Source organism: Lepisosteus oculatus, chromosome 3 (assembly GCF_040954835.1).
Source record: "Lepisosteus oculatus isolate fLepOcu1 chromosome 3, fLepOcu1.hap2, whole genome shotgun sequence".
NCBI classification, from domain to species: Eukaryota; Metazoa; Chordata; class Actinopteri; order Semionotiformes; family Lepisosteidae; genus Lepisosteus; species Lepisosteus oculatus.
This window is the reverse complement of record NC_090698.1, coordinates 30,722,443-30,794,531: the sequence shown is the minus strand read 5'-3', so window position 1 is coordinate 30,794,531 and position 72,089 is coordinate 30,722,443. Positions and strand designations below refer to the sequence as shown.

The window sequence follows — 72,089 nt, the reverse complement described above, 5'->3', positions numbered from 1 at the left end:
CCTGCCGTTGAGGCAGGAACAATCAGGTCAGTCTCACTCACTACCTGGTAGTTGTGAGAAATAATGTTACCTGACTGCAGGTTCCCTGGGTCAAAGCAGAGGGAATCGGCATCTGGGAACAGGTGTGTCCACAGCGCAGTAGTCTCAGCGTCCAGCTGGACCTCCTGTCTAACCTGTGAATGTTGCACCAGGGGCACCTGGCGGTGGCCCTGCGACAGCTGCTCAAGCAGATCCTCACTAATAGAGGACCTCTCAGGGCTAAGGGTGAGGGCTACATCACCAACCTGCTCTCCTGCCATCTGGATCCCTTCCACCACTGCAGGGTGGTGGTCCTGACCCCTCTTGGGTGCCAGGGTGTACAGGGAAAGCTCCTTTTCATCGCCAGGTGGGGAGATCTGCTCCTCTTTAGGGATGTAAAAGGTGTGTGCTTTACCTGGTGGATCAGGCGGCTGCTCGGAGCAGCGCTCCTGTGGCAGGGAGGCTGTTGTGACCTCAGCCGGGACACAACTTCCCTGTATATACGGGGAACAAGAAAATATTTTTATTTCTTGTCCAGAGGGAACAGAAGGAATCTCCGCATGGGCTTCTGTGTTCGGTGGGCACTGTGTGAGCACAGTCTGCCTCTTGGCCCCCCTTTCCTTCTGTACAGAAGGCTTAGGAGCCTTGACCTGTTTCCACACCTTGCCTTTCTGGTGATCCACCAAAGGTTCCTCTCTGAGTCGCATGCCCTTTTCTTTTTCTACCCGTTTGAGCTTGCCGTGTGACATCAAACACCTCTCAACCTCAGTGTCAATCAGTGTCTCACTGGGTAAGACATCACCCATGGCAGCCTTGAGGTAAAAGCTTCTTGCTTTTCCTCTGTGTTTTACTGCCTGCTCTGTGACTTCAGGGGTGGAGTCAGCACTCGCTTGGGAGTGGCTGACCTCATCCAGGCAGGAACTCTTCCGCTCAATCAGATAGACTGAGGGAGGGAGAGGGGGCGGGTCTCCGCCTCCTCCAGTGGAGAGTATCAGCTCATTCACGCTTCCGGCAGCCTTGGGGAGCGGTTGTCCCTGTCCTAATAAAGCTTGTTCAAGCCTGGCCAGGCGGGCGGCTACTGAATCCTTTTGTTCAGCTTTTTCTAGCCCTTTCCCTCCCCCGGTGTTCTCATGGCACTTATGACGCTGGGTGCGGTCCTGTGTGAGTGCTTTGGAACGGGGCTTAGCCAGCTCAGGAGCCTGTGCTCCTTCGAGCAGGGGGGAATTAACCCTGCTGGCTCTGACGGCGAACGCAGTCGCTTTAGCAACTTTTTGCTCAGAGCGACTTTGGACATCATACTCCCAGGCTTTCTGCACGAATCTCTTGATATCAGTCATTTTCATGGTCTGTGCATCTGTATGCATTAAGATCATCTTTCTGACTGACGGGTGGAGATTCGCAATGAATAAACCCTTGAAATGTGTGTTCTCTTCGCAACCCTCGTCATTTCGCCCTCCAAAATAAGTTCGTCTAAGTCTCTCGTAATATTTGCGAGGGGACTCTGCTCTCTCGTGCTTAATGTTAAGAGCGGCGGCTATCGCAGCAGTCGGGTCAATAAACGCACTGTATTCTTCGATAAGTGCTTGACAAAGCTGCTCAAAGTCATTACAGACTTCTTTCATCTGCCTAGCCATCCACTCATGTACAGCTCTGCTGGTAGTTTTTCTAACCAGACACACTTTCTCCTGTTCTGTGGCGTTTGGCAGGTACTGCAGGTTATACCTGAGGTCTTGAATATAACTCTCGATATTATTCTCTGACACTGCGGGGTCAAATCTCTCTATGTCCTTCGCTAGCTCTCTTAGAGAATGGAGATCTATTCTCCTAGCTTCTCCGCTGACGGAGATATGGAAGAGATCGTGGTCAGACCTGTCGCTGCTAGAGAGAGTGCTTAATAGCGACTCGAATTCAGACCTTTTAGCAACCATCGTTAAACTTAAAGAGTATTACTTTTAAGTACGAAATCACAGTTTTACCACAGAAAACCACAAGATCAAGTATGCAATCAACCCGGTAGATCGCAAAAGATCACAAAACAATCAAGCACTGCTTAAAGAGCAAGGGGAACTTTTTCTTTCGGCTTTCAGCACACTGTATTGTCGTGTATGAAACCCGCGGCGTTTTATATTGAATTATTCCGCTTGGTTGACTCATTTCAGTCTTGCCATGCCCACCCAGGGACGCCAAAATAATGTAGAGAAAACCGGTTCAGGGACGCCAAATAACGTAGATTATAGTGGCTCTCTGAAGGCACCAGTTCTGTAGGGTTTGGGCATGTACTGAGACAATTATTAATTGTAGCAGTAAATCACAAAGTTGATTCTTTTGGTGGCTTTAGAATCCAACCATGCGACATAACTCAAACAACGCGCACACACAGGTACTAATACACGAGGATACATTTATTAATACATAGAATATGCATTAATACCTAACAGATCTTATCGAGAGGGTTATCAGAATACAAAAGGTATATTCGGTCAGTTACAAAGAGTTACACATCAAGAGGAAATACGTTCAGTATATCATTCATTAAGACCGTTTCGTAAAGTGAACTTGGTTACAACTTCTACATTAGATACTCAAACAAGTACATAACTCTTAGGAATTAAATTGATATCAACTGGTTGGGATAACAATTGAATTCTCGAGCTGTAATGCATTGAAGTTGAATACTCATCCAATCTTTGGGGATTCAGATCTCCTGCGGGCACAAAGAAACAGTTGCAGGCTGTTGCTGTCCAATCCGCGCTCTCTGGCTCGGTGCCAGGCTGTGCTGTGTGGCTTGCGACGGTGTGCTGCTGATGCTCACTGTTGGCTTTAACCAGCAAAGTTTGTGCACAGGAGAAAAGATGACTGTGGGTCCCAGCAAGTCAGGAAGAGGACCGGTTCATTCCTGATGAAGAGCTAGTTCTGAATAGTGATTCAGCTGTCCACAGTTCTGACCTGTTGATGAGGCCTGCTGCTGGTTACTCTCTGGCAACCTCCACTCTAGACTCTTAGAACAAAGGAAAGTTCTGGCACTCGGACACACTGGCCGTTCCGTGGTTGTCCGGGCTGAGTCTCAGGATGGTCAGGAGGCGCGCTGCGAGAATGTCCTGCCCTTGGGAGCCTTCTGCTCCTGGGCCGTCCTGCCCTGGAATTCTCACAGAATCTTGTTGAATCTGAATCTGAATCTGAATCTGAATCTGAATCTCTCAGGCTCTCTGTGTTGCCTGTTTTTACCTGGAGGAACTTCAGCTCATTGATTGGCTGAAAGTTCCATGGGCATCAGAGTCCCACGTGGGTTACTCGGCCCTACCAGTCCCTGATTGGTTGATCAAGGTGAGATATGAGTTACTTAGTCCTGACACTTAGGAATGCAATCCAGATGTCCAACTCGCACTCCCTAGACAGATAGGCACCAATGGATGACCATTGATCATGATAGCCAGGCTTAGCTAAGTGCATCCCCCTTTGGGAGCTGTCCTTGGACCTTAAATCACCTTGCATGAATGGTTTCTCTGTGGCTGCACCACAGAGATGAACAGAGAAATGAGGCCTAATTTGGGAAAGCTCAGAAACACTTAATTCTGCCTTATTATTAAGCCTCACCGCTACACGGTATTATAGGAGAATTTACGGTAACTCGCGGTAGACTGCGTAAAGCGCACCGCAAAATAATGCGGTATCGCCCGCGCATTTTGAATGGCTGCATCTGTATACCTCTAATAATTGAGTCTTTTCATTTTCAATCCCTGTCTTTTACTCAGAGGACTGGACTAATAGCGTAATAGCTCTCCACTCGGTTTCTCATCAACCAGATCTGTCTCCAGTAATTCCTGGAAGCGGTTGGACAAATCAAGACTTTAGGATGCTGCTGCCAAACCTACTGCATGCCCTTCTGGTGGAGATATACTACAGCAACCCTGTTATTTCCCCCCTCGCTCATCTTAAGCCTCCTTCCCTTCTGCTAATACTGTGCATTCTCCTTTTGGGTGTGTCAACTTGATCCTGCAGCTCTGCTAAATTTATATTGCAGTAAAAGTCATCCAGACAGTTCTTAGACTCAGATCGTGCTCAACTGGTTCAGCCTTCATTCTGAAAGAATCAGGTATTAAATGTGAAAGTCTGAATTGGTGAAATTTGAAAATGATGTATACAGTATATGTTTTTTTAAGTAAATGTCTAGAAAATCTGAAGAGAAAAATAAAACTGGGGTATGTAGACCCCAAAATACCTTGGGCAACAGGTGGTTTGGGGTAAGTCTTAACCAATTGTGCATCCCAGCATTTTTTCCGATTGCAGATTTCAGCAGATTTGCTCAAAGCTGCTTAGGGATAATTTATGGACAACAGTTTTTGAGAATCACAGAATCTCTACAGGATTCAAGTCAGAACTTTGACTGTGACACTCAAGGATATGAACTTTATTATTCTTAAGCCACTCCAGTGTGTTACGAAATAGTTCTTTCCGAACGCTATGCAGATGACACAATCCGGGGATGAGTGAGGAAAACACGGGGAAAAAAGCATGCAGGGGTCATGAATGAAAACAGGGGGCGTGTCCATTGTGCGAGGTGTTCTGGGGGGTGAGTCCGGGGCAAACAATCCAAAATAGAGTCCAATGGGAAATCCAAGACGAGGCAAAAGTTCAAAGCCAAGCGGTCCATCCAAGACGAAGACAAACAGGATTAAAAACCAGAGCGAGATCCGGTGGAGGGTCGGGGGGAACAAGGAGGGAACAGGACCAGACGCTACAGGTCCCGGACTCGCCTGGTACAGGAACCAATGCAGAGCCCAGATCAGAGTGGACGTCTGGCTTTTAAGGTGGTCTGGAAGGAGGCTGGAACAGGGGGCAGGTGTACAAAATCAAGTCTGAAGTGAAAGAGCCAGAGCGCCCTTAAGGGGGAGGGACTACAATCGTGACACAGTGTAGCTTTAGCCTTGTGTATTGCTCTATATCCTTACCGAAACGAGTATAGTCTATACATCATCTTGTCTCTATTCAATAACCTGTTTTATTTCAGTGCCACCTCCACTTAACACACATAACTATGGAATCCCATTAGGAATATTTATGTTAATACATATCCTTACATCTCCCCTACATTAGATATTTTTTAAACAGACTGAAGTCTACATGTAAATGATTAGCCCTTGAACTAATGGCACTAGGAACTCTTAAAGAGATACAATAACATCCAAAGACAGAAACAGGAATAACAACACAAATAATAATAATAAACAAATAATAATGGCATTATATTATGTTAAAAAATAATCACGACTTTCCAATTATAATAGCCAGTAAACAGTAAATAATGACAAACTTGTCAACATTTGTTCTCCTTTACCCCCCTTTACAAGCCTATATTGATTTATACTCTAGTATTTATTTATTACTTAGAGATTTCATCTTTCCGTAGCTTTTACTAACTTCCCTGTCTGTTAGTACTGAGTAAGATCTTGGAGCAACTTCTTGAAGCACAGTGCTCTTGCAATTCAATTTTCCCTGCTCTTCATTGAATAACCCTGACTTTGTTCTCTGCTTTCAGTGGTGGTAATTTTTGCTGAATGATCACAGTTGTGTGTTGCTTAACTGGTTCAACTTGTAGATAACAGATGACTGGACTGTGCTTCTTAATTTTGAAAATGGTATCTGTAACTGCCAACCCCTGAGGAGCTCTGCCAGAGACTTTTCACACCCCAAAGATTCTGCCATGCACGACAACAGTGTTAGATACGGATCCACGTTGGTTTCTACTGCCTTTTTAAATATTTTTTTTTTACCATTTGTACACTTTTCTGCTCTCCTATTAGCTTGTGGAAAATGTGCACTGACTGAAAAAAAACAAAAAAACTGATTTCATATGAGTGATCACTCCCATGGATGTGGGGAAAGTAAAAAGTGAAATTTCTGGGTCATTAGAGAAATAGTCCAATCACTAATAAAAAGTCTTTACCCTGATAGTGGAATAAATCAATTCCCACTTCTCTGAGGGCTGCTGAGGTGGAACCATGATCAATAATTATTTTTGTTGTACTGATTGTTTTGATGTGGTGTAGTTTGCAATCATGTTTCTGATTTCTTCCTGGCTTATACACAGAATCCCTTACCAGCTGCCTGGTTTTCTTCATGCAAAAATGTCTTTGGTGCTGCTTCTGAAGTACTTCCTTTCACAGTAAAGTTGGAATCACAATCTGATTAGCTTTCAATAGCAGTCCATCTACAACTTCCAAATTTGTCCCAGAGAGAATAATACTGACATTTTTGGCCAGTCACCCTGCATTAGCCTTATAAGCGTTTGCCTTCTTATTTAATATTTTTTGTCTTAATGGTGTTCTGTCAGGAATAGGCTTCAAAACTGCATGTGATTTCTTCCATCTGTTGTGAGCTGTCTGCAGACTTCCAGCTGTTGCTATACAACAACAAGATACTTCCTAGGTATATAAGACAGTTCATAATTTTAGTGATGCAGTCTTATCATAATTCTCTGTATACACGGTGTCATGTCATTCAGGTGCTTTTGACAAGAGTGAAAAGAGGCCTATAATCAATCTTGATTTACACTAGGCCCAAGCACACTTTCTCAATCTATATATATTGTCTCTTGGTATCTATCAGTTATTTTGCTGCATAGGTCATTTTGTCTCTGGCTTTCTTTATACCTGGAGCAGAACAGCCCCCAATCCATCTTTTCATGCATGTATAGAGACCCATGTTTTTTTACTTGGATCAAATAATACCAGCACAGGCTCAGTGACAAGTTTGTCTTTCAAATTTGTCCTCTCATCATCTTGTCTTTTGTCATGCCCACATTCTTCAACTGTCATAGCTATCTTAGGGCACAAACTTTCCCAAATAATTTACCATGCCCAATGCTCTTTGTAATGCTTTCTTGTTGCCTAGCACAGGCATCACATTGACTGCTGTGAATTTGTTAATATCTGGTTTCACCCCAGTGGTTGTCAGTCTGTCTCTATGAATCGTGATCTCCTGCCTGGCAAATTGACAATTCTTGCTATTTACTTTGAGACTATATTGTTGCACTCTGAGGAGCTTTGCAAACTCTATCATTTAACTTTTTCTTGGTCTATGCCCAGTAAATTATATCATCAATATATACTCTTACTCCATCTAAGCCTTCAAAAATAGTTTCCCTGACTCCATGAAACATCTCAAGTGCAGATGAAATCCCAAATGGGAGCCACTGGTAGCTGTAACATCCAAAGGGTGTATTTAAGGTACAGAGTGCTCCACATTTGTCACCAAGTTGCAATTGCCAGAAGCCATGAGAAGTATCCAGTTTAGTGAAGAACTGCACCCCTGTCATCTCACTGAGGATTTCATCTTTGGTATTTGATAGTGTTCTCTGAGTATGTTTTCATTTTGGCCTTTTTTGTCCATACAAACTCTAAGAGCTCCATTTGGATTTTTAACCCATTTTGTTAATCCTTGTGTTTCCCATACCACTTAAAGGTCCACCATTCTGTCTAATTCCTTTACGGGCTTGGATGTATCTTTCAGTTTGATGTTGTATGTGAAAGGTAGAACTCTAATTCCATCAAATATGCCAGTGTGTCATTTCTCCCAGTACTGTGTGTTGCACACATGCTTATTCTTTTCTGGAGATGCTGGCAGATGTTTAGTGCTGCTTTCCTCCTGAATTGAGATGGCTACACACGTTTCACTAGCCCCATATCCTCATAGGCTTCATCACCCAGGACTGATTACTTCCCTTTTGGCACTACAACAAATATCAGAGTACTCTCTTGTACTCTTCTCTTTTTGTATTGTACTTGCAATCTGCATGCTTTTGCAAAAGAGAATTGGAATTGGATAATAAGGAATATTTCTGTACCCAGAGCACCTTTATCCAGTTTCATGTTCAGTGCAGTGCCATTTACTACAACAGACACTACCCATTAGTCTCTTTGCAGGGTTTCTCTTTCCTTTGCCTTTTGTCTGCTTTTGGTTTTATTGTTTTTGTTTATTTTCCAATAAAGAAGGAATAGTCTACACTTTCAACTATTCCTCCACCATTATGTTCAAGTCCCTCTGTGTTTTGTCACTTAAAGAAAAACTTTAGTAAAGTCGTTTCTGCCCCTGAAGTTTGAACAGGTTCTTGCAAATGCTGGACATTTTCTGGACATGGTGTTTCCCATCTCATCAATTACATTCTGTAAAGTTGGTGTTCTTATGGGCATTGTCACCTTCTGTGTACACGGAGCTGATCTTTCAACACTCTATCAATGGCAGCCAATTCTGTCACTGTTTGCGAAGCAGAGGCATTCTATTTGTTCAGCTGCTCTGCATATTCTGGCTGCATCATCCAATGTCAAATCCCCCTCTCTTAACAAAACTTTGAACACCTTTTTATCATGTACTTCAAAGATGATCTGGTCTCTTATAATGGAAGACTACATTTCTCTATATTCCTTTGAACCTTCAGCCTTAAATCCATAATGAACGCATCTACTGATTCACAGGGCTGTTGAACATGGCAGCAAAACATGTATCATTTTCTGGAAAACAATAAGCATCAATCACTGTCAATCACTTTCTCAAAATCATTTCTGTCAGCCTTGTCTTGGAATAATTGAAATAGAGATCAATAGCTTAAGATACGAGTGTAGCCTGTAACAGTGCAACTTTCTCACAGCTTTTGTTGCAGAGGTACAGTAAAAAATTCTGTTTAATAGTTGCTAACATTCTGTCCACATTGCCTGTCAGTTTCAGGGATGGTTTACAATAGTGGTTGTTTAGTTAAATACATTTTGAAATAACTTATTGTTATTTCAGCCACTCCTGGTACCATGTAATAAGTATAGACTGTACACAATCTTGTCTCTATTCAATAACCTGCTTTATTCCATTGCTCCCTCAACTCCTCCACTTAGTTCACACAACTACAAAAACCCAAGAGGATCATTTTTGTTAAAATATATCCTTATACTTATCAGTGTTGAAAAGCTTTTCAGTTCCTGCTAATGAGAAGAACATTAACATAATGCTGCCACTGCCAGTTTTGACAGTAGGGATGGTGATGATTTTGTCATGAACTGTGTTGGGGTTTTGGTATATGTAATGCTTTGTTGTTATACAAAAAAGTTCCTTTTTTGTTGTGTTTTACTACAAAATCTTTTGACATGTTTGCAGCGTGACTTAGGTACTTTTTTGCATATGCCATGCAGGATTTGAGATGATCTTTTATCAGTTCCATACAAGCCCTTTTTTTGGAATGACTGGTATACCATTGAGTCATGGATATTTTTCCCATCTCAGCCACTGAGCACTGCAACTCTCCATAAGTCAATATTGGCCTCATGATGACATTCCTAACCATTTAGGTTTTTTTACCCAGGCTATTCAGTTTGGAAGGACAGCCAAGACTGTAGGCTGAGTCTGGGTGTCTTCCACTTCTAATGTTCAACTTCACCATTGATATATTAAGCGTCATGAAATGTTTTTATACCCTTCTTTTGATCTGTGCCTTTATACAACTTTATCAAATATAGATTCAGATTCAAAGAGTGTTATTGGTATGACTGATGAATTACAGAAACAGATACAGAAAGCAGAACATCATTTTTTGATGATCTCACTCTCCATTCCTCTGGCTGTGACAGGGGTTCACATTCTCGGCTGCCAGTTCAAGTGAGTTTCCTACCCCCTCCCACGGTAGAATTGGAAGCTGTTCTGATTCTGGCAGGTGTGGACATTTTGGGGTTAGATTTGTTATTTTAGGTAAGAATGATTGTCTAATCCCACAGCATTTATCGCAGAGTAGCAGAATGCACTTCTCGGTCTCTGCTTCTCCCTGTGGGCAGTGGGAGCAATTCTATCCCTCTCTCAAACTTTATCCCAAAGGTGTTTTGAAAGATCATGAGTTGTTATTAAAGCTCCTCTAAAGATAAATCTTTGCTTGAAATTCACTACCTGACTGCAGGACCCTACAAAGATGTCGAACTCACATGAACTACTATTGTTGTATGCACACACAGTGCATACACACTCATCTAATTGTGTAGCTCATTAAGATAATTTTGTGCACCTTAATTAAAGCAACTAAATGTGAGAAATGTTTAAGGGTCTGAATACTTTTGCAAAGCACTGTACATTTCAGTCATGGAATACCAAGAATCTGAAACTTGTTAAACAATCATTTCAATACTTTATACATCTGAATCAGCTATTTAATTACTACATTTCCTGTGCATATTTCTTTCGAAGTTTAAATACCATACCTTTGCACTGATTACATTCTCTAAGGAAATAAAAGCACAGCCTGTGGCTGTAGGAACTTGAAAGCATTGTTGAATAAACCAGTTTTTCATGACTAATAAAAATGTTGTTCTGTTCACTGTAGGATAGAGACATATGCTTAAATATAGCCCATGTAGTGTAGTGTGTGCCACTGTGACTAGTAAGTCAAGAAGACCATACATACAAAACAAAATGATGCTTGTATCTAGAAACTCACATTATCATCACATGATTAATTGCCATTGCAGAGGCTAACAATTCAAAAGTGACACAAATAAATCTGCAGATGTGACAATTACAATTAGAATTAAAACTGGCTGTTGAACATCAAGGAGTTCTATAAGGTTGAATTTTTTGGAGAGTCATAGCTTGTGACTTCCCATGCCCAACTAGAAGTGTGAGAAGTGTGACCTTGAGCGAGGGCAGCAATGTAATAAAAGAGTTGGAGTGTGGCAGGCAACAGCAAATACCTAGGCTAAGCAAATGTGGGTCCAGGGCTTTGAGACAAACAAAGCAAAGAGACATATTGGGTTCCCAGAGGGTACACATATTCTGACAAAGCGGATGCCCAACCCATCTCCTGATGGGAATGTTGCATACAGACTCAGTGCTAAAAGATAGCACAAAGGACAAAAAGTATTGGCATCATATGCAGACGTTGCTGAGCCCAGGCACATTACATTAGAATATGGACATCCTCCAAGTGAGGTTTTGTCCCGCAGTTATTACAAGGATGAAAACATGATATGGAGATTCTCTTTAGATCCTGGTAGAGTACAATATGTGACATTCCTTCCTCCCTTCCTTTTTCTGAGCATATCTGGAGTACGATAAAATGGCAGACTTTGAAGTACGAAATGACAGTGGTCAAGGTACAGTATGTCCTCCTTTTCTCATTTTATTGGTAGTCTTTTTTTACTGTATTCTGCCACTTGGCAGGAACTGAGTTAAATAGTAAACTACAATAAACACAGAGTATCAAAGGGATGTTGGGGGTATAAGACAGACACACGAAAGAGCTGTAATTAGTGGTACTCTAGTTAAAAGAAAATAAAACAGAAGGTTTTATAACCAAAACTACATCTAAACAAAAGAAGAGGTAATAATATGGCTAGTATGGCTCAATCAAGGGAAAAGGGCACAGGACAGCCTTCAATTGCATAGCTCAGGGATAGAGAGAGAATGATAAATAGCCCAGTACTGTGAGGCAATGAATAACAGAGAAGGTAATGTTCAATACTGTGTGTTAACACAGTTCCACATCCCTCCTCTAGAGGGCGCTCTTACCCTTTTCTGTTATGATTATTTTTTGTTATTTCCTGGTGTGTCTTGTTTGTATTTTGGTTAAAAGCCTAGCATCTCTGCAGTTCCTGCCTCAGTATTGGAAGATGGACGCCACAAGGCTTGCCTATTCTGGACTTGCAGGTAGCCAAAGGGCAGGCCTTATTCCCCGACGTCCTGACTGTCTGGGTCTTTGACTTGGAGCTCCTGGTCCCGTTATGCTTTTAGTTGTTTGTGTTCCCAGTCTCAGTTCCCTTTCCCGTTGATTTTAAGTGTATTCATCTTTTGATGGATCTCACAGCCTTTGGATTACGGGCCGTAAGTGCACCCCGACTCCCTGTTTTGGACTTCCCTGGACTTGGTTGCTTCAGCATTTCCCTCCGTGCACCAGATCACTACAGTCAACGCCCCCTGTCTGTCAACCTGTCCTAATCCTGCTGTGCCTTCCTCTGATGTCCTTCTCCAGTCATTTCCGGATTTTACCGTCTGCATAGGGTCTTTAACAACCCACTTCACGGGAGCCAGAACCGGCTTCCGTGACATTCAGTATGATAGGGAATCATATTCCCTACTGACCTATTGGTTGTGTTGCTCAGTTCTTCTCTACTTTCCATTGCTTGCTGCCAATTCTTCAACATTAAAAGGAATATATGTAGTCAGCAGAGGGTTTTTACTGTCAGTAATATAGCCTGAGATTTGCTAGTCAAATAATCACACATTTTATTAATTTATTATTTAGTTCACATGACTATAACTAGGCTATAAAATTGTAATATTAATTATCAACCTTATTACTGCTTAGTGTTTAGTGTTTTGGCCATCAAGTGTGGGTTGAGGTTACCATTGCTCATTTGCACTCCTCACAATAACAATATGGTTATTTTTTTCACACAGTTAATTTTCTTTCTGACTGGGCAATCTCTGTTAGCCTTTCCCCTGCATGTAGAATTGGAAAAAGAAATTGACTCGAACATTCTGCATAAACAGATATTGTCCATAAAGTTCCATCCTAATAAGCTTTAAAACTTTCTGTGTTGGTGTCTTTGTTTTTTCCTCCAGAGAATGACATAGCCTTCTGTCAGTCCATATTTCAGCATTTTCAATATTTTAATCACATTGAATGACAGGAATCAATTGAACATATTGTATAAATTAAATCAATATTTTAATCAAGTTAAAAATAGAGGAATAATAATGTATGAAATGTGGTAAGATTATATTAGCCTTATTTATAATGTTAATTTTTTTTTTCAGTATTAAGCTCAGGATTTCTTTACTAGAACTGTGTGTCACGGGGTGATTCACGAATCAGGAAACATAAAAAGGGAACACTGTTGTTGATATTCAAAGAAATGAATCAACAACACTGACCATCTGTGATAAATAATGCTAAACTTTGAACATAATGTAAAAAACAATACAATAAAGCTAGATGCTTGTAATATGTTCAAATTCTAATACCTCCCAATTATCATAAACATTTGTTGATTTGCTAACATAAGTGCTTCTTGATGCTGCATTATGGTACAGAACAGTCACTTCCAATAACTAGTTATCCAATTGATGGCAGGGCTGGGATATACCCTGTACAGGATGCCTGTCCATTGCAGACACAAATACACACACACTTACACCAGGACCAAAAAAAATGTATTTCTTAATTTGAATAGTTGGAAGATTGCCGCATGACTTCAGGTTTTTGGGTATGATTCTGATCTTAGACAGCAATCTCTGGGGCATTTGCATGTTTTCCCCCTGTTTGAATTTATTATCACTAGTTGATCTGTGGAAAGAAACAGGATTTAAGATAAGATAAGATCACTTTATTGGTCATATACAATTTCTCTTATTAGGAATTTTTCATTTTGCATACCCCAACGTGCTCTCCATGAGACACACAGACAGGGAGTGAAGCTTGGGGTCAGAGCACAGGATCAGCCATTTATACGGCGTCCCTGGAGTAGTTGGGGTTAAGGGCCTTGCTCAAGGGCTCAATGGAGTAGGATTCCTCTGCTGGCCACAGGATTCAAACTGGCAACCTTCCAGCAACAGGCGCAGATCCTTTGCCACAGAGCCACCGCACCACCGCACTGTCACTGGATTTGCAGTTTAGGTTTGATTTGCTGTAGCATTTACTGGCATAAGGTGCTGGTGACAACCTATCCTACTAATTTGATGTCATATCAAATTGTAAGGAAATGCAAAGAAAGACAGCATTATTAGAACTTCACCTGCTTTTCATCATTGAGAAACTGTGAAGACATTCATCAGGAATGGCTGGATACTGCATTTGCTGGAACTTTGGTGAATTTCATGTTCTTTAGAGACACTTGTTTTTTTTAACTCAGCTACATGTCTATTTGTAGTTCATGGTCCATTCTATACAAAAGATACTGACAATACCTGTCAGCAGCTAAAGTTATTAAAAAGCTAGCTGTGATCCATCTCTGTAAACATTTGCTGCAAGTACAATAGTTGATTGGCAATTTTGTGTGCATATATATTATTTTTTCATGTTTGGTGAGTGTAGCAAGATAAACCTTGAAAAACAATATACACTCAAAAGCATTAATGGGTTAGCTGCAAAGTTAAGTGGACACTTCAGATATCTGTGTTGTTGTAAACAGGGGGCCTGTGCTTTCCTAGGGCATATGAGATGTCAAAACCAGTTAGCACTACAACTTTCACACAGCAACATCAAGTTTGTTTTGTGCTCTGAATCTGAAGAATTTATTTTAATGTGTCTGGAGAAAAAATAGATTCACAGAGAAATGGTTTAACTAAATAATATATTGAGCCCCTTTATTTTTTTTTCCTTTCAGCATTACCATGCTATTAATTCATTTAGATAAATGCCACTTGGCTTCTAAGAATTACAGGATTTATATAAAATACCTCACAAAAGCCATGTTTTGTATTTTTCCTCATTTAAAAAAACATCAAACATGCATTTAAAATACTATGTCTGTACTAAATATAGTATTAATTTATATTTCAGCGAAGTTTACAATTTCAATGCAAAGCATTACATATTGTAGGGCCATTGTAGAAAGTCTACATTTTAATTTTAAGAACTGCAAACAGATTATTAAAAAGAAATATCTACATTTTAATTTCAGTAACCCTTTGCATTAAGGTGCTTTGAAACTGTAGAGCAGTAGAAGTTCTTTTAAAAATAGGTAGGTCCCTAATGTGCAAAAGAGTGCTTTTATTTTAGGTGTGTGTGTGAAATTGTCAACAATGACAGGCACTATTTGTATTTGTTTAATTTAACTAATCTAGGGCGAAATAGTATGGAAGTAAAACACTAAGTAAAACAAAGTCTCAAGCATCTTGGAAGTTCTTTTTACCATAAATATAATTATTTTGTGCTCTGTTATCTAGGTGCTACCCCAACATTTCCACAGAATATGTTAATAATCTTCATGCCTATAATAACCTACAGTGATTATACATTATAGAGGTTATTTCTTCCTTGAAAATGTCATACTGAGGCATTTACAAAGATTGTAGCAGACAGATGTCCTGATCAGTACTGGTTTGGTGACCCACTGCCATTCAACACTTGGCCTGATCGCACAGAGCTAATTTTCTGGTTATTCTGGACTATTCTGCTGACTAATGAAGCAGGCATCATGTTCCCTGGGCAACGTCTTTCACAGACAGGCCAACTATAATCATGATGAAGGCAACCGAGTGATCTTCATTACTCAAATGGGGTTAATTCATATCATATCTTTTACTGTCCTTGCGTTAACATCACATCAGTTTAATGGCTGTTAATATGGATTCTTATCCATATAAGAATTATTCTTATAGAATAGGTATTCTTAACTCTATACCAATCAGAGACCCAAGTGATCAGAGCACATGTGTATTATTATGCAACATTGCAACAACACTCAATTGGAAAAAAAACTATGTGCTCAGGAGGCTGATGTGAGGTTGCTGGGAAGGAAGTTTGAAGTTCTGTATTTATAGTGATCAGGTGATTGGCAGGAGATGGTGCAAATATTGAATTAACAATAAAATAAAAATATAGAGAATTATTCATAGCAACAATGATGTTTACATTTGTATCAGAATGGTCTTCCTTTCAAAAACATAATAACATGAGAGATAAGATAATTCTTTTACATTTTTTTCTGTTTGGAGTTATAAGGTGAGTAGGTCAAGAATGTTATCTTACGCTTAAAAAAATCTTCTAAGTTAATAAGCTGGTCTAATACTTTGCAGACTAGTTGTTTCATCAATGGTAATGTCATATAAATGCTGAGTGAAGATCCATATAAAGTGATAGCAAATGCTTTTTTCTGTAAAATGTTTTTTGATTGCAATTTCTTCATTTGTGTTTTCTGCCAGCAGATGTCACTCTGGATTAAAATAACTTAATTAACTACAGCTCAGCATAATTAAGTAAATTGTATAGGTAATATCTACCCTTCTTCTCAAATCTAGGAAGATTTGAATGTCATAAACAGAACATTTTTTCTGTTAACTGCATTTACTTAGCACTTTTAATTATAAACTGCTCAAGGGAAAGTTTTAAAATTATTAGAGACAATTAGATAATGATGATAGAAGATTGCAATTTTATTTGTGATCTCTCCAGGCAAGCATTCTATGATATTATAAAGTCATATCCATAAGGTAAAACAATTAGACTGGCCTATTCTGGTTAAATGCAAGTTTTTTTTTTCTTGTCTAAATAATATTTATATAAATTTGATGAAACAGAATAAAGAAAGAAAGACTCCAAAAAAATAAGAATGATATATAATAATAACTGAAATATGTGACTAATCAGCTACAATACAATGCAACTTTTTAAAGAAATACCGAACTACGGAGTTTCCCTATATAGCTCAAAAGTATGTCTAGCATTTTAGCAGTTGGTTACCATGGTGACAGGAAGACACAAAATGTAACCACAACAGAAAAGAGTCCAAAGATAATAATGGGTGTGGGTCTAAGGCTGCCATAACCTTAAAGTTATTGCCACCATTGAAGCTGCATTAATGTAAACAACTGCATCCAGTCTTATAAAAAATAAAGCATGCTTTGATAACCCTGTTTAAAATGAAAGAAAGAAATGAGTCTTATTACACGATTAAAAAAAAACAGAAATGACTCACTTTAGAGGCTGTTTGGATGTCTCTGTCACCTAAAGTGTTCTAGAGCTATTTAATATTCTTTCCAGTAATTCAATAATTTGGTGTAAGAGTCTAGATACAATGGGTATTTTCAGAATAGGGAGATAGGTTCTAATTTTTTTTGCAGCATCTGTCTGCAGAGACAGATATATAACCTCAGATCATATTCTGTTTAGTTTACAAGGCAGCTTCTGTCTTATCTTGGACTTTGTAGGCCTTATATAGGAATCAAATACTTGGTATCAGTCTGGGGTTTTTCTAGGTGGTTAGGATATTAAGTCTCTGGGACGCCTTTGTTAAAATACCAGCATCGCGCCACCCGAGGGCACCCAAACCGAGAGCACATACCTCATCCATTCTGGGAAGGCATTGGTTAATCTGACTTCGCACCATAGCTCAGTGCTCTCTCATGTTAAAAACACACCTAACGGACTTTCCCACATCCCAGGAGAAGATTTTCTTCATAATCTCCCTGTTAACAGGTCGAGCTCTAGAGTGGGCTACCATTTTCTTGGAGAGGGATACCCCGGAGATATCAAATTTTGAACTTTTCCAGGAGCAGCTAACCATCTCCCTACCCTTCATCAAGGAAAACACACTGTTGCTGAATACCCCACAGAGTTTTGCATCCTAATCGGAATGATGAGGTTCTCATCTCCCTTTTTTGCCAAGGATTAACAGAACAAATTAAGGACCATCTCACCGTAGTACCCCTGAAAGGAAAAACTCACCTAGGTAATCGAAATCGATAATCGAATCCATGAATGACGACAGGAAAGATTTAGATTACCACCATCCCTACACCCAGCCATATCCCAGGAACACTCCTCTTCGTGTTCAGGACAATCCATGGATCTTGGCCATGCTTGATTAACCACTGAGGAAAAAGAAAGGTGCCGGAGAGAGGGCTGCTGCCTCTACTGTGGATTTTACAGACATTTTTGGAATGACTGTCCAAGTAAACAACAACGGTACCAATGCTCCTCAGCTATAAACAAACCTTCAGTGTGTGAAACCCTCCTCTGTAAGTACTCCTCCGAAGGACTTTTTTTCCACCACTATCTTCTGGAAAATACCCGTCTTCCTCTTCTAGTGTTTTTTGATTCAGGGGTGGCCGAGAGCTTTTTAGATGCCACCCTCGCTCAAGACCGGGACATTCCTCTGGAGCCCCTAGACCCTTCTCTCTGCGTACAAACTTTGGATGGATCCCTCCATGGCCCCTGGATTCATCAAATGGTGAACTACTCAACTCACCTTGCAGGTTGGTGCCACCCATTTAGAAAGTATTCATCTTGTTCTCCTGGACACTCCGACCCACCCCCTATTACTCACTTTCCAATGATTACGCAAACATGACCCCCACATCTCTTGGGCAAAAGGAGAACTACTAACATGGGGACCCCTTTGTCGACTGAACTGTTGTAAACTTTCAGTAAAGTAGCTCACATTTCTACATCCTAGACTGAAGACTCCTAGATACCACCACAATATTCTGATTTAAAGGAAGCTTTTAGTAAACAAAAGGCTTTATCCCTGACTCCTCACTGACCATATGACTGCGCAATAGACCTGTTACTGGGAACACTGCCACCCAAGGGTAAAGTCTATTCACAATCACAGATGGAATCAGAAGTACTGAAACAATACATTTGCGACTCACTTAAGGCAGGAATAATTTGCCCTTCCATGTTTCCCGCTTGTGCTGGCTTCTTTTTTGTGGAAAAGAAGGATTGGGGCCTTCGACCTTGCATAGATTACTGTGGATTGAACAAAATTACTATCAAGAATCGTTACCCCTCATACCAGCAGCCCTAGGATCCATATATCCTATCTTCACTTAACTTGACCTCCGGGGAACTTATAACCTGATTAGCATTAGGGAAGGTTTACAAGTGAAAGACAGCCTTTATGACCACACATGGCCACTATGAGTATCTTGTCATGCCTTTTGGGCTCATGAACACCCTAGCTGTTTTTCAAGCCTTTGTCAATGATATATTCATATATGTTCTGGTATATCTAGATGACATTTTGACATACTCTCATACTCTTCAAGATCACATCTCCCATGTTAGAGAGGTTCTCACTCGACTCATAAAGCACAATCTATATGCCAAATTGGAGAAATGTTTGTTCCATGTCTCTCAGATAAACTACCTCGGGTATATCCTCTCTCCTCAGGGCATGGAAATGGGCTCAAGTAAAATTTCAGCCATAAAGAACTGGCCCACCCCAAGGAATCTCAAACAGAGACAATGCATTCTAGGTTTTACCGACTGTTATAGTCCAAGTTTCTGGCTGCTATAAAGTGGGACATCAAACAGCTGCTAAGACGTGCCCTGGTTCATAAGACCATCCATCCCAAGTGTCCTCCAGATCTAACACTTGCCGGTATATGACCGACCCTGGTCTCCTATCTCAGATGATTTCATTACAGATCTACCCTCAAGTCAAGGTTATACCACTATTTTGGTTATTGTTTATAGGTTTTCCAAAACCACACACTTCATACCATTACCTACCTTACCCTCTGCCCAAGAAATGGACGATTGTTTTGTCCAACATGTGTTCAGACTTCACAGAATCGCAAAAGACATGGTCTCTGATCATGGACCCCAGTTCATCTTTTAGTTCTGGAAAGCCTTCTGTAATTCCTTGGAGATCTCGGTTTCTTAAACATCTGGTTACCACATCCAATTCAGCAGGCAATTGGAACGCATAAACCAAGAACTACAGACATACTTACGGGCTTACGTTTCATCCACCCAAGATGACTGGGTACATCTTTTACAATGGGTGAAATATGCCCACAATTCCTTGTCAACAACATCCACAAGTAAGTCCCCATTTCAGTTCTCTCTGGGCTATCAACCACCACTCATCCCACAAACCTCTCCTGACTCACCACTCCCCTCAATCCAGGTTTATATAACTAATCTGGAGGATTTATGGAAATTGGCAAACTCTAACCTTCTATGTACAGCGGACCCTCAAAAGAAAACCATCGATCGCTATTGTCGTGCAGACACAATCAATTTGTATGGTTATAAACCCATTATTTACCTCTTCGGTAGTGTTCCTGCAGATTGGGCACTAGATATATCGGACCCTTCTGAGTCATCTATCGTTTGGCTCTATCATCCATTCTCAGGATTCACCCTACCTTCCACGTACAGTATCACTACTCAAACCCTACCATAAGTCTTCATTATCTCATTCATTATTTATTAGTAGATTGGGAGAGCTACGGACCTGAGGAACGCTCATGGGTATCAGAGAAAGATATTTTAGATCATACTCTAATTCAAGATTTTCATCACAGATTCCCACACCATCCCGCGAGGGCATCAGGAGCCGCCTCTAGTTTGTTTGGGTAATGTTACAGTACCAACATCCTGCCACCAGAGGGCACCCAAACCAAGAGCATGTACATTATCCACTCTGGATATTTCTCCAGCCTACTTAAACCCTGATCCCTGTTTCATCTTTGCTCAGTATTGGTTTAAACCTTTTCCACTGCAATACCTGCCCTGGAATCCTTCTTTGCTTTTGAAATTTGTCTAGGAAAACTTTGCTAAGTTTCTTTTTTTTAATCTGCAACCCTCTTGGCTTCTTGAACTTTTTGCTTGTCTTTTGACCATGACCTTGGATTTCACTGTTGATTCAGTATCTCATTATACCTTTCCCACATAAGGTCCATCTCTTTGCTAATAACTGCACCACAATATAACAGCCTTATTTGTAAATGTATACATACTGTACTGTAACTTGTAGGTTGTATAATTATATTATGTGTAGTTTAGTGTGTGTATTGTCATTGTTAATAAATGTTTATTTGATCCATTTTGCCTAAAGTATTACTCTTTTCACCAAAGCTGTGCCAGAGAACATAGATCTCATGCACCTCTAATAATACCAACCGTTGGACTATATTCTTGGCAAAATGTATACACGTTGGAGGTTATGATTATTTTTTTTTACTTTTTGACTGCTAGTAACATCTGAAAGGTGTAAAATAAAGATGTTGCATTCTATTTATGAATCCACAGTGCAAAAAAAAAACTACATTCGACATAACTTCAAATTTAGTTGTTTTATGTATCATGTGAATTAGATTAGACAGTTTATTTTAATCCCCAAAGCTCACCATAATTACAATAAACTTATATTGATTACTTTTGATTTATATCAACTGTCATGAAACCTAAACATTGATGCAATTGTGAGTTTCACAAACAGCTGTAACATTTAGACACTTCATACATTTGCTCTAAAACACATCAAATGCCCTAAAAATAAAATAGTTTTAGTCTATCTGCCGAATCCATTTTTATTACCATTCTTTTTAAATTTACTTGAGGCTTTTAACGTGATTTTCATGTCAGATGGGAGTATTGTCCTGTCCTGATATTAATTTATATGGGAAGGGAATGAAATAAGGTTAACAAATCTTGGTTCTGTGGAGTCACAAAAGTTCAGATTTTCACTGCAGAGGTCTGTACTTAAATTAATCCTCAACTGAACCAACGATTTAATTGTTGCATGTTTTTTTCTGCTTGAGGGTGGACCTATTATGTTACTTAAGAAACATCATAAAAAAAATTTAGTTAGTTTAAATTTAACCTATTATTAGGTCTCAATTATTTAACTGAAGGTTTACGTGAAACAAAAGCCAGCAGGTGTGTGGGTCCTAAGGATGAGGATTTGTAATGTCTTTGTTAAAAGACTTGCTTAAAAGTCTGCCACCTAAAGTCTCACTTTCATTAACTTTTATCTCTCAGTATAATATAATATTCTTTGACTAAAATATTCAATTGAACAATACAAAGAGATGTTATGTGTGGGAAAAACAAATCTGTTAAGTGAAACATCAAAACCTGAAAAGGCATTTTTTTCCAACAATATACAACTTTTCTTCCTCACCAATATATCACAATAACAGAAACGTTACATCAATATATTTTGGTGTTATAACCTTGGTGTTTTGGGCTCAGGATTCATAAGCTCTGATACATCTGTCATTCCTACAGTACAGTATGTCTTTGTACTGTGGAAGGAAACTAGAGCACCTAGAGAAAATCCCCACAAACACTGGGGGAACATACAGTATGAACCTCATGTAGATAGCCCCCCTTGAATTGAACCCATGGCACCAGCACTGCAAAGCAGTAATGCTAACCACTGCACTGCACCTTTAATGTTAAATAAAAAATGTAAAAGGTTAATTTTAAGATTAAGTACTGTGACTATTAGTTTATAATGTAGCACCCACGTGGGACACTTTTGTAGCTGTATTGTCTCCTGTTGTCATGCGTAGGCAGGGCGGGTTGGTAATTGTACCTGAGGGCTGGGACTACTAGACTGTATATAACGGGACAGTGACTGTGAGACGCCCTCTTCCCTTTCCTGTCTGTGTATAGTGTAGGTGTTCTGTTGTGCTGTATTCCCTGTGTCCCTGTATGTGTAACCCTCTTCAGCGGCGTTAATAAATGCCAACCCATGTCAAAGCTGTATGCCTGATTCTTTCCGTACCAAAACCCAGCGGTCGTTACAATAATTATGAAATTCAGTGTTGTGTGTAAGGTCCAATTTCCAAACAGGAGTTTTCAAAGTATTTTAAGAATTAATTTGTTTTCTGTTGGCATTCACCCATTTATACTACAGTATGAATCTCTTTCTTATCCATAACGCAAATTATATTTTAAGATTTTAATACTTAATAAAACATTACTCCTTAACCTACATGGGAAAACAACTCTTTTGATAGTCCCCTGAATTGTCCCCTCCATCGTGTCTATTCAGCATAGAGATTACTTGTATAGCAAAGCGTCATATTCTCTTATTGTTTAGGATTTAAATTATTCATGATAAGCCTACAGGCTTACTGAATTGGATCTTATCTCAAGTTTCCATAGTGGTACAAGACAAAGACATCCTCTGTCCCTTCTTCATTATATTCTCAGTCTGAAACCTTAAACTGAAAAGATTAGAACTTGTTCTGAAATTCAAGGAGTTGGTCCTAATGGTAAATCTAAAATAATGGTATATGCAGATGAGCCATTACTGATATCAGCAAATCCCAGATTTGCTCTCCTTCTATATAGCATCAGCAATTAATTGCAACAAACAGATTTATCTTCTTATGATAATGTGGAAACTACAAAAATGATCATTTTAAGCAGACTTTCTTTAAATACTTTATTTGGGAAGGTAAAAATACTAGAAATTTTACCTTACCCTATCTGTTACAAATGAGATTTGCAGTTTTGACAATTCTTCTACTTGTTTCAGCTAGCCACATCCATTATCACAACTAGAAGCAGAAATAGCTGACCTCTGTGCACTTAAAGAGTTACTAATGTGCATAACAGCTTCTTTGAAGAATATGACAGTATAAGGGAAAATATACTTTTCATAAAGATAGCCACACTGGAAGGTTCAACATTTACCAGCTAATAAAGCACCATTTCACCTTAAATTTTGTGTTTGGGGTGTGTCTGTGTTCGGAGGCTCACCTAGAACCTGTGTCCTTATCGTGGCATCACAAGAAGAATCTAGTTTTCAATAATCCCTCTTATCGTTTGAGACACAACACATAATTTTATAATCATATTTACTTACCTCTGTTTTTGGGAAAATCCTTTGCTTTTACATCATGGTTCAGGTGTGGCCAGAAGCTAGCATCAACACACTTTAGACTAAAAAAGGACTTCTTCCTCAGTTTGAAAAGATTAATTAAGCATATAATTCAGACTGAAAAATGTTCTTTTGAACCTTATAATCTAAAAAAATGTTTTTAAAAAATGAAATCCATAGCTCTTAATTTATATCTAATAATATGTATCCCAATAGTTTATTTCTGTGTAAGGTTATTAAAATGGAATTTTTTAGAATATTTTGTTTATATAAAACTAGCTAAGGATTAGATTACTTTAATTTTTTTATCTATTATATATAAATGAAATGCAGTTCTGTAGTTCCTATTATTCTCAAAAAAGTAGTTTATCAGGCTGCACAGTGGAACTGTAATGGAGCTCAATCTATGTACTTTAATTAGTTTTCGATTATTTAAATACATACATTATTTTTTCTTATTTATGTTTATAACAGTTATAAACACTCTTTTTTGTTGTGAAAATACTTGTGTAAAATAAGAAAAAATGTTGCTTGCAGTGTGCATAATGTATTTCTGAAAAACAATTTTAGTTATCTTAGGTTTTCACAAGTTCCAAAAAAGCAATTGAATAAAGTAATGTTATTTAAAAAATTAGATCTGATAATGTGTTTACGTAGTGTTTAAATTTTGCTCTTGATTACATAAGCAACTTAGTAACTGTTACAATACTTATTCAAAAAAAAAGAAAATTTAAGATCTTACCAAACATTAAAGGCACCTGTAAAGAATATGAAAATCAATATTTCTTTCACACTGTAAATCTGAAATAAGCAGTTAGACATTAACTCATTCCTGGCTACTCAAACACAAACCATGATTTAAGTTCAAATTAACTTTGAAAAGAAAAACAATTTTATTATGATTTGTTTTTCTAGGAAAGCCAACATTTAAAAAATATATATTTTTTGCATTTCATTTTAAAATGTTTGTGAGCAATTCAGCAAATGTTTCTTCTCTCCAGTGTAGCGGCACGGCTTAATAAAATATAGGAATTAAGTTTGGTGCTCCCTTGCCAGTCTCTCTCTCCCTCATCTCAGTGGTGCTGGATACAGAGAAGCCATTCCATTGGGTTCACATTTAAGGTGTTTTTCTAGCTGATAGAGTGTCCTGATAAGGAACAACTCCCAATGCTGAGATTCTCCAGCAACCCTAATAAATGGTCATCTCTGGAGCCTTACTGTCTTGGAAATTGCAAGGGAGAGTCTTATCCCAAGCTGTTTACAACCCTAAGGGGGGGTGCATTGTTACTCATCCTCAGCCAATCAGGAACTGGTTGGACAGGTTAACCCCACATGGGTCACGGATGCCCATGAAACTTTCAACCAACGAACGACCGTAGCTCCTCCAGGTAAAACAGGCAACACAGGGCTCCTCTGGGCGCCTTCTGGACATCCTCAAACTCAGCTCGGACAAGCATGTAACGGCCAGTGTGTCCGAGGGCCAGAACTTTCCTTTGTTCCAAGAGTCGAGGATGGAGGTTGCCAGCGCGTAACCAAAGGATCCACCTGAGGTTAGCCCGGCAGCAAGCCTCGTGAACCCACCGCGAAAGCTCACCTGATCAACAAGTGAACCACAGTCGTAACTGTGGACAGCTGAAATCAGTATTCAGAACTAGCGCCACATCAGGAATGAACCGGTCTTCTTCCTGCCTAAAGAGTGTGACCTGCTTGGATCCACAGTCACTTTTCTCCTGTGCACAAACTCTGCTAGTAAGCCAGAACTAATTAGCCAGCCGTTAGAGAGCATCAGCAGTGCATCTCTCACACCGCCAGCCGCACTGAGCACTGCCTGGCATTGAGCCAGAGAACGTCAATTAGACACAGCAAGCCTGTCGCTGTTTATGTCTGCGGGAGATCTGAATCCACACAGATTGGATGAGTATTCAACATTCTGCATTACAGCTCGAGAATTCAATTGTTACCTCAACCTGAGTTGATATTAATTTAATTCCTATGAGTGATGTTCTTGCTTTTGAGTATCTAGTGTAGAAGTTGTAATACAAGTTCATTTATGAAACAGTCTAAATGAATGGTATACTGAATGTATGTCCCTCTTGGTTTGTAACTCTCCGTGATTGAATATATACCTTTTTTATTCTGCTAACCCTCACTATAAGATCTGTTATGTTTATATGCACACTGCATTAATAAATGTATTCTCATGTAATAGTATCCGTGTGTGTGTGTTGAGTTATCCCGCAAGGTTGATTCTAATAGCCATCAAAGAATCATTTTGTGACTTATTGCTACAATTAATAATTGTCCCAGTCAATGCACAAACCACTACATTTATTGGTGCCTCGTGAGAGGATGCCTACACCAGTTACCCTTTTATGCTATAAACTCACATGCACAAAACAATACATGTACCTGCAGGTATTATTACAAGAGTATACTTTATTTACAAAATAACAAATACATGTGAATAATTTATTTAAATACATCTGTATGAACATATAGTATGATATCATACACTATTTTATAAATATATAATACATTTTGCTACAAATCATTAATTTATGCCTTGGGAACTGCAACACATTTAAAGATTTGCCATTAGAAAAAAAGTTACAACAGGACAAGCACAAAAACAAAGTTTTGTAACTCAGCTTCACAAATGTGAACAGAAAAGTTAACATCAAGATACCTGGAGCATGAGCAACTATAGCTATAAACTATAATTTAGCGTTTTTCCTTTGCATCAGCCTAACACCATCCAATGAGTAAGGTTGAAAAGTTTAGATTGAAGACATTTAATATGTTTAAAATCAAATGACAGTGTAAATAATGAAATCACAAACATATTTCTTTAGGACTCATTTTCAAGATAATTTTATATAATGGAGTCACATTTATAATAAGGGAAAAAATAATCAACAACTCCCCCTAAGCATCTGAGACCCAACATTTGAAAAGTCATGGTTTAAAATCTTAACAGGATTGATTTTCTGGCATAAAATGCTGCAAACTGCAGTCAGATGAAATACATCTGATAATTATTAAAGCAGCACTGAGGCCATGCGCATAATATCTTCAGGCAAAAAAATGTATATATACTGTATGATTATATTTAATTTCTGCCAATACATTGCAGCTATATAAACCACAGGTAATCTGGACTTCGAATGGCAAAATCATATCCATAACTGTCCTGCTAAAAGAGTTTATTTTAGAGAGATTGGATGAAATTAGGTGAAAATGTGAACTTAATAACAAAATATTACTTCTATGTATATTCTTCATTTAAGTAGGTAAAATTAAAGGATGTAAGGTAAGGATAATGTCTTCATTCACAAAATCTGCCCAATGAAATTTAATTATATAATTGTTTCTAAATTGTTTCTATTTCATATGCTACTAAAAAAAGAAAAAATCTGAATTGCTTATCTGAGAGTATGGCTAACATTTTACTCCAAAACCAATTTCAAAAGGCTCTCTCAAGTAACATTTTTAGAAATGTTTTTTTTCTTATACTGTTTCTTTAAACCCAAACACTTCAATTGTAGTCTCACCGCAAATGATTTTTAATTCATTATAAACCTTTCAATTCTCAATAATTACATTAATTCAGTATCAATTCTGAATTTAACGGTCTCCAATGTTGGTGATGAAATGTTCTGGCTAAATAGCAGGCTGCATTCTGGCAGTTTGAATGGTCCACAGCTATTAAGATGTCCCTTATATGAAGCAATGTTGCTGCACTCACTAAGTATTACTTTTTACATGTTCTTAATTTCATTTCCACTTTTTCCCTTATTGGTTTCATCTTCTTGTAACAGTTCATTCATTTTTTATCAGATCCATATTCATGATGCAGGAAGTGTAGAACGCTGTCCAGGAAAATACGATGATATGGCCTGTGGTTTTCCTCGATTTGTCACTAAAGGTTTATTTGGTCCTGAAAAAAAAAGACATTTATCAACTTGAGTCTCTAAAATACCACTTGTCCCCCTTTCACTAAACAAAAATTTCAAAAACCATTTCTAAAAACATTGTGGGTTATGTAATCAAACTACCTATACTCTGTGTACATTAAAAGTTAGCACTTATTCTTTCTGTCCTCAGGACTATAAAGTTACTTAAAATAAACATTTATATTCAACATGAAGTAAAACTTAACCTGACATCCAGAGCTCCTGACAAACAAGCATTCGTTTCCCTACGGAATATACCTCAAAGTGATTTTGTATATAATGAATAAATAAAATCATGAAATATCAGCATTTTGAGACTGAACTACTAAGGAAAATTCTGAATTTCTATTTTAGTAATAAAGATTACTAAAATAGATTTATTATGGCTGGATTAATGTCGAAATTAAACCAAGTCACATGTTGCAAACTACAATCTTCAGAGTGAACAGCAGAGGTCTCCAGTATTCTAACCTTGAAGTTTTCTCTCTTCATGGTTAGAACAAAAGTCACAGTAGTTACAGTATGTAAGCAACACATTGTATTTGTTGCAAAAAAGGAACAGTCCAGAAGCTCCCACTTTTTCATTGTACTATATAAGTTTGATTTCTTAAACCATAAGATTAATAAATTCAAGCATTATATTAACTATTTACTCTGAAAAAAGTGAACAATGGCAGTAACACAAATTATTAAAAAGAGACATGAGGCTCATACAAATCACTCCTTTGTTAGATCAGATTAACACGATGCTTTAAAGAATTTCTCTCAAAAAGGATGTCATCTGACAGCCATGAATTTGCCTTGAACTTGCCCTTTTCCCTTTGATTGACAAGACATTGGGGAAAGAACAGGTCCTAGCCAGGAAAATAAACTGAGCCATTAAGAACTGAACCATGAAGAGGGTATTTTATCTTTCAGCTCAATGATAATTATCTTGAATAAAATTAGAACACAAATCTCATACTTATTTCCTCAAATATTTCATGAAAAGATATATGAACTCTAATTATACTGATGTGTGTATCCAAAACAACATTTGTGCCCATTTATAGCTGCCATCTCACTGAAGCAAGCACATTGCTGAAGCAGTATCCCACCCAGGATGTAAACTCACAACCTTCCAGTTACCTTCCAACATACAGTAACTACTACTTCACAGTGCAGCCACAATCTATATAAAACTTGAGCAAAATCCAGCTTTCTAGTTTCCAGTTGAGAAATAAAATATTTAGAGCAGGTCAAACTGACCTGTAACCTTAAATATGCTTAAAACCAAGAAAAAAGAAAAATCAACTTAATCAAAAGATACTTATCTTATAGTATCTTATTGATACTTATAACTTCAACAATGTCATAAATTTATCAGGAATATATTTTTTAGAAGCAGGTGCACTTACATTTTATCGAAAATAGAATACATACAGTAAGTAAATTAAATGGAAACTGATAGGTGGAGTTCTAGGCGAGCAGCGGGGGTGCTCCGCCCCTTCCTCTTTCATTCAATTATCTCTTTCCTATTTAAACACTAACCCTGCTAATACACACATCTAGAGTTTTTGAATTTACTCCTCAAGGAGTCAGGGGAGTCTCCCTCTTCCCTTTCTATTCCCTGAGGGCATAGCCTGTTCGTGGGTCGGCGCCTCTCAAAGTGAATCTCAGCGAGTCAGGGGAGTCTTCTCATTCCTTCCCTATCCCTGAGGGCCTAGCTCCCAGTCATTGATTCTCTACTGAATCTCCGGTAATCAGGGGTGTTCATGTTTTCATGCCGCGGAGGCTGCCGAGTCAGCCAACCCAGTCGGCCACCTGGGTTCCCCCGTGAAATATGTGGATTACTTGTCATTAACTGGAAGTCAACCTTAGAATTTACAGGCTTATAGCAAAGGAGACCACCTCTGGATGCTGTACTTCTGCGACAAATGCTTTGCAGATTGCAGATTCTGCCTTAGTCCTCTTGTTGAGGCTGGACAAGCATGTGCCTGTTCACTGATCTCCTGGGTCTAGATGCACCACATCATCTCAGCTCATCCAACAAATGTTCAGTGAGATTGGCTGGAGAGAAGAGAATCCTAAGCATAACATTCACATTCACACCTCAGAAGAAAATCATTATTACTAGTTTTTCTGCAGGAATGTTGTCATGTCAAGCTCAACCTGCTGGAGGGGCAGCATGTGGGATCTCAGGACTTGATCAATATTGTACCATTCAGTTTTTTTTCAACAATCACTACAATGGAGTTCTGCAGCAACCAGGCAACCCTGTCCAGATTATTACATGTGGATAATGTATTAATTTTAGATAGGATTTTTACCTTGTGGTTTCTCAAATGATGGCCTATTACTGATAGATTGTTTATCACATCTTGCCACATTAGAAATTGCTGTGAACCCCATAAACACTTAGTACAGCTTGCAACATACTGATGGCATGAAAGTGTTATACTCTTGATACTGGACATACTGGTTTATATTCCTACATTTTTAACCATCTTGACATTCAAAAGGTTATATAACCTCATTATCTGTACCCAATCAAGCTTCACATTAATGGGGTAATTTAAGGATAATAAATCTTTTGAAGTCATTTGAATGTATCATTCAAGTTAATTTGTTTTTACTTCAAACTAAAATTAAACCAAAACATTTAACCAATACCCAGTATGCATCAATGTAAAAAAACTACATGCACAAAAACAGAAGATCCTTTTGATTCTCTATACATGTACACATTGATAATAAGTAAAAAATAACATTACCAGTTATTAAGGACTTCAGTGCTTTAACCGGAGCACTCTTTTGTAAATACTTCACATCTAATCCTGGGGCATCACTGTAATAACAATATTTAACAGGTTTAGAAAAATACCTATGGCAATATAAACATAAGTTTATTTTATGAACGTTTTGCATTTAAAGCCATATTAAAATATTAATTTCTCTAAGGCACTGTTTTAGAATGCTATAAGGCAGCTTTTCTGTATGGAACCCATATTAGAACATCATTCTCCCTCCTCCATAAGTCAAGTCACTGTTTCTAATTTTCTCCCATTTACTTTACTGAATGCAAATAGCCATGACAAAGCTATCCAGAAAATGCCTCTTGGCCTTCCATTTCAATTCACCAGTTCAGAAATGATGACAGACAACCATTCCATCCAACAACATTGTAGACTACGCAGAGACTTTTGTGACTGTGTCCCTTCCTCTGAAATGGTCACAGCAACCAGAAATCAATATTGTGATTCTAACTGTCAAGGGAGTACAGAGTTTTGGAGGAGGAATAAGAAAAATCTTATTTGGAAATTATACCCTGGTACCGCTGTTGTCTTTTCATGTTTTTTTCCCCAAGTTGAATCAACATAGGCTAATCACAAGTTGATTAGAGTTTTTTTTTCAGCCAGTAATAAAATGGTTTGGATTAGTAATCAGTAACAACCCTGAACTGTTTTTTGTGTTTTGCATATAGCCTCATTCAGGATTGTTGTATGAAAATAACTGGGAGCATTTGATACAGTAGTATTTTCACATACAGTACCTCAATAATAGAATATAATTATAGTGTCTGTTCATCATACATATTTCACATGTTAAGAATCGCAGAAATAACTAAGCAACTACTAAATAACCAAGCTAAGTAGAGAATGGACAGAGTTCTTTTTACTAAATTTTCATGCAACAACAATAAAGTAAATGTATATTTAACACTACAGTATGTTATGTTAGGGGGTGAAAAACTTGCACAACAAACAGCAGTTGTTAAAGCTGAAGTAGTCATAAGACAACATTTATGAATGATAATTAACTGACTTCAGTTAATTAACAAGCAATATTTAATTACAGGGTTATTGATTCTGTATTAATGAGAACATTAATATAGTATCATTAATTTAAGTATTATTGCAGCTCCTTCACAGGTTCTTTACTTACTTGCTGGACATTTGAGGTATTATAGGCGTGGAAGTTGCAGGACCAGATATTGCTGCAGTGGGGCCAGGAGCTGGAAGAGGACTGAAATGTACCTGTGAATACAATGCAGTACAGACATAAAAAGTCCATAAAAATATAGCTTAATTTGATAGCAAAAAAAACATGCAATAGAACAATAGTACATATTCTTAAGGAATTTTAACAATTAATCACCAGTGGGGGTAATCACTATAGGGACAACTAGTAAACACAGTCTACCCAAAGGACTTTTTTTCTGTTTTCTGATATTGCAAATCAATGCACTGACATACTTGAATGTACATTTATTTTTTAAAATTTTTTTTTAACTATTTTTAAGTTGCTGACTGAATGTGTATAGCATACAGCTGAAAGAGTACAAAGGAAATGCCTGCCTGGGGGCCATTTCTAATAATACTGAGGCCAAGAGAAGGGGTCTGTAATCCAGGCAAAGTAGCACAGATCTTAGAATATTTATCTGTAGGCTGGGCAGCTGGGACAAGTGGGTGCATCAAGGAGTCTGGCAGAGGGCTGCTGTAGACAGCTTGAAGCTGCTGCTGCAAAGGGAAATGGTACAGTTAAAAGCAAGGTTTGATCACTATAAGAAGAAAAGATCATTAAAATGGAGAACAGAAGTTCCATACATTCACTTTCCTGAATTATAACCATTAAAGAATAACACAACTACTTCTTGCCTCAATACAAAAGAATGTTACAAAAAACATTTTTTTTCCTTGTGTCTCATGTTAGATTTCTTTCAGTCTTTGAGGAATGATTGCTCTTTACACAGGAGCTGTACAGAAGAGTACTAACACCTCCTTCTGTGCTACTGAAGACTCAAGCCTTCTGAGAATGGAAGAAAATAGCAGATACCGAACAGATTTAGTAAAGAGTGTTTGGGTTCAAGATATTATCAATGTAAAAGAATTGTGTCTATTATGTGTAGTTCAAGTCAGTTATGTGCTCAAGAAGGGTCATTGCATGGTACATTATCTAATTAAAATTGGCAACACAACTGCTGAGTTAATTGCTTCTAAGCACCATTTGAAATATCCTCACTTTAGGCAGAGCAGCCAATTAGAGTTTGGTTATTACTTTTATCAAAACAGCTCACAGAGATATACATAGTTTAAATAATGGGAACTACTTCCTGTATTGGTCTCAGACTCCATAGAGAATACACAATATTTGATCTCTGGGTATATCTGCAATTGCCTTTAAAAAGTTAACATAATAGATTTAAGCATACATGCATATGCTTATCCAGAGACATATAGTGGTTCTAAAACATGGTCCAAAACATGCCATGTTTTCAATTTACAGTGAGAATGAGATATGTCTGAACATGGATATGACAATGACAAAGAATAGGTTTAAAGGGTGTAGTACTTAATCACTAAGCACTGGGGGGAACAAATACAAAACAGTATTTAGAGATGAACAATTTTATGCAGCAAATTATATGGCCTTTTATGACATCGCCATGATTAAGTGCTCTCAAAGTTAGAGACTCATTACTGAAGTGAACTGTTAGGGAACACATTAGTCATTCTATTTAATTACATGGTACATTTTCTTATTTTATCTGTAACAAATAAGGGAAATGGCAATGGTTTTTGCAAAAAGGATCAAAAGACATGGAATAAGCAAATCATGGAAGGCTTTTAGGTTAAAAGCAGAATATTTCCTTTGGGGGTTAAAATGGAATCCCATGATAGGATGCTTCTGAATTTGAGGGATTAGGTTTTGACTTCTTAATTGCTCTAATACATCAGCAAACTATATTTAATGTACCACAAAAGAGAAATATTACAGACTATTGGAAACACCAATTTAAATCATTTAGCAATTTTGAAAACATCTACAGTTAAGCTAAATATGCATATTGCTAGGATTCCAAAGGAAAAAAAAAGGGTCATATATTATGCAACTGCTTTAGCTGGGCATATTTCTTTAGACTTCATTTTTTCATTGGCTATGTACAGTGAATCTTAAGGTATCCACTCTAATGTTAACTGCTTAATTAAGGGCACAGAGTTAAAAATCAGTTAATAAAGATTTTTTATACAAAGGTGTAGCTGCTAAAATATATATTAACATTTAAAACATGTTCTACTACAATTTGATAAAAAGTTAAAACATCTTGACAAAAAATAAGATTGTTGTTACTATTTACAGTGATAGTATGGTGTATCATTGTTTTATCATACAATGAAGAGTATAGTGAAGCACAGAAACATGGTGAGGCAAGAGTTCCCGTTAGAATGCGGACAGGAAAGGCAGCATAATACGGATCGCCCGGCAACTTTGTAATAAAGCCCTGAAAAAGTGTTTTTTTTCTTCATTACATTTGAAAAAATAATAAGTATGGCTGAAGGGGCTGTCAGGAGAAGCAGGAGAAAACTAACGACAGTGGAAAATGTCGAAATTGCAACTTCGGACGATAGTCTAAGTAGCTCAACAGACTCTGAACAAGATGTTGCAGACGCCAGTCTTCAGAAAATATTATACAAACTTAGAGACTTCAGATGGGATAATAAAGAGCAGCTTATGGATATTTAACAGGAGCTGAGCAAGGTTAATAAGAGACTGGATAAAGCAGAGGGACGGATCGAAGACGTGGAAACAAGGGTCTTAACAACAGAAAATGCGATAAAGAAACTCATGCAATGACAAATTACTTTAGAAACTAAATTAACAGACCAGGAAGGAAGATTGCGCAGAGAAAACATTCGGATTTACGGAATCCCCGAAGAATTGGAGGGTCACTGCATGGTCACCTTCCTTGAAAATCTGCTAAGGGGGGAACTTGATTTGCCAAAGGACACCAAACCTCGCTCCATTGTCGACAAGTTTTTAAGCTACAAGATGAAAGAGGAAGTGTTGCGTAAAGCTTGGCAAAAGAAAGAACTCTTCCACAATAACAAACGATTTTATGTGGATCATGATTACCCCCCGACAGTACTAAAAAAACGTATGGAATATTCTGAAGTAAAAAATACAATTTCAGACTCCATTTCCAGCGAGGTTGCGGGTGTTTTCCGAAGACGGCACCTCCCTATACCATTCGGCAGCAGAAGCCACAGAGGACATGGCAGAGCGGAGTCTTAAAGTACAAGTTATACAGCCAGCGCCTACACTGGAAGAAGAAATCGAGCGACCGTTTACCTGGCAGAAGGCTGGAAGACGGGGTGGTCCTGGGAAAGACCAGTCCTCGAAACAGCAATATCAGGAGAAATTACAGAGTTTCAGGAGAAGACCCCCCTCGCAAGATTGAAGAAATTTGATACAGTGAATTGTCAAAAGTTGGTCATGATTTAATAGTTAAGGGTTTTTTTAAAAAATAAGTTTCCTGCGATGTTTTAAGAGAATTTGTAAATGTCGGGACAGATGCTTGGTGATTACGACCAGAGTGACTTTATTTTTCTGGTTAGACTCCTTTTTTTTTTCCCTTTATAATATAAGTTTGGATTTGCCACCGTGCCGCCTGCTTAAGGGCCCTCCTCCAGAGGAGAAGGAGGATTTCCCTAACGGACTTTCCCCTTTTTTTATTGTTTAAGAAAAAAAGGAGAGAAGCCCACATAGGGTTCGTTTGAAAAGAACCCCACAGTTGGAAGAAAGTACTGTGAAAGAGACGGCGATGGATACAGTTTTGTTTAAGATTGTTTGGTTAATGTTTCTGTTAATTGAGTTTTTTGATTGTGGTCCATTATTAGAAAAAAATGATAGGAAGAGGATGTTTAACAATATGAAACATAAGTTGTATGGGAGAGATTTTGAAAGTTTGACAATTTACATAAAATATGTCCAAGCAAGACCTTAAAATAGTTACATTTAATGTAAATGGAGTACTTAACCCTATTAAGAGAAGTAAGATTTTGTCTAAAATGAAGAAAGAAGGGGCTCATATTGCTTTTTTACAAGAAACACATTTGAGTATATTAGAACATGAGAAATTAAGGAGAATGGGTTTCTCAAAAATCAATTTCTCCTCATATAAATCTGGCCATAGGACAGGAGTGGCTATACTGATATCTCAAAATGTTCAATTTGAGTTGCTTACAGAAGTTAAAGATAAGGAGGGGAGATATGTATTAGTATTGGGAAAAATTGAAGGGGAATTACTAACATTACTTAATGTATATGCTCCACCTGGTAGTGATTTTAATTTTTATTGATTTGATGGTTAATGCACAAGGGATACTAATTTGTGGAGGTGATTGGAATGTGTCTTTACCCCAGGCTTGATTCTATAAATATATCTTCTCAGAGAGATAAGTCACTGTATAAAAAGATTAATGTACTGATGGGGGAAATGGGAATAACAGATCTTTGGAGAGATTTCTATCCAAGTGGGCGGGATTACACTCACTATTCCTTCCCTCATTTGGTATATTCAAGGATTGATTATTTTTTTTATACACAAGAGAGATAGACATAGGATCTAAGATTGTGATATTGGTAGAATTGATTTTTCAGACCATGCTCATATGTCATTGTCCATACGATTAAGTAATAATCGGGGAGATACAACATGGAGGATGAACTCAAGTCTGTTGAACGATCCACAATGTAAAGAACAGATAAAACGAGAAATAAAACTATTTTTGGAGGAGAACGATAATGGGGAAGTGAGACCAGAGATGATATGGGATACATTAAAGGCAGTTATAAGGGGGGAAATTATTGCTCTGAGCAGTCATAAGAAGAAGGTAAAGCAACTACTATTATCTAATCTGAATATAAAGTTAAAAGAGTTGGAGAAAAAACATCAAGAAAAACAGGATTCAAAAATCATGCAAGAAATAAATAAGCTTAGAAACAAAATAGATGTCTTATATACACAGGAAAATGAATATATATATATATTTACTAGACAAAAATATTATGAATCAGGGTCAAAATCACTAAAGCTGTTGGAAAGAAAATAAAAAAACAACAGACCGATAATACAATATATAAAATAAGGGACCAGAACTGTAATGGTGTATTATATAAATGGGAAGAAATTCAAAACACTTATACAAATTATTACAGAAAATTATATACACAACCCCATTCAGAAAGTGAAGAAAAGATGGATACTTTTCTGGAATCTCTCAGTTTACCAACTCTTACAGAAGGTCAAAATAATATATTAAAAATGACTATAACACTAGAAGAATTGAATTCAGTGATTACAAGCCTCAGAGCTAATAAATCACCTGGAACTGATGGTTTTAATTCAGAATGGTATAAAATCTTCCAAGCTGAATTAATACCAAATCTTCTTTCTGCTTGTAATTTGGCATTAATTGATGGGAAAATGCCCCCATCATGGAGAGAGACTATCATCTCAGTTATCCCTAAGGAGGGGAAACATAAATTAGACTGTGGATCGTTCAGACCAATCTCAGTCCTTAATGTGGATTATAAAATTTACACAGCAATACTGGCTAAAAGAATTGAAAAGATTCTCCCTCATTTGATACACTTTGATCAAACAGGGTTTATTCAAAATAGACAAACCCATGATAACATTCAACGCACATTGCATATCATTCTTTGATGAGTCTAGATGCTGAGAAAGCTTTTGACTCTGTTAATTGGAAATAACTCTATAGGGTTTTAGGTAGGTTTGGGTTTTGTTAAAATATTATTAAAGGTATTCAAACTTTATATGATAGACCAACAGCACGAATTAAAATAAATGGTTATTTATCCGATAGAATAACTTTAGAACGAGGGACTAGACAAGGCTGCCCTTTATCTCCATTGTTTTTTGCTCTATGTATAGAGCCACTAGCCAAGTGGATACGACAAAATAATTAAAAGCTATTTCTATACAAGGTAATGAGCACAAGATAGCACTGCACGCAGATTACATTTTATTATATCTGGAGGATCCCACTAGTTCATTTCTAGAAGTAATGAAACTCTTAGATAGCTTTGGCTTGCTGGCAGGCTATAAGTTAAATGTTCAAAAAACACAAATTCTAACTTAATTACAACCCTCCTGATTTTATAAAAGGCAAATACCACCTTAAGTGGGACCAAAGTTCAATGAGATATTTAGGAGTCTATTTACCAAAAGATATTTCGGTATAAGCAACAATTAATTATGGACCCCTTATAACTAAAATTAAAGCAGATATATCGAAATGGAGCATAATCCCCTTTATGAGTTTCAGTTCTAGAATTGAATCTGTAAAAATGAATCTACTGCCTCGATTACTCTTTCTATTTCAAGCTCTCCCTGTAGAAGTCTCTGCAAAACAATTGTCAGAATGGGATAAGATGATTTCTAGGTTTATTTGGCAGGGGAGAAAACCTAGAATTAGATTCAAAACATTGCAACTTTCAAAAGATAAAGGGGGTTTGGCTTTACCAAATTTAAAAGATTATTATTATGCATCTCAGGTTAAACCTCTCATTAATTCCTGTAATTCCTGTAAACGTTTATATTGATTAAAATTGCGTTTTGAATTAAAGCGCAAACGGGGGTTTAAATATGTGTTTTTTGATTCACAATCAGACAAATGCAACATAAATTGATATCTTTGTCTTCTAAGTATCTTAATACTTTCAGCATAGCTTTCTCCCCATTTAGATTTATTTTTCTTGGGAAAAGAAAAATGTGGTAAGATTAGATTGTAATCGTTTGTATTTTTCAAATACATTTTAGAAAAGTGTAATCAATACTAAAAAGCTGTACACCTCCTGCTATAAAGATACATATTGTAATACTTTCGGGTTTGGATAGGACAGACACAAGAACTCAGACTTGCGGAGTTAAAGCAAGTTAAAGCCTTGATTTTATATATCACCTTTAAAAGTGGCATCTCAAAGCAAAGTAAATACCGAACACTGATTGTACCCATCTGTCATGCTAATAAAGCACCTTGAATTGAATTGAGAGAGAGGGGGGGGAGGGCGAGCGAGCGAGTAATTCAAATACTTGAATTACTTATCCAGTCTCTCGAAATAAAATTATTTTTCAAGCAATGCAACTAACATCGGGCAACGTGTTTTTTTTAATCCAACATTGACAGCCACATCTTAAATCTTGTCAGTCAGCTCTTTTTTCTCTATTTGAATTGTGGCGATTCAAACAACCTGGGATAACAAGTGGTCTCAAAGTCACCGAGCTCACAGACCTTCAACAACAGATGACAATTCCCTTAGTCATTCCTTAGTCTTCCTTAAATTGTCAAATTATGAGTGAATAAAAGCATTTTATTAAAAACTTCATAAAAATATTTTTTTAATTATTTGTTTAATTTAAAAACTCCCTTGCTTTTAACAGAGTGTTTCATAATTTCTAACAACGTAAATTATTTAAACTGCGACACTTATCATTCAACCAGAGCTCGAAATATCACAAGGATCCTCAAGAGCACAGCAAAGACTGTATTAAAAGTATACAAACTAGTATACTTTAGATCTTTTTTTCTGAACCGGGGAAAATCTGATCATGTTTTTCTATAACAATAATAAAAAACATTACTTTACATATCACCTTTATGCGATATCACCTTAAGGACAGCACATACAAGGGTTAATTGCACAATGGACCGCGCAAAGAAATTTAAAATAGTCTTCTTTAGGTGTGAGGGCAGGAGTGGATCGCAGAAGGCATAATCAGCAAATTGAACAGGACAGGTGAGACATTTATCCAGAGAGCGAGTGATCAGAAAAAGGAACAGCTATGCCCAGGTTTTACGCTCTCTCTCTGCTGAATGAACAAAAGCATTTTATTAAAAACATGTTTGCGTTTGTCTGGGTATTTACTTTGTAATCTGTGGTTTACATCTACTGTATTGCTTTGAGATGCCACTTTTAAAGGTGATATGTAAAATAAAGTTTTTTATTATTGTTATAGAGAAACATGATCAGATTTTCCCTGGTTCAGAAAAAAGACGATTAAAATCTGTAATCTTTCCACTTGTATTTCATCGGAAAATACAAGAAGTTTCTGCTTTGTGTAAGGATGGTATCAAAAAGTAATCTAAGTGGTGAGAAAGCTGTGCTCCTCAAAGCGCTTTACAGGATAAAAACAAGAACAACAATAGTGTTAGGCTGGGCAAATGATTTTTTTATAGAAATACAAAATGAGATATAATGATGTGTTCCAGCTTAGACATTAACGAGTACAACCCCCCTCTCTGTAGGAGTGCTGGCTGTGACGAATAAAACCGGTTTCACAGGTATTTTTAAAGTAGAAGGGGGCGAGATTTCCACCGAAAGACACCTCCCCCCTCCAAAACCAAGGAAGTACAGTACTTATTAGTTAAGAAAGCTAGGCTCCTCAATGAAATCGCTTTAACATGCTAATGCATTGGTGTAACAGTCCGGTAGAAATGTAACAGTCCGGTAGAAATTAAAATTCATTCTATACAGCAATCGCATATTTGGGTACCGTTTCATAAAACTTTCATGCTTAAAATGTTTAGGGAGAAATGGAAGACTGGTGTGTATTTTTTCTTTAAACTACCAAGACCAGCCATACACAGTACAGTTTACGTACATACAGTAATGTTTTTGTTCCTAAATTAATATCGTTTATGACCTTCAGTTTTATTATGCTCCTCTTGTTTTTATGCTCAGCTACTAAAATTTCCCTTTAGTGGTAAAATTCCATATAAATATTAAAAACTAAGCGGATTAAGATGTGCACAGTAAAGACATTAAATGATTAAATCTTTTCACTACCAACCAATGCACCATGAGTGCCCCTGTCGGTCATTTTGGCCAGCCAATCACTTACTGCGGTGCCCTACGGTGGCTTGTGGGTAGTTTACCGTACCGCAGGTTTGTACCGCGCATTTTGAATGGCTGCATCTGTATATTCTGGAACTGCCCTAAAATAAGGCTTTTCTGGAAGGAGTTACATGAAGCCCTGGAAACTATATTTGAAAGGAATGTACCCTTTACATTTGAGGCTTTATATTTTGGTAAACTGGATTTTGATTGGAGGGGAATGGATGAATATTTGTTTGGAGTCCTTATATCAGCAGGGAAGAAAGCTATAACAAGACAGTGGCTTCTCACAGATCTACCAACAATGAATGATTGGATTGAATTAATAAAAGAAATATATATAATGGAAAAAATAACATTTTCACTAAAATTACAAATGAAAAAAATTATCAAATATTGGTCTAGATGGGTTCAGTACATTAAACCTTTAAGGTCAGATTTTGTTGAGATACAGAATAACTGAAATTTAATAAGATACATTTATATAGTCTACTCCCTTTTCATATTCATAAATTTATACATCTTCCTTCTTTTGAATGTATATAGTTTTGTTAAAAAGTTATATAATTGTAAAAAACTAGGGGAACAAACAGGAATTTGTGCCTGCAATGTAATGCTGAATAATGGATGTTCATATGTAAAATGGTTTTGTTTTGTTCTCTTAAAAATAAAAAAAATTAAAAAATAAACATGGTGAGGCTTGTCAAGGCTTGCATTTTATCTAATAATATGCAAGATATATTAACATAATTAAGAGTGTGTTAAGAATTTAGATGATAATCTTTTATAATGTATATGTAAACAAGTGTGAAACTAAAGAAAAAATGTACAAAGGATTATACTGTATGACATCAGTAAAGTTTTGAGTTTCAAAAAATGATTTTGGCAGTACTTTTACTTAAATTTCTATTAATTTGCAGGTAATGTTTATAAATTAAAGTATTTACAGATATATTAAAAACATTCTATATAATAAACTTTTGTCCGTTTTTGTTTTTAAGATACAGTAGAGCACTACAGATGGCCAAGAAAAAATATGTAAGGTATTACTTAGGCAAGAAATTTATTTTAGCAGCTACTGCTCCAAAGAACTCACAGATCATATTTACCTTAACTCACCAAAATGGTATTGGTTAAACAAGAATAGAGTAAATTGAACAGTAAATAATTATAATTTCCATTTTTCCCCCCTCATCAAACATACTTTAAAGTGATTAATTAGCATTATTCAAGAAACTGAACAGGAAAGGTAATTCAACCTGGATTGAGTAAACATATGCATAGAAATCATATTAATGAAGAGAGGGTACTTTTAGAAAATAGATAACTTCTTCAAATTATTTTAATTCCATGGATGGAACATTTTAGCAATGCCAACTAAAACACCTACCAAGTTATTCAGGTAGTTACCATTCAAACTGTTAAAACTGTTAAAATGCTGTTTTTTCAAGGTTTAGTAAAAAGCCCCCATAAACTCCATTTCTGGTACTAGTACATTGGCTTATTTTATATCTCGTTCCTTCTTGTATTGTCTGTCACCTGTGTGGGCGACTTATACATGGAGTGGGATATCATAATATGATTGTTACAATTGTTCCAAGAGTAAAAAGCGAGAGAGAATTTGTTCGGAGACAAAATTAAGTGTAGTTATTATGTTAATACATGGACACTTAAGATATTTAAAATTAATGTAATGCACTTATTTTGACTTAACACCCAGTAAAGGTGTTAAGAAAGTAAAATAACTTGTCAGAAGATGCCTTTAATTTTTCAGTAGCAGTAACAATTCAGTTTTAAGATACCAATAAAACTCCAGAAACATTGCCCTAATAGTAAATTAAATTTTAAATGTAAACCATGAAGGTCATCAAGCTGATGCTGGTATACACTGGTCAAGAAAGCAGTGCAGTAATAAGAGCAGTGATTGTCAATCTGTTGTACACAAGTGCTAGAAATTAATTACACCATATATTTTTTTACATAAGTGTATTTTATGGTGATTCATTATGAAACAAAATGAGAAAGGTAAAGTACACAAAGTAGTTCATTTCATTTTTAGAAATCTGATTTTCAGCTTTCTCCAAAAAGGGAAGGTAAATTTCAGGATGCTGAAGCAGGACATGAAGGTTTCAGCTAAGCAGGTCTCAGCTCTTTCTTTTCGTGTTACCTAATCCTTAGGATTCTCTATGGCATGGATGAATGATCTCAGACCAGTTGCCTTTTTATCCCTCATACTCAGCACAGCATATCAAAGGGTAATGTTCTATGCCATGATACCCCCTGGAGACAACCAGCAAATCATTTCAAGCAGATCTCCAAGATTCCCTGTCCTAACACTCAACTTACCTGCATGCTACAATGCACTCTACTCTACAATGGGGCAAGTTATCCGATAGAAATGCAGAACATACAGTATATATGTAGAAAAACCAACATGTCATTATGCAAGTTTAATACATTCAATTGCTGTTCAACTTACCAGGTTATTCTGCATAACTGTAGTCTTTGAGGCCAGGAATGCTGGTTCACATAAACCAGCTGGGCCTTGCATTGAAGCAATCTTGCTTTCGTTAAGCTGTTTATTTAACCACGATATGACTGTAATGAAATCCACAATTCACACATTTTTCAAACAAACATAATAGATCATGTGTGACATAGTGTATAGTGTACTGTTACATACTGTACCATTTTCATTTGTTTTCAATAGCTCTGTACTTTCATCCAGTTTCTGTACAGTAGCATCCAGCTGGTCTTGCAGCTTTGAGACCTAAATGAATGACTGATGTCAGTTGATTTTCCATTATTTCAAACTGATCCCTGTGATCTTTAAGTAAACTGAACATTTTTTATTGCAACTGAAAGAAATCCAATCATTATACATGTACATGTAATTATAAGTACTTATAAGTGTAATTACAATGTTTAAAATTTTAAAGTACTTCAATGAAATTAATTAATGACCCCACCAAGTCACAAAGCCTCAATAATGAAATAGCATCTTTTTTTTTCTTTAAGTTAAAAGTACCCTAATAGTAGACTATTGTACTCTCTGCAGACTTAATAGTGAAATACATTTTTGACATTCACAGAATATGCTCTAAAACCATCCTAATTTTAGTAATTATTTTGCTGAAAATAAATTCAGCAGTTATGAACACTTCAGATTTGTTCTTTTATGTAAATTCAACTATATAAGCATCATATAAATTAATTCACCCCATTTATTCACTTAGGAGTTTAAGAATAAGTAATTGCTGCCTGGTTACAGAGCTATTTTTACATTTAATCAAATAAACAAAAGGTGAAATTTAAAAATGGACAGTTTAGCAAACGTTTCTCCTGTTGTTTGTAACTGTAGTGTAATCCACTAATAAAGGAGAGCTAATTCAATTTTAACTCAATATGTTTGTGTAGTCCACAGTATACTAAATAGTGGTTTAGTATACTGTAATTACTTTTTGATTAATTCATCAAAATCCACTGTCAAACACAATGTATCTAGATTCTTTGAAGTTTACCCAAAATGTAACATCAATGTTAAATTAACTACTGCTACAGAAGAGTGACATTCACATCCATTTGAAAGAAACAATGTATATTTTAATAATGATCTGGTGTGGCTTTCACACTACTCCAGTTTCCATTAAAGACAATATTATTAAACAGTTGCTAAGGACTTTACCTCCTCTTCCTTCTGTTTTACTGCATGTTTCAAGAGAGTCAGCTCTTGTCTTTCCTTCTGAAGACTTTGTTCTTTCTCACCTAAAAGTTTTTCTTGTTGCATCGTGACGGTGTTTTTTAGCTTTGTTTTCTCAACAAGTTTCTTCACATCCATTTGCAATTTCCTAATAATTTCATTAGCCTATGAAAGAAAATATATTTTATACAAAACCCAAACAGATAAGGAACTCAAAAAAGCAGAAACATATAAAAGGAAAAAAAATGTGAATCACCTTTAAGAGCTCCTCTGAGAGGGATTTTACAGTGGCTTCAAGTTTTCCTATTAGTAGATGTTTTTCTTCCATTGTTTCCTCTAACCTTTTCTGCAAAAGCACAAAAGCAGATGACATGACTGATGTACAATGAAATAATGAAAAATATTTTAAATTTACTCACACATTAGAAATGGACTTCCATGTGGCAAGTCCAAATATAATAAACTCATTTTCAGTAATGCATTTGAATGGATGGCAAATATTCCGAACAGGTTCAATGTAAAATTCATTTTATTTTAAGCTTAAATTCATTGGTGGTCCTACAAATAAGAATCTGATTACCTGAACTAGACCCCATGAGTTAAATGAAGTCATTGAATTACCATTACAAAACCTACCATTTCATTGCAAACTTGATAGAAAATCATATCTCTAAATGAATTTCTCCTACCATAATTGTGAGCGTTTTACTTCAAGATTTACAGTGGAAATTACTTCCTTATTTTGTTTCATATTAACCACTGGCAATACACAACACATAAGGAACATCACAAGGAAATCACCTATGATGAAGGCATTTCCATTCATAGAAAAATGGCTTCATACAGTAAAACAAAAACATTAAATTACAAGCTAAATTTTAGCAATAATTGAGCATTTGTACGATGAATGGTGGTTTTATACTGTATAAAAGGCCACTTATTTTGCCAGTTATTGAACAAGATGTACTATAGCAATATCTTTTCAACTGCATGGAGACTTACATATTATACACAAAGAGCAATTACTTTTTAAATAATAATTTACATCATTTAAATAATGGCTAATAATGCCACAAAAACAGCCCACACTCAGAGGGTAATGAGTATGTTTTGCTTCATTGTCATCAATTGGAAATGCAAGGACTGCTTACTGAATTTCAAATGGAGGTAATGTATTGTAAAATACTAAAATTAGAAAATACTACAAATATATAAGACTATGTAATATTCATGTAACATACTTCATGGCCTATTTAAAGAACATCTAAAGCAAATCTGGATTACCATAGCAAATGAGTGCGACACCCCTTATCTAGCGAGGTAAAATCCATGTAAAAAGCACAATTTAAATTTAAAAATGTAATCAATGAATTTGCAGGTATTCAACAAGAAATATATTTTTTTAAACAAATTTAACTGTTTAATTAAAAGATCAGCTTAAGATTAAGAGCATCTTTTATCACCTAAAACCTCACTTAGAAGTGCAGGTAATTTTAAACACCATGTCTTCCCAGGCAGAGGATGGATTATAGACCATATAATTCAGGCAATAGTAATAAAAACCATTAAAACATCAGAACATAGGCCCAAATGGAGTTAAAATTAAGATTATTTGTACACCTTCTTCTCCTTAGCAGCCTCAAAGATGTTTGTTGTCCTTGTGACAACCTGTTCCTTATCTTTTATTTCCTGCTCCAAGACAGCAGTCCTTGTCCTAAGATGGTTAAGGAGCTTCTCCTTCTCATGGCACTCTGTGTCCAGGGTGGAGTTCTCCCTTCTCAGAGAGATCAATTCTTGCTTAGATCTTTGATAATCCTGACAATTACAAAAGAATATACACTGAATAAACCATTCTCAAGCAGTTGTTCCTGACCTTTCATTTTTTTGTACCCTTTTGAAGACTGATGGCTACTTGGTTTAACAATATGCTGGAAGAGGTGTTAGTGGGGCCATCAGGGGGCGCTCACCCTGGGTCTTAATGCCCCAGTATAGTGACAGGGACACTATACCGTAAACAGGCTTCGTCTTTCAGATGAAACGTAAAACTGAGGTCCTGACTCTCTGTGGTCATTAAAAATCCCAGGGTGTTTCTCCAAAAGAGGAGGGGTGTAACCCCAGCATCCTGGCCAAATTTCCCACTGGCCCTTACCAATCCTTGCCTCCTAATAATCCCCATTTTAAATTGACTTCATTTCTCTGCTCTCCTCCCCACTGATAGCTGAAGTGTGGTGAGCATTCTGGCGCCCTATGGCTGCCGTCGCATCATCCAGGTGGATGCTGCACATTGGTGGTGGTGGAGGGGAGACCCATTACCTGTAAAGTGCTTTGAGTGGAGTGTCCAGAAAAGCACTATAAAAGTGTAAGCAATTATTATTATTAAGTGGGCCGTGATGAAAGTTTTTTTGTCTAAAAAATAAGTGAAACATCTTTGATGGTTGACAGAAAATCAAATATTTTTTCTAAAGTAATTTACTGTATATAAATTGATACATATTTTATTTTTAAAAATTGTCAAGAAGAGTAATGCATTTTGTTGAAAGTCTCTCTGCCTTCAGATCTGTTCATTCATGATCTTATGCAATTGAGGAAGTTGCTTAATAGAAATTGTAGCTTTGGAGCAATGCTCAAGAAGGTCCCTTATATTGATTTATATGAGTCAACTTGCAAGGAATAGAAAGAACGAGAAAACCATCAAAACTACAGTACATGGCTCCATTTAAACAGAAGGGACCAACCAAACAATATTTATTCCACATTTCCACTTATAAAGCAAATATTTTTATTTTCCAAAACTCCAAATTTAATAAAAATGTCTATACAGTATACATTAGGAATGCTGAGGGGCAGAGCTTCTCCCCGAGAAGCATGTATCTTTATGAAGAAAGTATGCGATAAAATGAGCTACAGTTGTAGGTGGCTTACTCGCCTGGAGTCAAATCAAGAAAAGACTATCGGTCTGATCCAGACTCAGAACAGAGAGGACGCAAGAGCAAATCTCCTGGATAATATGCTAATGTTAGCATTAATATGTTTATTATGCATTAATATCTTATATATAAGGGTTAGCAGTGTGACTAGTTTGCCTGACAAATGAAGAGGCTCAGCAGTGAGACTGGCCAGGCCGAAGCTATGGGAGAGCAGGTGTGTATCTTTTGTGTGTGGCAATGGTGCTTGAGACAGTTTGTCTGTGTTATGAGCAAGCCAGTCTGTGTGGTTAGCGAATCGGTCTATGTAAATGAGCAGGCTCTGAATACGTAAGCATTTCAGGCATTTACTGAGCAGGAGACCGCTGGCTGTGTAAGTGTTGTTGTTGATGTACAGGAAACCAACATTCTGAGTAGACTGCAGCTTTCCCTGGAATGGGAGTAAAGTAAGATCTAGAAGAAGAATCTGGAACAGAAGAGGATCTGTTCAATAGTACTTAAAAGCCTGGGGTTCTGGAGGCATTCCAATGGAACAGGGCTGTCTGACTGCAAGGGCAATAGACTAATGAGTGAATGGAAGTCTTTTATGTAAAAAAAAAGGTCTCTGTGCAAGTAAAATAGAATCTGAATGAATAAGTAAGTCAGATTTTGGAATCCGGAGGAGATTTGTCTACAAGCACTTAATAGCAGCAAGTGGACCCAAATTTATGGATGACATCCAGATGGTGAAAGGGTCTGTCTAGCTGCTAATTCTCTGGCAGCATGTGAGGAAGTGGACCCTTAACTGAGCCCATGATGGATATACTATTCCAGCAACCAAGAGCCCTTTTTAATGTAGTCCTTTCTGTATAAGTACTCCTTACCTTAGTTTAAATGAGATAAGACCAAACTTTGGGATAAAAAAATGAAATGTGAAAGAGTGGTCTAAAAACATGTAAAACCGGAATGCAGAGAGGGAACACTATTAAATGGTCAGTACGATGAAAGCAATATGTTAGAACTATAAGCCACTGCTATAGGAGATAACTAATGTAATAAGTGATTCTACAATTTGTCTCAAGAAGAGTGGCAAAAATGAGTATATTAGGGGTATAGTGTTTTCCATAAACACAGGTAAGACAAAAAAAAGCTGTATAGCACTACATATCAAAAGATGCAGAGGTACAATAACCTTAAGCCTAAAACAATAAGCCTGCATGATATTAGTTAAGATAAAATGACAGTTTAAGTAAAATGAGCATGTAACAGACTACGAAATGCAGCCAACAGACATACCGTAAATGTTTTTGTGCAACAATGAGTACTGTATGATGTTCCAACACAGTTTTTGTGCTGCTGCAAGAAACCAATAAATGTTGGCTGGTTGCAAGTGCCTTCTTTTGACAGCATTGACAAGTTGGTCCCACAGGTGTTTTGGACATGCCATTGTTATTCCTTCTCTGCGTGGACTTATCTTGCAGAAATAAAAAAAAACTCTAGCTCAAGGATTATCTTTATGTATCTGAGCAGAAATGTTTCCCTCAGTCAACACCAATGACATTTGTGTTAAAAGAGATTCCTTCCCACATTACTTCTACTGTCTCACATGTTGCTGTAAACAATGCAATAGTCAGCATAACATCATCTATCAAGGGATAAACTTATAAACTACTGAAAAAATATCCTGAGGTTTATTAATATTCTAGAATAGGTAACCCCAACAACCAAGACACAAAGTTTTTTTGTAGACAAGTACAGTAGATAGTAATAAAAATGGACTCTATAAATATGGAGTGCGGTGTGAATGAAAAGTGCAATATCAAATACAATACTTCCAGGTCTAAATGGAATGTTATATTCAGAAGAGCTAAAGCAATTGGAAAATCTTTAGTCACTTCTTCACTTTTGATAGTGTACTATTAAAGTGTGAATAAACCACAGTGTGAATATTAAAAGTAGTTCTTAATATTTGTCAATATTTAAAACCATTAGATATAATTTGCAAAGCAGAAACATGTTCATTGCAAGATAATATTGAATGTGTTTTGTTATTCTACATCATCATCAATATTTAATACGGTTATCATTACCAAATCCCCAAATTCTTCATTTGTGAGAGATCTGATTTACATTGTTCGGGTGGTTCATAAAGTGGTGCAACACACACAAGAAACAATTACAATAAGTACAGTACTTACAAAAAGTAGGCCTAGATATATAATTCTTGTAGTCCTTCTTGTTATAAGAATTTAGCCTGATCCATTTCAGTCTATACATACACTGCAAATAGCAACAAAATATATGACCTACATCAACATAAGTTTATTTTCCTAACAATAAGGGGTGCTAAAAACCCCACAGAGTGCAACTAAAATAATTGAATACAAGGGAAGTATTGATGTCCTTCTTTTAAATCAAATATTTTATAAATGGAAAGAATAACATGACTCCCTTTATAACAACATTATCCCCACCATATGAGCTTCTACTGATTACCAATTATATAAAACTACCCTCAATAGAGCAGGCCAGCAGATGAAAAGGGGGCTTTATACTTGCTCTATGAATATTATCTCTATATAGACTCCCTGTGCATTACTACTGAAAACCTCCTGTGTAACACTATTTATCAATTATTTATTTGTAACATTATTTATTGGTTAACAATTAAAGTTATGCACTCCAAACTCCAAAACATGATATAAAGTGGCAGTTTGTGCTATGCAATGGTCATGTCCACGTATTTTATCCTAGTTGTAGCTTAACTCATGTGGAAATAAGATAGTAGTACTATTTTTTATGGTTAGACCCATTGGCTAGTTAGTGTTTGTTAGTAACACTGGAGTTTTATTACTGTGGTTATTGCTAGGAAAATTAAGTGAGATAACTGCTGATCGATAAGTGTTCATTCTCCTAGGCAAGGTAAATAAGAATTAATGTTTGGAAGGAAACAATTACTATTAGTACAGATTATAAATAAAGCTTGCATGTACATATATTTTTAGATAGGAAGAATATTTGCCTTATGGAAAAGTGATTAATCTTTTTCAGCACATCATTCTTCTGCGTTTAGTAATCTTAACATTCCAGCTCTGAAAATGAATTTACATTTTTTGCTATACAGTATGGAAATAGAGTGGCTTGAGGTATTGATTCATGGCAGAAATCTTCTCTGTGTTTATAATTCTCTCTATTAATAATAGAAACATTGTGCTTACATCTTCCAGATTTGCCAGTTTTGCTCTTAGCTCTCGTACAGCAGACTCCGATTTGTACTTCTTTTCCATGAGCTCTTTGTTAATACATTCCAGTTCTGCTGTTCTGCTTTCTAAATGCTGCACTGCTCTCTTATGAGCAAGTTCCATCTCCCTTTTCTGATGCTCATGTTGCTGTTGGCAATGAGACTGAATCTAGAGAAATTTCAAAGGAAAACACAGAAGTTCAGTCTATTAAAATCCTAGCATTAACAACATCTGAAATCATTCTCATTATATGTTAATGCATTCTATGGGTAAAAAAAAAACCAATGCATGCCTTCTTCTTCACAGCAATTGCACTGAAAACTGTCCAAGGTGTTTTCATTTAAAGCTTTCTTATTTATTATCAAATGAATCATTTATTCTTGAATTCTGAGCAGGAATACTGTGCTACTATTAGAAAATTTCTTCTTTTGCTTTTGCCTTAATTATAGACTTAAATTATTTAAGTTTGAATGGTTATGAATACAGATGTTTAATCAATGCTAGAAAACTTTATTCAAGCGCAGGAGAGCAAAACCACAGTCTGAAAACCTAGTGTTTTAATGAGATCACAACTGCTCAGTATTGTCTCAAATAAAAAGACTCAATGAAAAACAACATATGCTCATCTAAAATGTAAAATACAGATGTAAATGTATAAGAGTATCAAAATGTATTAATAGTTTTTTTTTAAAAAGCTTGAAAACAACCTCACCTGTAATGCTCTCTCTCTTTCGGCTGTGACATCTTGGTTGTGCCTGTTTGATAGCTCAGATGTTTGTAATGACCATGTATTCTGCATCTTCTCTAATTCTTTTGCTTTTTCAGCAAGTGTCTATGAAGAAGTTTCACAGTTTTAATATAAATCCTCAATTATAAGTTTTAAAGATTTAAAATTAATACTTTACCTGCTGTGTTACACTCAGTCGTTTAGACAGATCATCTTCTGTTTGTTTCAGCTTTTCTTCCAGATTATTCTTCTCAGTCTAAAATGTTTGAAATAAAATATCTACTTAAAATTGTAAGGTCTAATATGTTGTTTTGTTTTAGTGCATAACAAAACAGTACAAAAATACAATAAAAAAATACATTTATTGTAGCACAATTAGCATTTAATTACATGACAACAGCGCAGTCTTATTCTCATTTTGATTATTTTCTCATAGTTTGTTTGGGATGCAAGCTATTGGACATCTCCACTCTTTCAATAGTAGATTCTGCAAGATTCACTTTTATGAAAGCTCTGTAAATTCTTTGCGTGAGCAATAAGCATCTCCTAACAGAACCTGTAAGAGTTTACAAACCATGTTCCTTTCTAAAAGCTCCCAATAACTTTGGTTGTTTCCTAATTTTACAACTGACTTTAAAAAATAAATAAATCTGTTTTAGTTTATACTGAACCTTTAATCTTTGCAGACAGACAGCTAAATATTTCTTCACATCAGCATCGTTTCCTGGTAGCATCCTTAGTGAAAGATGAATCAGATGTTTGAAGGGGTTGGTTTCTATTACATTCAAGGCAGAAGGGTGTCTGTCTATGGCTGAGGAGGAAACTTCCAGCTGAAGCAAAAACCTTTAAAACATGCAGAAAGAATGGATTCATTTTTATTTAATATGAGAAAATACACTGCGTATTCATAAATTATTTCCACACTAAGACAAGGGTCCCTTTTGAGGGAGGAACCCTGTCCAAAAAAATACAGTATATCAACAGTCATCAAAAAATACAATTCTGAAATCCAACTATAAGAATTTTGCAGATAGATTTAGATATGTGAACATTTGTGTTACAGTATATTCATTACTTCAGCACTTCAAAATGTTCCCAGTATACGCAGTTACCTTTTTGGTATTAAATTAGCAGCATGCTAGCCTCTAAGGATGGAATCAGTGTCCCTCCAAGCCCTTACAATACCACCACAAAGACTTCTTTCCTTTGTCATTGGCTATTTATGTTTTGCACTGCAAAAACCATCCCCACATACCTAAAATTCAGATTGCTGGTTCCACTTCTGTCATTTCAACGAGTATAGTCAATGTCTTCAATGTCACAAATGGTAAGGTACTTCTTGGAGCTGCCTTCCCCATTGTCTAATTCTGCAGTTCAGTGATTTATTTTTTATTCTATCAGCCAAATTGAACACACAGCTTTTCTTGCTGCTTAATTTGTACATTACCCCTGTACTGGGCTGAGGGAGATAATTGAGCACAGTGGTATTGATAAGATATGCAATTCTGGTGTTTATGTAACCCATGCAATATAACAGACACCCACTACACACAGAACACTGAAAAGGTTAAGTAGAAAACCTTAAGGCAAAAGCAACACATCTCTGTTGCAAACAGCCATATTCATAAAAAGACTTAAATATCAATAACCTAAAATCACTGTGAAAAAACAGATACAAGCTGACTTTCCTGCATCTAGAATAAAGCTATTTCAGCCCTTCTTAAATTGTACAATTATGCTTCCTTATTCTTTCAGTTTACCCAGTCCCCATCATTCTTCAGTTGAGATTTCTTCCAGTTTTCCTGACAGCAAGTCTCTTGTTCCTTGAATAAAGACAGCAATAAGAGAAGTAACAAGAGGGTAGAGCTGTCATTTAACATGGCAATTATGCTTAGCTTACTACCTTAAAAGCATACAGCCCTATCTCTCTGCAGTCTTATTTAACAAGACATAAATGAGACACCAGTGCTGCTTGGTTTTAATTCCCACAAATTACTCATCTGGAGCTTATACTATAACCATTACAGCCAGCACCTAGGAAAATATAAGTTGTGATTATCAGAAATACACTGTCTGTACTTTAAGTAATAATTGCTGTACTCTCAAAATCTTAACAGCTTTTACTCCCTATAGATTAAATGCTGGAAATGGTCCCCAGGGAACACAACATCCCAGTATTAGAAAACTCAGCCTTTAGTGTTTATAGAAACTAAATATTGGCACTGGATGCTTCTTATTTACCAAAACAATTTAACAAGCAGATGAAACAACTTCCATAAAAAAGAGAAAGCAGTTTCAGTATACCCTTACAAACAGCACATACGTTACCTGGTACTACTGAATTAATTTCAAATAAGTCTTGCAATTGCAGGTCATGTTTCATCCTGAAGAACCACTGAACACTTTGCATGATATATGACATTCATTCTTCAAAGAAGCCCCATGACACACCAGATAAGGTGAAGTTGAAAATTAATTCACTATTTGAATTAAGAGGGGGAGTTAGTTAGACCAGACTGAGAATTCCCAAAATGGAATTAAGCCAACTACACTATAATGCAGTTGTAATACTACTACAAAATACTATATATAATATTAAATACTAGTCAGAATTCCCCATAATTTTCCCAAAATCTACATTGAGATGAGTGATTTTAAACAACTTCAAAATGTGAATATTCAAATGTCATTTCCAAGGCCATAGGCACTTGCCTTTACAAAAAATATTAAATTATATCAAAGTTCTATCTTGACATTATCTTCCATTCATCATTACAGGAAATGATACAGAAAAGCAAAAAAATGCATATATATTGGTGCTCTTCTGTGACTTATCTGTTATTGAATATTATGTGCGTCATGTGTGTATGTTTTTAGAAAATTGGAGATTCATTTAATATTTTACTATTTATGATTTTGATTAATTGATCATGTGACTGACCATAATACATGAGTGACTGCCGCATAAGCACTAAATTTTCTTAGTGAGAGAGCAGGATTGGCACAGCTAAAGAGGTGATTTAGCCTACTGAATGTTAAGGCTAGCTTAAATAAAAAAAGAAAAAAATATGTTCCACTTATTAAGCAAACAATCCTTTGTGTCATTAGTATCTTGGACAAAAATGCTCCCAACACTTGAGCCAAACCTCTCTTAGAGAAGGATCAAGGTTTTGTGTAGACCCCACTTGATGTATTCATAGCAGTTTGTGGGAAGGTCCAAGTGGTTTGGCTAGGTGTGTTTGGTCACTACAGGAGTCCACGTGTCACACCCTCCACTAATCGGAAACGGCCTCATTCTAATTCCACTTCAGTTCCAGGTAATTCTGGAAAAGACCATCACTCCAACTAATTAACCAGTTACAACACTTCCATAGTCACCTAACCTAGTACTTAAACACTCACTTCTCATCTCTCCTCACCCGGTGTTGGTCTCTCTACCTGAGCTTCTTACCTCGTTGTTTACTCACATCCTGTTCTATTGCATTTTGTGGTTCTTGATCACGGACTTTGACCTCGCCTTTGTCTCGCCCTTCAGATATTGCCGACCTTCTACTGGATCTCTTGGTTTTGGATACGGACTTCGACCTGGATCTCACCTTAGCTTAACCCCCTGAACTTCAGCCAAACTCCTACGGTGTGAAAGCACTGCACAGGGTCCATCCCTTTACTCAGCCTACTGCACCTGATTCACTTGTATTGAATCATGGAAATGTAACTGCATGGTGCAACACTGATCAGGTCTTTTGATTCCATCTGTACAGTACTCATGGAACACTAGTTTTTACATGAGATGGTAAAGTAACAGGTACATAATGGACACCATACTTACCAGACTTCAGCCCCAATGAACATTTGTCAGATGAGACAGGACAATGTGTGGTAACTGGTTAGTATGTCAGTGACCAGGCATGTAGTTTTTCAAGCTCTACCACAAAACAGGAATCAATCCCACAAGATAACATCTACAACCTAGTATAACAAATGTATTACAGATGCACAGTGGGCGGTTGCAGTAAGAAATAGGTTACTTTTAATACTTAATATATATTTTTATAAATATCAAAACACTGTATAATTATACTGGTCCTTTCATTTGGATATTCCTTCAAGTAAAAGGTATTTAATATATTAATACAATTAAAGGACCCCTTTACAGGTTACATGGTCAGAAAAACATGTAATCATATTTAGTTCATGCATTGTTTTTTCACAATTTTGTTTGATGTCTATGGGAATATGCAGTGTAGCATCTGATAAAGATAGTAGTTCTAGATGAGAAAGTCCAATTGTCCAAGAGAAACTCGAATCAGAGAAGTCCCCTTTAAATAAGAAAAAAAGTGTTAAACCCGTGCTTTCTGTGCTGAAAATGATATTGTTCATTATAACAAAATAGGGGGTGTGAATAAAAGAAAAAGGTAAAAATAATACCAAAATATCATATCAATGTCAGGTCATAACCCCAAACTCTAAAAGATTCCAGTTATACGTCCACTATTTGTAAGGTAATATCAATCAAATAACATTTTTCCTTTGTTTCCTACCACTGTGTGGTAGCAAAGTAATAATTAGGTAGCAAACCTAAAAAAATAATTAGAAAAATGTTCTATATTCAGTAGATAATCTGTGAGAAACAGTCATGTCTTTTACAGATATACCTGTAGAAGAACAGACTTCACCCTGTAAATGAGAAACAAATATTGATAAGTGGAGAACCGGTCTCTCATTCAATAGAAAATCCTCAGGACTCCCTAAACCACTGTTTTTCAAACTTTCAAGCAACCCACTTTGGTCAAACAGTTTATCCACATAAGAAAGCTAAATATAAAACTATTTGCATATGCAATCAGGTTTGTTTATCCCCAAAGCATTAGCATTAAAAATTTCACGTAAGTAAATCATATATTTTGTTATAAAAGTGCAATAGATAACAGATCTGTCACAGCAGCTCAGTCTCCTCACTAGGTGTTAGAATCAAGTCTTTCAGTAACTGGGATTTCAAACTCAAAGGGATTTTTTTACTCACCTCTTATCTCTTTTCTAAAAATGAAGGGCCAACAATTGTTAATCAGTGCAGCCAGAAGCAACTGACTAAGGCTTGTCAGATCAATAACAATTTCCTTAGCAAAATTATTTGTTTGGTTTTTTCAGTACACCTTAGCATTGTGGAATACACTGTAGTGTCACATAGTCTTGTTTGGAAAGCAATGATAATGATTCCCAGTTTAGAATCAAGGTGTCACCAGGTAAGACGGGGTTAAAAGCCATTTTTTATGAACTGGCAGGATGGTGACCATTTCACATTAAGGAAAAAAAAAATGTATTCCTCAATTCATACAAGCTACCAAGCACTCGACCTTTTGATGACCAACACAAGTCTTTGTGGAAGAGCTAGTGTGTGTACTATGATCATATAACAAAACAGAGACTCAAAAGGCTGTCCTTTGAATCGGTTTGCCTTTAATGAAATTCACAACTTCCGTTTTTTTCCTTCATTACTTCAAGGTTGGATGGAATTCCTTTTGATGCTTTCTGCCTTCTAAATCTATTTGACAAATCTGTTTTCAGTAATGTTCACCAGCCCATCACTTATTTAATTAAAATTTTATTGGATATCAAAGGAGCCCATGAAATTTACAAAAGACAAAAGTGATATGCTGATGCACATTATGATTAAGTAGACAATCAACAGAATTCTTTACAAATTGAAACCTATTTAGTACCTTAGCAGACACCCACCTTGAATAAATGAAGGTTGCTTGTCACAGTCAATATTTCATAAACAGACTGAGCAAGCAATGATACATGGTTTGAAAGATACCATTGTGGAGTTTAGAACATGAGCTTGCAATGACAACACGGTCAAAAATAAGACCAAGTTTTCAAACTTCTATCAAGATTTTAATTTCACCACCATCAACAGCAACAGTTAAGGCACCACTTTGTGACACCGATGATGGAAACCTATGAACATAATCCTCTGTCCTGTCACAGATTTTGAAACACATTTAAAAAGTTCTGTTGGACCTATCACCTTAAAAACAGAAAGACCCCTGTAAAGTTCATAAATGCAGCAGTAGCATCTGACTTGGTCTGCAAGTAAATCTGAATATCATCAGCATATTAGTGAAACCTAAATCAGTCATGGCAAATAGTGACCTATAGCCCAACATACAACATTAAATACTTTCTAAATAGTAAAGGTCTGAGCACAGAACCATGAGATATCACTAGATTCAAAACAGTCAGATTTTAAAACGTGACCCCATTAGTCAAATAGGAACCAAACAGATATAAGTACCAGTGATTCCTAGAATATGCTGAGAACATGATGTGTTCAAGGAAATTTCAGAAGCCATTAATGAGCTGAGCTATTTCTTAAGCTCTATTATTGTTGTTTTAATTTCAAGTACTACATTAAAAAACAAATCTCATGAATGTTGTCACAATTACTGATTTATCTATATAATGCTAAGATGCTGGAATTTCCATATACTATAAATATTCTGTTTCTGAAGGAACAATTAGTATACCTAAAAACTAAACATATAAAGTATAATGCTTTAACTTCAAGAATGTATTAGTAACTAATCTTTTCTACCAAATTTAGATATGGGCACAACACAAAATGAAACAAAAAAATGAGTGCATACCTTTAAAAATTGTGTTTCAAAATTGACTTAACTTTTGATTCAAACAGACCACAACCACATAATGCTCCCAAGATAAAAAAAATACTCTAAAGGTAGTCTGCATTTTTCATTTTAGTACACAGTCTTAACCCCACCACAGAAATTCATCGTGAATTGGATTGTCACAGTTGATGCAGAAGATCTAGCATCATGATTTCAGTCTTATCAATGTTTAACTACAAAAAAAATGTTGCACCCAAAGTTCAACAAATGGCAAATCCATTAAGGAATGTAAAGTAGGACTGTCAATTTTTAAAGCAGTGTCAATCATTTCTGTGTTGAGTTGGTTTGAGAAAAATATATCAAGTATCATCAGCATCACACTATTTAACATGCATAGCCTCATAAAAAAAAATTATCACTAAGTAGTATATACACTAAGAGTCCAAAAAAACTAGGATAGAGAAAAGCTTTGAGCCAGAAACTCAAAATAACAACCTTGACAGTTGGATACTGCTGTAGACATCCATTCTCTGATGTCCAAAGTGGATTGAAGATTGAAATAAAATGGTTAACTAGAAATGGTTATTTAATTGTAGTACTATAAATTTTCCCAATTACACATGTTGCAAGTGCGACGGCAGCAATTTTAATATTTAAAGGCATAATTTAATAATCCGTGACTTATTTATAAATTCTGACACCAACAAACAAAGCTAAAAAAAAACAGGAAAAAATTAGAATGGCCAAAATGTACTGCATATCTGAACCTTGTTACCTAAAGCACAAACCCTAATCCTATGGAAAGTTCCTATATAGCAGCCTTTGTGGGTTGGCAATAAATCAATTTGTTAATTTGTAAAAACTGGAAACAATTTGTGATGTGTTGATCAGGTAATTTCTATAATTGGATATCATCTGGGAGAAATCTGAAGATCCTTGTGCCCTAAAGACGTAGAGTTCCCTTTACTGAACACATTACTTGCTTAACTAAGTAATACAAGTGTTGCTATTTAAAAAAAAAACATGAATTGGGGTAACCTATTAGTAACTGGATTGGGACTCTCAGAATTTGGGCTGTACACCACTGTCCTTAACTCACTGCTCTTCCTGGTGTCCTAGGATCTACATGTATTAAGCTGGATCCGCTGCGGGACATAGTACAGCAAGGACACATTCATACACTAAAGCAATATTATGAGCAATTATGAAAATACAATAAAATGGTTTTGGCTTTAGAAATGTATATTAGTGAGACAGACTTTATTGACACTCATCAATGCAATGTGTTCTGTATACTGAATCACAAGCTACCACATTTTCAACGCAATACTTCATACAATATAATAAATCATGTAAAGAGAATATTATATTCTGTGACAATTGAACAGCTTTCTTCTTTTATTGCAATTAACATAAACAATTATTATATGTGAGCAACAGAAATAAGTAAGATTTCTACCAATCACACTGCCTAAGTGTTACTGTAATTAATACAATTAACTCCAAAAGGAAGAATCAATATTTTCTGTTTCTCTATAGGTGCACTAATGTACTTTCAAGAAAACTACATCGTGAATTGTCTTTTTTACCATTTGAATTTATGTAGTTTCAGAGCTGGAGTTGTCAAAGATCCTAACAGCAATAAACGAGGATTCTATGAAGATTAAGAGTCGGAATTCTTGCTTAATCTGAAAAGCTGCATCAAGTACAAAATAAGTGGAATAAACCACCTGAAAAATATATAGTTAGGAAAGAAGTAGACAAACTAAGATCTTCAGAGCCAAATGATGTCTCAGAGATAAAGAAACTGTATTCAAAAAAAGAATGATGGTACTGGATCAATAAAAACAAAAGCTTCTAGCATTATTTTGTCATAAGTTACATCCTCCGAACCTGACATGAGTAAGCAGTTGCCAACGGCTTATCTTTGAAAAAGACTTAAAATGAATTCCACATCCATTTAGAGCTAACAATTCCCTATAAAAATGACTTTAACTTGCAACTCCAGTTCACTAGCTAGCACATCATGAGCATTAAAATTGGAAGTTACATGCTCACAAAGTAAATTGGGAAGAACTGTGGGCGGATTACAAATTATAAAGGTAGCAAATGTGGTAGCATGGAGTTAAAAAATTTACACATATCCAAGACAATACAAACAGACACAGATATCTGATCATGTCATTATATCCCTGGTGAGAAGAATTTGCAAATGTAAAAAATATGTACTGTATCTGTATGGATTGATCTCTATGATAAATGAGAGGTGAAAATATATATATTTTTTCAAATTCCTGTTAATTTTCTGGAAAAAAAACCCACCTTGGTATCTCCTTCACTTGTTCCAAGATGCATTGTTCTATCAGTTCTATAAACCGCTGTGGAAATGCGGAGAACTCTATCAGCAACCCTTGCTGGCATTTTAGGCTATAATACAAACAAAGCATGATACAAATTTAAAGATTAATATGATGGAAAATAAACAGAACCCTACAAGATCACTCATTCACTTGGGAAAACACTTCACATTGAATGAAGGGGAGGTTTCATAACTTATGTTCTGCTTCATACCTTGCAATAAATATTAATCAGCATCAAAACAGATACATCATGTTGAAAGTGAAAACATTTTTTACTTTCTTACACTTGTTTTAACAGTAGTTTTCTGAACAAGAATCACCAATTAAACACAAATCATAGAAGGGGAATGATACACATAGCTGACAAGTTATTTTCTTTTTCAAATTAAAGGAACATTCAAAACTGTTCAAATGTATACTGCAAATTGAAAACCATCTCAAGTCATAGAATTAAGTAACTAATTCCCTGCTATCTGTACATTTGTTGCTGACAACACTAGTAGAGTCAGAAACCAGAAAGTCAATATCCACATTGAAGTTTCCCACTCCAGGACAAAATACCATGTCCAAATGTCTAGGCTTGGGCCTGCCAGTGCTGTAATGCTTACACAGAATGTCACCAAACTATACTACATTTGGTGAAGATTCCTAAAATGTGGCCCTGGAGATGTTCATCTGGGCTCCCACGGAGAAGGATAGTGCTTCCTTAACACACCTACATGACTACATAGTATAATAGGTTGTATAACATTATTGAAGGGGATACCCGTTACAACACCCTGTAATGTAACAGAATGCACTGACAGAGGTACTCAAACTTTTTTTGTCCTTAGCCTATATATACAGTATATAAAACTACAGAAATATCAAATTAAGTGACATACTGTTAAATGCATAGTTCAAAATTACCTTTGAAAGTCATCTTCACTAATTGTGAGGTTATACAGGAAAAAGGGATCGGAGTCATCTGTGAGACGAATAACTAAATCCTGTCAAAATAAATTTAGTTTAAGGAATGTGTAAATCGTTGGGACCATAAACAGTATTGAATTCAGGATATTCAGAAAATGTAAAACTGATACTTATGGAAAAGGTTTCTGACATTAATCAGTTACATGAACATGAGCAGCCCTTAAAGTTAGTCTTAAAACAATAGAGCGTGATGCTAACCAAGGTATTGATCAACTACAAATGTCTACATTTAAAGGGAAGCCACAAAGTACTGTAGTTACCATCTGGCAAATCTGGCAAATAGCATAGCTGCTTATGTTTATTTTAGGATGAAGATCTTTGGGGAAAAAAAGAATGGTTAATTGAAATTCAAATATATTATATATATATAAGGCTAGAGTGTTATTCTCTATTCAAGAATGGAACTCAATAAATTAAGCAATTTAGCCTCAACTAAAAAATGAAATCCTTAAAAAGCATCATACCTTTTTGTGGAGGGGACTGGAAGCACTCCAGGCTTCTACGGTCAGTCTAATACTTGCTCTCCTAATTTAAGAGAAAGAAATCTGCTTCATAAACATTTTGCAGAAACATTCAAGAAACATTAAATGGGTATCACTAGCTTGCTTCCAGAGTCCAGTTACGATTGTGTTCATGTGGACTTTTATTTGTACCGTCTCTAGAGTTACAAATTTCCATTTATATATGACTATTGCAATATTAATTGAGGGCACTATTTTATTGTATAAAATCATGTCTGTAAAAAATGTTTGGGACAGCACAATGGCATGCCAGTAAGTGCTGCTATGTTACAACTTCTTATGAAGTTCGCATGTTCTCCTAAAGCTTGTGTGGTATTTTGCCGAATGAGCTGGTTTTCTCACACCTTTCAAAGACATTCTATCTAGGTTAACTGCCGTCTTTAAATAAATACGTGTATTGGCACTGGGCAGGAATATATTTGTCCTGCTTTGTGTGTTGTCTCACCTTGACCCATGTGCGTGTAGGATAGGCTTCAAGTGTCTGTGACTGTTACTAGGAATAAGCAGCTTTCAGATGATGGATGAAATGTTTGAGATGAAATGTTATACAAAACTAAACAATGATTTGACTGGTATCCTTTTTGCAGAAATAAAAAAAATAAAAACACTCTTACTAATGACAATTGATACAAAACCCCAGTAATAGCATGCTCTTGGAATACAGGGGGGCTCTTATAACAACATTGCTGGTTTATATTTTATTTGTGTCACGAGCTGACTGAGCCTCTTCAATTAGTGGAACACTTGCAAGATTATCTGGAATTCCTCATCTAGCCATTCATCAGCAGCTGGCACTGAAAGGGGAACCTCCACTTTTCATTCCCAGGAATCATTATTTCCTGGCCCATTTTGATACATTTATATGAAGCTCTCCATGCCAGACGGGGGTAGTAGAGAAGGCATGGAGTGCTCCTGTTGGCAAAGGGCAATCAAAATTTGTTGCAATAGGCTTCTGTTGGAACTCTGCAATTTTATTTTGTGGGTCCCTAAGTGGAATCTCAGGAGGGTCTGGGTTAAAAATCAAAATTATAAAACCAATTACCCACTAAAATTAATATAGCAGTTTAGCCAATTATAATACTCACAGAGATTTAGCCAGTCTAGTTTGTCCTTTACATAGAGATTGTGTTGCCTTTCAGTTTCAATTGAATTTTATGTTTGGATAAAATTAAGAACAATATACTTGTTTTAAATTTCATTTTGAGAGCCTGCCTTTTGAAAGTATGACTTCTATTAGACCTTCAAAGTCAGAACGTACCTAGAACGTCAAGGACAGTTCTGATTACTCCTCTAAAACGGAAGATGGTGGTGGCAGTATTAAAAAAGATCTCATACTGTAGGTTACTTGTTTATAAAGCTTGTGTTAAACCTAAAACATTCCAATATAAGATCCAAAATATCCAAATCCAATGGACTTAATTTATATATAGATCCCAAATCAAAACACAAAAAATTGGCAAAATATAAGTCAGAAATACATATGATACAAGGACACTGTTGAAATGAAAATATTGCAGGTTGTGCTTAAGTTGTGCTTGAGGTCAGCTCCAGCTCAGCTCAATTTGAGACTACTCTTTGGGACCTCTAAGCAAAGCTAACAATTTAAAAATAATTGTCAACATGGTGACTGCTTCTTTATGATGACTACTTGCTTTGCTCATTATGTGTGTGTACCTAAAAAGACATTATGCAGAGCCTTGAATATTGCTGTGCTGGTGTTTTCAGGCAGAAATTGAATGGGATTGATGTGGGATAGATTTGCCTTTCAAAGTGGCATGCTCAAACATTCAACAACACATTGTCTCAGAAATGAGGAGAAAATGGGTGAAAAAATTGAAAACAATGGACTCCTAAATATAGCTAATACTATATGTAGCTACTAGTTTGAACAAAAAAGTACTTTGATGTACTGCACACAATCTTACCTTTTTCGTTTTTGTTTAAGCCAAGTGTTTAAATAATGTTGTTATGGAAATAGTGGGACTTCAACTTTAAATATGATTACTACTACACCTTTATATACAACAAACCCACTAACTGAACTCCTTCTGAGAATATGCATTCAAATCATTGATATCATCTACGATTACTCTAAAATTGTAAAATATTACAATTTTGAGGCCCCAATCAGGGACAGCTACTGTAAACTCGAGTCCTTTATGGCCCTGCATGCCACAAATCTTTTTAAATAGCTACATATACAGTACATTTCAGACTATTTTGGTGTTGCAAATAAAATAAAATATCAATCACAGATCCTGGCCTTTTATGAAGACATATAAATTGAACACAGTGTTTTGTTATCTCAAGGAACAATACTATTCAAATTGTTCCACAAAAGTATCTACTGTACCTACTATTTTAACCCTAAAAAACATTGTACTCACTAACTAGCCCAATTAGCTACTATACATTCTCGAATACTTTGTCTTCACCCTTTCTCGGTATATCTTGATAATATTTTTATTTTAGATTTCAATTTCTATGTTGTAGTATTTTATATTTCTAAAAATAGTTAAATTGAATAAGAAGCAGCCATAAAGCCATCATCCCCATTATCATTATAATAATTAATAAATTGCAAGGAAAATATATGTACATGTGCACAAAGCAATAAGTACAGAATAAGTATTTAAAGCCGAGGTCCTGTCTTCCTTTTCAGTACATTTTGGCATTTGCTATTTATCGATCCAATAACCTTGGCTACTGAATTCTGAAATCTATAGTACATAACAGTCACTCTGAACACTAGTACAAAGCAGCAGATCAAGGCGACACGACCCATTATACATAAACTAATTTATTTTTGCCAAGAGTATAAAATGAATAGTATTTCCCTTTTGTTTGTTTAGTTATCTATGCCTGTGTCAGTTATGAAATTTTAATCGTGAAAGGTCATTTGTAGAGTACTGCAGTAAAAAGGACAAAATTACAGTAATGAATTTCTGCATAGATTAAAAAAGTATTTTAAAAACTGCAGTAGCAGAAATTAAGTTCTACAAAAGTCTAGATTACGTCTAGGGTTTGGGAAAGCATTCTCCAATTGAATCCTATAACAAAATATTAGATGGAATATCATCAATGCACAACCTCTTCACTTAACCGAATGAACATATTAAGTGGATACAGCTGACTGCTACACATCACAGATTAATGTTTTTTATGATGAAAAGTGTTTGCAGTAAAATGATTTAACAATCTAAAAAATATTTTGGTTCTGCCTTCTTTTAGAAAAGTATTGACTATTTGATAAAACACTCTAATCTCTCAAACACACGACTACAAATACTGTCACAATTACTATGCCACCAGGGAAATCTTACTCAAACACAACTAAGGAGGGGGAAAACGCAAAAATTGACCTGTTATGGTGTCATTTATTGCAAGCTTTTATCATTATTTCTGCAAACACCCATACAACTGTAATCACAGCTGCATCCAATCTTGGCACTGCTACACAACTATAGCAGTTGTTTTTCAAACCTCAGTCATTCCCCAGAGCATATTAATGCTGGTTGCAATCATTTTTCCACATAGTTTTAATTACTGAGCAGCAAGCAGGGTTGGAAGGCAATTATACTCTTTCCAAAGCTGACGAGAACTGTGAAGTTACAGATGTTTCATTATATTTAATGATCATTTTTGGTTCATTTTATTCCTTGCTCACAGCTCATGTGGTGAATTCTAAGATAAAAAAAACATGACATCACTTTATTTAACACAATTAAGTTGAACAAATCCACATGGGATGACTGGGGTATCTACATTCAGTTGACCAAAAAAAATCAAAATCCAATTGCTTTCCATGAATACTCTTTTGATATCACCTCTCAATGAAGCACATTCTTCAAAGATGCCAGACAACACTTGTAACCCTATTTAGGGTGAACTATTCTACTAAAACTAAATTTCACGGTACTGCAGTGACCCCAGGCAAAGTGTAACAGACAAAAAAGGCTATTACTACTTAACTATGAAAAAGTAGAAATGATTTTTTTTTATTATTAACTGCTTGCTTATTTCTGTAACATTATAATTTATTAAAAATGTTATAATTTAATAAAGGGCTAGTACTTTTTATGTTTAATACTAAATAAACACCTCTATTTGTCTTCAAGATTAAAATTAAAAACGTAAAAGCTTTGCCATGCCTGCAAGTAAGTCATGTTACTGCAGTTAATAATAGGTAACCAGCTGGCCTGGTACAGTGTTGGTACAGTAAAGTTTTCGATACCTCAAGTGAAATGGTTTTGGAAGAACCTCGGTTTAATTAGTGAACTCAGAGTTGATGTTTTAGGTAGTAGGTGTATATAATTGCCTGGGTTATATAAATGGCAATCATAGCAGGTTTCAGAATACCCAGACCAACTGGTTTGTATTTGGTCCATAAATATGTAGTTTGGAATCACAAACCTTCAGTACATACTACCGAAGAAAAATCTCTTATTATACGTGGTCACAGTTTGTATTGTTTCTTCGGAAGGCTAGGGTTCGGCAAAAGATTGAATAAGCGTTTTAGAAAAGCACAGATTTTACTGTTACTTTTGAATATACTACGAAGTTTCACACAATCATAAAAACTCGCAACATCTAGATAGTAATTAACGTTTTTAGGTCCAAATTAAAAACATAAATTAGAATTATAAGTTTGTCTTCTGTAGTATACATAGATATACATATATGATATACATATTTAAGTTATATAATTGTATTCCAAATAAATTTACTGTGACCTACATTGAAAATAACATTATCAGGGTGATTCAGTAATATAAATAAATATGTGATTTAATATTGTTTTCCAAGTATAGAAAAATATGTCCGATTAACAACTCTCTCAAAGACTTTCAAACTAGTACTAACTGAAATGAAAATATTTGTTGACTCACCTGTCCTCACAGTCTTTGCATTTTATTATTAGGTTGACAACCTTACAAAAAAGTTCCTCTGCCATTGTCATTTTAATCAGTTTTAAATATGTTACAAACGCTTGGAAGTGAGGCGTTAGACGTGTTCAGTTTGTATGCAGTTGTATTGCATTCTTGTTCCTCTTTGTGCCTCTCGAGACCCTCATTCCCTACACCTGCCTTGACGAAAGCCAGTTTCACGTAGATGATTAGCATAAAGATACGCAAAGCTGAATTGTTTTATTTTTTACGAATTATTTTACAAATAATTTTGGTCTATACGTCAAAGTATCTTGATCCAATTTGTTTAGTTTGCTGCACATTTTATGCAACAGAACAGTCACTTATATCACCTGCAGGCATACCTACAATAACTTGTGGCATGGGCGTGCCACTATATTTAGTATAGCGCTAAATATCGCAAGGTTCGCGCTTCCTTCCCGCCTGCAGTGATCAAGCTTCTTCATTGGAATTCAGTTTTAAAGTACAGTAACTGTATAGCATACCGCAAGTGTTGCCATTTAAACAGAGCGTTTTTAATCTGTTTTTTTAGGAAATTTTAGAAATTATTTCCATTTAAATTGCTTAGGGAAATCGACAAACAACAATTAATACCTTAGTACATTTTATTTCATTGTTTGGAAATAAGTAAAATAGATAACTAACAGTGCACAAAATATATCCTTCAAATTTTATTTTTTAACATCGTGCATTGAGAACTAGGTACTGCCGTGGATAAAAAAAAAAGTGATAACATATTGTTAAATGTTGTTAACGGCTATCTGATTTAATTTTTATATGTTGAATTATTGCAAACAGGAAATGCTATGCTATACAGTATATATATTATGAAACCTAATATTCTTTATTACTAACATATTCTTTTTAGAATTTTTGCTGTATTTACTGCTAGTAATGATTAGTATTTCTAGTCATTGCATGTTATTAATAATAATAATAATAATAATAATAATAATGTACAACTGAATCTTGTGTGCATAAGTTGAGAAGATAAAGTTTATTGTTCAAAGCTCTTTCTTGCCAAAAGGACTCATTGCTATTTCTAATGGCAGTTTGTACCTGCTATGAAATATCCCCTTCAGACTCACTGAGATAACACTAAAGTGGTCCCTCCCTGTTATTTCCAATGATCAGTGAGGTGGGTGAATCTCTCAGCCACACACTGCCTTACAGTTCTCCACTCACTTTAGCACACTAACATGTAGAACAATTAAAAGAAGCACGAGCAGTTTATTAGTCCTTCAGTTTTTTCATTTCAACATGTAGTCATGGCTGCTACACTGTCAACACATGAGATGTCTCTTTTGAACTTTCTGTCCCAAAGCTCTTATCAGTCATAGCCAAGGGACTTACTTTTTTAGCCATTACCCAGTAAAGTCAGTTCTCAGGCAGCTTTTCCAACTCTTCAGCTTCTTTAAGTATCACATCTTTGAAGATACATAGTTGTGCGTTTAAATCTGACAGCAAGAAGCACTTCTTACTTCTAGGGTTGTGGGAGTATAGAACAAGTTACCCAGCCATATTTATAAAGCTGAAATTTTAGTTACTCTCAAGTAATTACTGCATCAATTGCATCAATTAGCTGCTAGCTACCAAATTGGCTAGATGGTCCAAAATGCCATTGCCTTTTTATGTTCTTATGTCCATATATGACCTCCTGGATATCCTGTCCACTGGGGTGTACAGCAGTGTTGGTGTTCCCTCTGCAGCACTGCAGGCTTAGTCTTCAGGTCTGGCCTCCTTCCCCTTTCTGTGTGTCTTTCCCAAGTGGAAAGCACAGGCCTCCAATTTCAGTTGATCCCCCCAGTTATTTCAGGCCAATGATACACCTGTCTCAGCCCCCTACCAAACAGATGCGATGGATCTCCATATGCCCACTCACCTAAACCTGCAACAGGCCCCTATGCAGTATGGTATGTAGCTGCCCATCTCAGTCTTCAGATGAGCTCTCATTTTTGTTAACTTCATTCACTGGTAGAGGCAAGGTACTGTTTGTGAGCAAGGTTGGATGTGTTAGGGAGATGGTGAAACTGCTGTTAATGAGTGCCCTGACAACACATGGGCCATTGCAAGCTGTTCAACTAGCAATCCAACAACCACATTTTCCTGTAGTCCTTTTGTTACAGGGGAGGATGGGCTTCTGGAGTAACTAATACTCCCATCTTAAAATTGCATTTTGTATGTTTTCCTGTATTGGTACTGGATGCAGAAGCAGGGGTCAGTATTTTGGCTCTCCTTTTCACCATCTTAAATGCATAAAACTTGTCTTTCTCTATCCATGCAGGGTACATGGTATATCTATGTGGAATTGATCTTTATGCTTTTATGTACTTGTACCTGTGGAATCACAGGTTTGATTTAACAGCAAATTACAAATCCAGAACTTGATGTTAGGTTTTAATTAAGTAAAAGGAAGAAATTCCCAGTAAACATAAATTAATCAAGTACCTGGTTTACAATTTGTAATTGGCAGGTCGCCTGGGGTTTAGATTTCATCTTGGCCTTAATTAGATTTGGTAATTTTCTTTTTCATGAATTAGTAAGGATCCAAAATGTAAAACTGGGATCCTTCTACTTATTTAGTCTTAATGGATATGGTTTATATGTCAACCACGCTTTACTGTGCTCTAATAAAGTGTAGTAGATTGAGTTTATATTAATTTCTCTCCTATCACCATATTACTATAAAGTGTATGACTGAAATTTGCCATAAACATTTTTACTGTACAAAAAGCATCACAGTTGAATTTAAAGGTAAAATATTTAGTTGTATTCATGCCAAACAATAGCCTACATCCATGTACATTTTTAATGTATTAAAAATAGAAATCATAAGACAGATTAAAGATTTATATTTCTTGCTTAAGTAGAGGTGTATCAATGCTGTATTCTTCAATGTATAATACTGTTGTTTAGAGGAAACCCACAAGGTCAAAAAGAGGGTAATCAATTAGGCACAACAAAAATAGCAAACTTAGTTTACATGCAAATCCATGTATTAAGCCAATATAAAAAATAGAACATTCCCATATGGCTTCTAATCCTTAGACAGAATTAACAGAGAAGCATGATTTTTTCCTTTAATTTTAACTAATATATTTTTTATATAGTTTACCATATATTTTATATTGTAAAATTGTACTTATGTTTATTATATTTGTATGTATAATGAGGAATCACAATTTAGCACAAGAGTTCTCTATTGTTCTCTTTTTACCAGAGTTTAATATAAATTTAAATCACATCATTTTAGAAATAGTTCAAGTAAGTAGATGCATCAGTATGTGTAGGCTGCAAAGGAACAAGTAAAGGTTGATTCAATGCTGAAAACAGAAGAAAAGAAACACAATGTTTTGGCTGTGACACACCCGAAAAAGGCTCAACAGCCAAATCATTTTGTTTCTTTTCTTCTCTTTTCAGCCTGGAATAAACATTTACTTGTTCCTTATTTTAGAAATGCCAGTGTTTAAAAAATGTTATAAAATATGTCAAATGAAAAACTAATATTATTTTGCAGAAGCTTTTTTCATACTCCAAGGGATAGGAATGTAATCATTTAGGCATTTATCCTAAGTTTTGTGCAGTACCAAATGCTTTCGTCTATGGCAAGCAATAGGGATCAAATTGTCAATTGTTATAAAAATAGATAAGCTGATGATTTTTGTCAAATATGTGATCTCTTTGTAGTAATTACCTTATCACTGGGGGTATTACAGATGTGGTTAAACTTTACTTTGTAAAGAATGCACACATTGAAAGTAAAAACCATTCAATCCTTTTAGAATGAGCAGTGGGTGTGGTAAGTAAATATTTACTTGCAGGTCAATGTACAGTGCCTTGCGAAAGTATTCGGCCCCCTTGAACTTTTCAACCTTTTGCCACATTTCAGGCTTCAAACATAAAGATATAAATTTTTTATTTTATGTGAAGAATCACCAAGAAGTGGGACACAATTGTGAAGTGGAACGAAATCTATTGGATTTTTGAAACTTTTTTAACTAATAAAAAAATGAAAAGTGGGGCGTGCAAAATTATTCGGCCCCCTTGCGTTAATACTTTGTAGAGCCACCTTTTGCTGCGATTACAGCTGCAAGTCGCTTGGGGTATGTCTCTATCAGTTTTGCACATCGAGGGACTGAAATTCTTCCCCATTCTTCCTTGCAAAACAGCTCGAGCTCAGTGAGGTTGGATGGAGAGCGTTTGTGAACAGCAGTTTTCAGCTCTTTTCACAGATTCTCGATTGGATTCAGGTCTGGACTTTGACTTGGCCATTCAAACACCTGGATACGTTTATTTGTGAACCATTCCTTTGTAGATTTTGCTGTATGTTTGGGATCATTGTCTTGTTGGAAGATAAATCTCCGTCCCAGTTTCAGGTCTTTTGCAGACTCCAACAGGTTTTCATCCAGAATGGTCCTGTATTTGGCTGCATCCATCTTCCCCTCAATTTTAACCATCTTCCCTGTCCCTGCTGAAGAAAAGCAGGCCCAAACCATGATCCTGCCACCACCATGTTTGACAGTGGGGATGGTGTGTTGAGGGTGATGAGCTGTGTTGCTTTTACGCCAAACATATCGTTTTGCATTGTGGCCAAAAAGTTCGATTTTGGTTTCATCTGACCAGAGCACCTTCTTCCACATGTTTGGGGTGTCTCCCAGGTGGCTTGTGGCAAACTTTAGACGAGACTTTTTATGGATATCTTTGAGAAATGGCTTTCTTCTTGCCACTCTTCCATAAAGGCCAGATTTGTGCAGTGTAAGACTGATTGTTGTCCTATGGACAGACTCTCCCACCTCAGCTGTAGTTCTCTGCAGTTCATCCAGAGTGATCATGGGCCTCTTGGCTGCATCTCTGATCAGTCTTCTCCTTGTCTGAGCTGAAAGTTTAGAGGGACGGCCAGGTCTTGGTAGATTTGCAGTGGTCTGATACTCCTTCCATTTCAAGATGATCGCTTGCACAGTGCTCCTTGGGATGTTTGAAGCTTGGGAAATCTTTTTGTATCCAAATCCGGCTTTAAACTTCTCCACAACAGTATTACGGACCTGCCTGGTGTGTTCCTTGGTCTTCATGATGCTCTCTGCGCTTTCAACAGAACCTTGAGACTATCACAGAGCAGGTGCATTTATACAGAGACTTGATTACACACAGGTGGATTCTATTTATCACCATCAGTCATTTAGGACAACATTGGATCATTCAGAGATCCTCGCTGAACTTCTGGAGTGAGTTTGCTGCACTGAAAGTAAAGGGGACGAATAATTTTGCACGCCCCACTTTTCATTTTTTTATTAGTTAAAAAAGTTTCAAAAATCCAATAGATTTCGTTCCACTTCACAATTGTGTCCCACTTGTTGGTGATTCTTCACATAAAATAAAAAATTTATATCTTTATGTTTGAAGCCTGAAATGTGGCAAAAGGTTGAAAAGTTCAAGGGGGCCGAATACTTTCGCAAGGCACTGTATGTTCTTGGCACCCAATAAATGAAGGGTGTGTCATTTGAAATCAGTGTTTCAGTGAGTCTTTTGTGTTATAAACCAACAGTTAAGCATGTTGTTACTTAACAGAGCTCTAATTTGACTTTTAGGCCTTTTCCTGATACTGCAAAGAAAAAATAAAAAACTAAAATATCTTGATTGCATAAGTTTTCACCCCTTTCTTAAGATAAACAAAAATTGGTTCAGATACACAATATTACATCTACAAAATACACAGTTTATTTTCCTCTGTTATTCACTGAAACAGAGTGTGCATCCAATAAAGTGTTTTTTTTATTATTATTTCAGAATAAATACATGTGTACACTGTCTGTTTAAAGTCCCTCTCTCTGTTAGGTAGTGAATTTCTGGAAAAGGCTGCTATAATGCCATTAATGCATTTCAGTCCTTTCAAAAGCAACTCCACAATAAATCTGTAGAAAAGAACAAGTCAGGGGAAGGATGTAAAATAATTCAAAGACACTGAATGTGAGTAAGGTGAAGTTAATTATGAAAAACCAGAAACTGTATTGTCACCCAGACCATACCTACTGTAGGTCAGGCTATCTCTCTAAACTGAGCAGCTGGGAAAGAAGGAAACTACTTAGGGATACCACTGTGAATGAATGGGCAAAACTGAAAGTGTTACATTTTTCAAA

General features: G+C 36.2%; 1 protein-coding gene across 3 annotated transcripts; it reads right to left on the bottom strand.

Annotated features, from left to right (window-relative positions):
• Window positions 1-25,848: 25,848 nt before the first annotated feature.
• Window positions 25,849-66,307, bottom strand: LOC102688897 (spindle assembly abnormal protein 6 homolog). Of its 3 annotated transcripts, XM_069187122.1 has the most exons (18): window positions 65,917-66,307; window positions 60,971-61,031; window positions 60,444-60,523; window positions 59,497-59,601; window positions 51,214-51,385; window positions 50,721-50,798; window positions 50,528-50,647; window positions 49,792-49,983; window positions 45,291-45,485; window positions 43,927-44,016; window positions 43,656-43,835; window positions 42,659-42,740; window positions 42,450-42,568; window positions 31,627-31,788; window positions 31,214-31,305; window positions 30,043-30,116; window positions 29,180-29,338; window positions 27,191-27,273 (listed from the first exon to the last, which is right to left on the bottom strand). In XM_069187122.1, exons 1-17 carry the CDS (start codon window positions 65,985-65,987, stop codon window positions 29,301-29,303), a joined length of 1,911 nt encoding a protein of 636 aa, XP_069043223.1. In that variant the 5' UTR covers window positions 65,988-66,307; the 3' UTR covers window positions 27,191-27,273; window positions 29,180-29,300. The 3 variants fall into 3 exon arrangements, with proteins under 3 accessions (XP_006627129.3, XP_069043224.1, XP_069043223.1); XM_006627066.3 differs by lacking the exon at window positions 29,180-29,338 and having other exon boundaries at window positions 25,849-27,273; window positions 65,917-66,306; XM_069187123.1 differs by lacking the exons at window positions 29,180-29,338; window positions 59,497-59,601; window positions 60,444-60,523; window positions 60,971-61,031; window positions 65,917-66,307 and adding an exon at window positions 52,303-53,153 and having other exon boundaries at window positions 25,849-27,273.
• Window positions 66,308-72,089: the final 5,782 nt, after the last annotated feature.

Coding starts and splice junctions, on each gene's coding strand:
- LOC102688897 (XM_006627066.3), bottom strand. CDS start 65,987: ATGACAATGGCAGAGGAACTTTTTTGTAAGGTTGTCAACCTAATAATA. Junction 50,648..50,720: donor GACTGAGTGTAACACAGCAG/GTAAAGTATTAA, acceptor ACTTCTTCATAG/ACACTTGCTGAAAAAGCAAA. Junction 27,274..30,042: donor ACTGAAGTCCTTAATAACTG/GTAATGTTATTT, acceptor TTTTTTTTTCAG/GACCAAATAAACCTTTAGTG.